General features: G+C 40.7%; 1 protein-coding gene, 2 long non-coding RNA genes and 1 pseudogene across 4 annotated transcripts in view; 2 read left to right on the forward strand and 2 right to left on the reverse strand.

The window, feature by feature from the left end:
* Positions 1–978, reverse strand: part of LOC117770296 — a 1,236-nt gene extending 258 nt beyond the window's left edge. Inside the window, exons 1-3 of the long non-coding RNA XR_004615368.1 lie at positions 668–978; positions 438–611; positions 1–253 (exon numbers count right to left, since the gene is read on the reverse strand). The exon at positions 1–253 is cut by the window's left edge and continues 258 nt beyond it. This is a non-coding gene — a long non-coding RNA (uncharacterized LOC117770296). The remainder of the gene's footprint in view (positions 254–437; positions 612–667) is intronic.
* Positions 979–17,346: 16,368 nt separating this feature from the next.
* gtf2h4 (general transcription factor IIH, polypeptide 4) lies at positions 17,347–45,945 on the forward strand. The gene is made up of 14 exons (XM_034599589.1): positions 17,347–17,634; positions 17,987–18,105; positions 18,193–18,297; positions 18,754–18,885; positions 19,547–19,732; positions 23,981–24,089; positions 26,145–26,213; positions 26,379–26,462; positions 32,208–32,367; positions 32,896–33,026; positions 39,900–39,947; positions 40,035–40,113; positions 41,049–41,110; positions 45,628–45,945. Exons 2-14 carry the CDS (start codon positions 17,990–17,992, stop codon positions 45,736–45,738), a joined length of 1,392 nt encoding a protein of 463 aa, XP_034455480.1. The 5' UTR covers positions 17,347–17,634; positions 17,987–17,989; the 3' UTR covers positions 45,739–45,945.
* LOC117771184 lies at positions 45,737–45,824 on the reverse strand (annotated as a pseudogene).
* Positions 45,946–69,095: 23,150 nt separating the features above from the next.
* The window catches only part of LOC117770294, a 7,010-nt gene continuing 4,016 nt past the window's right edge, over positions 69,096–72,089 (forward strand). For both annotated transcript variants that reach the window (XR_004615365.1, XR_004615366.1), the window contains exons 1-2: positions 69,096–69,176; positions 70,003–70,135. This is a non-coding gene — a long non-coding RNA (uncharacterized LOC117770294). The remainder of the gene's footprint in view (positions 69,177–70,002; positions 70,136–72,089) is intronic.

Here is a 72,089-nt window from a genome sequence, read left to right on the forward strand (position 1 = left end):
TCTTTACCATAATGTCAATATAGCATAAAAGGTAAACAAATACCTAGGGAGACAAGATTTGCAGATTTCCATTTTCTCTTTTTATCTGATGTTGCTCTGCTCTGCAAATCCTGTAAGTCAGCTTTAGGATTACAAATGTTAGTGAACACAGCTAGTTCAAATCCTGTCTTGCTTCTGCTTCAGCAGCGATGTCTGGTCTGGAGAAATGGAGTCACATGGGTTAACATGTAGTTGGCATACTGACAGCAAATGTCTTCGGTGGTAGAAGAGCATCCAGGAATGCAGATACAAGTGTGCAATGAGCAATCGGTTTGTTTGAAACAGATTTTCCAAAGAGCGCCATTATCATGGGCAACTCTAAAGGCATACCTAGAGTCTGTATGGGTTGTAGCAGACTTATCCTTAACATATTTATATGCTCTTATCAATTCAGCAACCTGTACAGATAAATGTGTTAAGGTTTCTGCTACTAATGTGGCATCTATAGTTACCACAGAATATCCAACTTGTTTTTTTCCGGTCTTTTGGTTGCATGATGCTGATCCATCGAACAAAAGCTCCAAATTGGCATTTAGCAGTGGTTTCTTATAAATCAATTCTGGGAGAGCAAACTTCAGTTAACATGGCAACACAATTATTAGGTTCTCTATCATCTGGAAGTGGGAACATTTTCAGGATTAATGACATTTAATATCAGGCATATCAAATAGCAAAATCATAGAAACTACATATGGGACTAACAAGGTAAAATCTAGATAGCCTAGTCCCCAACAAGGCTAGATGAGGCAGTTGCTGCATGTCTCAAGTGATCTAGCTCAGATGAGAAACAGACCACACGTCTGTTATGGCCACCATGCTTTTGTAACAACACAGACGTCTTGCATCTATGTCTCTTATCAAAGGTCTGTATGAACAGTCTGAGTCAGAAATGCCAATGTTAGTTGTAGGGACAGGTTTAATTTATGAGAGCAGTCAGAAGCTTCCTTTGTCCAAGTCAGTTTGTCATGACCTGTCAGTCCCTCACTTTCTCTTAACCAGGTGGATGGGAGTTCTGATGGGAGAATTCTCACAAGGACATCCCTTTTGCTCTTCAAGCTATAAAATATACCGTCAATGGATTTGTTTCTCCATGGATATTGATGTTTTGAAGGCTTACATTAAAATTTCGAAGCAAAAATTAAAGACGGAGCTCCTTTTATTCGGCCTCCATCATATTTGCCTTGGTAAATCAGCCAATTCTTCAGAGTCCTCTGTCTGAGTTTGAACATAAAACAAATTTTCAGATCTGGTGGTTAAATGCACTGTAAGTTTGACGTGAACCATTAGGCAGTACTGCATTGTGTACCCATTTTGTAATCATTATTATGGAGTACTCCAGGTTGTATTGTAGATTTTTGACCATGAATGATGTTACAGATATGCACCCTTCTTCCCAGATCTCTCCATTCCCAGGATTTTAGGTTGGTCAGTGAAACATGATGAGCATATATATCTTGAAAACCTTGACTGTGACTAATTAAGGCCAGCGCAGCAACTGCTGCAAGGACCCTATTGAAATTCAAGGAGGTGGCTAGGGAGCGGGGGGAGATTGCTTACCTGCCTTATGACAAACTCATTGTACACCCACAATCCCAGAAACCTGCACAAAGGCCAAGGCGAAATAATTCTATGTTAGTGACTTCTGCTACATAGAAACAATACTCACATACACCTATATTTACACATACAGCATTGTATCTGTTGATTCCAATATTTAGGCCCATCACAGCATATTGGTCTACCCATGATGGACTATACCACCATTTGTTATCATTATCATAACATACTTTCAAACTCAACCTTTTACTGTACCTGCTGTAGAATGTTCCCATTTGATATGCACACCATGATATGAACTTGAATTGCCTCATCATGACATTGATGATGATGGTTTAGTTGCTGATATTAATGGTAAGGACAGGAAGACAACTGCTTCAAGAAATCTCTTAAAGTGATACTAAATTTATGCAGCCTTTTGATACTGATTCTACATTTTGGTAAAATTGTTATCATAGGTTGCATTTACAATCCTCCAGACACAAACATTTGAAACTTTAATTCTACAGTCCCTGACAAAAGTCTTGTCACTTATCCATTTTGTAGAAACAACAGCTTATAACCTGACTTTTAATTTATCCATTGGTTTTAGAAATGGCTCATATGAAAGCTAAAACCCTCCCAAATTATGTTTAATATACTAAAATAAATTTGCTTCACTGAAGAAAGATTGATCATTTAATGAACACAGAAAGGTCAGATTTTGGCAAGACAAACGTTTTGTCGCCTACAGAGAGTAATGTGAAAATTGAACAAATAATTTACTTCAAATACAAAAATATGTTGCATAACATCAGTGAATTAAGTAGTGGTGCTGTGAGATCCATATTTAATATCTTGTATGACTTCCATGAGCTTGAAGGACTGCATCCATGCGGTTTGACAATGATTCATACAATTTATTGATGAAGTCATCAGGAATAGCAAAGAAAGCAGTCTTACATGCCTCCCAGAGTTCATCAAGATTCTTTGGTTTCGTCTTCCATGCTTCCTCTTTCATTCTACCCCAGACATGCTCAATGATGTTCATGTCTGGTGACTGGGCTGGCCAGTCCTGGGGCACCTTGATCTTCTTCGCCTTGAGGAACTTTGATGTAGAGATGGAAGTATGCGATGGAGCACCATCCTGCTGCAAAATTTGACCCCTTGTATGGTTGGGAATGTAAGAGGTAGCTAATACTTCATATTTTAGGCTATTGATATTGCCTTCCACCCTGCAAATCTCTCGCACACCCCCATACTGGATGTAACCCCAGACCATGATTTTTCCGCCACCAAACTTAACTGTTTTCTGGGTGAATCTCGGATCCATGCGGGCTCCAGTAGGTCTCCTGCAATATTTGCGGCGGCTGTGATGTAATTCAACCGAAGATTCATCTGAGAAATCCACCTTCTGCCACTTTTCCAGCGTCCATCCTTTTAGCAGGCTATGGGCCTTGGCAAATGCCACACGTTTTTTTAATTGCCTTTTTGTTTAGTGCTGGTTTCTGGGCACTGATTCGACCATGGAGGCCATTTCGAGACAGAATTCTACAAACTGTCCTGGTTGACACGGGGCCTTGAGGTGACCAGGCCTGGTGGAGCTCTGCTGCAGTGGAAAAGGGGCTGGCCTTGGATTTTCGAGCCAACAAACGGTCCTCCCGAGCAGTTGTCTTGCGGGGTCTGCCGGACCTGGGCTTGTCAAAAACATCTCCAGTCTCTTCAAATCTTTTTCTTATTCTTTGTACTTGACGCTGAGACACATTGAAGGTGTCAGCCACCTCAGCAGTGGATTTGGTCTTCAGCCTCTTGATAATCAACGCTTTGGTCTCAGGGTGAATCTTAGGCATGTTGTCAGAGGTCAAGTTGCAGTTGATGTGAAGGTCTGGTGTGCTGGGGTTCTTTTTATACACACCCACTAATTGATTGATCAATTATTGATCACAGGTGAGGCTGTAATCTAGGATTGGGTGCATCATATGACAAGGCAACAAGACTTTTGTCTTTGCAAAAACTGACTCAGTGGGCTTTACCAAGCTGTGAACGTTAGAATGCTTTTCAGCAGTTTCGTTTGGCACCAAAACATTATTTCAAAAGCTGTTGGGATTGAAATTAGCCACTTCTTGTAAAAAAAAATTGATTACAAATATATTTGAGGGGCACTTAAGGTCAACTTGTACCCAAGCGACAAGACTTTTGTCAGGGACTGTACTCTTGCTCATGTTTTAGACAAAATGAATCGATAAGATAAAGTATGTTTCCATTTAGGTGACTTCCACATTAATTTGATAACATTGATAACCCTAACATTGAGTTTCACTCACCCACTACAGAATTTCTGAATATATTGTATGCAAATTGTCTATACCCCTTAATCAGTAAACCTGCTAGATTCACTTCTTCATCTGCAACCCTTATTGATAATATATTTGCCAACTCTCTCTGTAATGCATGGAGGTCTGGTGTTCTTTACTCTGATATATCAGATCATCTTCAAATATTTAATTTCACCACAACTACCAAAATCGAACAGAAGGAAACAGAAATCCTTCAGGATCAGAGTGTTTAACGAACAAAATCTTGAACAATCTCAGAGGCTGAAGACATGGGATACTGTATACTCATGATGTTGAGCTTGCTTATCAGTCATTTGTAGCTTTGTTTGACTCTGTATTTAACTTAAGTGTTTTCCTTTGGTCAGAATGAATTACAAAAAATGTAATATATTCAGAAAACCCTGGTTTACTCAATCTCAATTTTCTTTGTATTATTAAGGGCCTTGAAGGTGAGGAGGAGAATTTTAAATTATATTCAAAATTTAACCGGAAGCCAGTGTAGTGAAGCTAATACAAGAGAAATGTGTTCTTTTTTCCTGGTTGTTGTCAGGACACGTGTTGCAGCATTTTGGACAAGCTGCAGAGTCTTTAACGACTTACTGCTGGAACCTGATTATAAGGAATTACAATAATCAAGTCTGGATGTAACAAAGGCATGGACTCGTTTTTCTGCACTTTTTTGCGACAGGACATATCCGATTTTTTAGATGTGAGTAAGTAAGTGAATGAAGGCAGTCCTAGAAATTTGTTTTAATTGATAATGTATCTCTAAGGTGTTTAGGGCCAAGTATTAGAACATGTTTTATCTGAGTTTAATAAAAGAAAATTGCGGGGACAAGGTAAGAGCGATATAGGAGAGTGGAAGACAGTAAGGAGCGAAAAAAGGTTTTCCACAGGTGTTGAATTTAACTTTCTCCAGCTTAAGGCAGCCCACAGCCTACAAGCCCTGTAGTTGAACAGGTCTTTTGAGAACAAGACGAGAAGGAAGTCGAACAGCACATGACCTGACTTTTATGTCTCTTCCCACAAATGTTTCGTCAATCCGTCCCATTATCCACATGTTTTGATTGTTTGTCTTTATACAACAATAAATCATCTCCAACATTAAATGGTACAGATTGTGTACCCCCAAAAGTGAGCAGAACGAAGCTCCATTAAATAAACCTTTCTCCAACGATTGGAAAAAATGGTTAATCAACCTCTGACGATATTGCCATCTCTTATTGAACTGAGTGGCACTCGTTTTGTCACCCCTGGAATTGCTGTCAAGATAGGAAGGGAGAGTAGTAATCCTTTGTCCAGTAATGAAGTGAGAAGGTGTGAGAGGCTAGGGTTCACTGCTCTCGGAGTGAAGATAAGTGAGGGGACAGGAATTTATCACAGCCTCCACTTCACAGATGAACGTTTGAAGCTCCTCAAATGTAAGATAAGACCTCCCAAGTACCTTCTGGAGGCGCGTCTTAGAGGATCTCACCAAGCGCTCCCACATGCTGCCCCACCAGGCCGCTCGTTCCACAATATACTCCATCTCCAAACAATCCTCTTCTCTGCAAAAATGTCTGCATCTCTTTTCCCTCCATCAGAGTCCACAGAAATTTCAGATCTTGTTCAGCTCTTTTAAACGTCCTTGCATTATCAGAGTAAAGTGTCCTTGGGCAAGATGCTGAACCCCGAATTGACCATTATAGAGAACAAACTGCTGCTGATAGATGCACTGTATTAATGTGTGTGAATGGGGGAATGGCAAACTGTACTGTAAAGCGCTTTGAGTGGTAATCAAGACTAGAAAAGTGCTATATAAATACAAACCATTTATCATGTGTTTCAATGCGTTCCTTTGGTAAGGGTGCGCTGACCTGTTTTCCTGCTTTAACTCACTCTCTTTTACATATCAAACAATATTGGACACTGTGGCAGTTGACCATGCCACCGGGGTCTCCACGGTAGTGGTGCTTTTCAGCATCAATTTATTAAATCAAAACAAAACTCCAAATCTAAAGTACCAGCACTTTCTGCTGGTGTCTGGCTTTGCAGCTCAGTGTCTCATGTGTCTGAGTCCTCCGAGTGTCTCTCCTCTGGCAGCTCCGCTGCTGCCTTTTAAACCTGAGGATCAATCAGCTAACAGCTCTTACCTGCGCTGATTGATCCTCTGGTACAGGTGGAGGTGCTCTCCCAGCCACCTCCATGCCCACATATCCCCATCCCTGAATTCAGGCCATGGAGCCATCCGGCCTGACCGATTTCACATCTGCTTCATCACAGTTAAGATCAACATCATAACAGCAATTAATTGAAATATCTTTCAGATATGGGATTTCTGAACACCACTGTTGCCATTTTTCTGCCAAAATCTTCAGGGAGGTCTTGATCCCATGCAGTTCCTCTTTCTCACATCTCCTGAAAAAGACATTTTACCCAAATAGTGAATGAAGATAGGAGTCCAATGGGACAGCAACCTGAAGCACTCCTCGTTTTGTGTCTCTTTTGTCTTGCAAATATTCCACCAACTCATTATTTGTCAGTTTGTCCTACAACCTTGAAAGGATTTTGGCCTTTGATTTCCACTTGCTCCATCTCATGGTCCTGATTACACACACTTCGTAAGCCGCGGGTTTGCGCTCCATTTTCATAATTTCATGTTAGCATTTGACATAATTTACTTGGCTTTCCGTGCTAGGTTTGAAGCATGGTCAACATTTTCTGCACCAGTAATAAAGTCATCCACATACAAACACTCCTCCAAAACCTTGACTTCTTCTGGATATTTGTGTTCTTATTTGTCATGTCTGATCTCTCATGAGACAAAGCGTTGAATACAACTCTTAGCTTTGTAGTCGTCCTACTTTCTTTGATCACTGGATGATGCAATAGATAGTACGTTGGATTCTCTGTTTCCACATTAATTACCTCTTCTATGATTCCCTCGGCTTGATGCTCCTGAAACATGCGACTATATTGATCATACAGATTGTCATTATTCTGAAATCTTCTGGTTATGCCCTTCAAGCATTTCAATGCTATGCAGTAATTAGTGTCCAAATTTACATTATCATCCAGCCAAGGTAAGCAAACTTCATATCTACCATGTCGATATTTTACTGACTCTTCAAACTTCATAACTACATCTGTGTCTGGAGTCCGTTTATTTTTCATGTGAATCCCCAGTGATTCAGTCTCCCAGAAACTGTGCAGCTGATCGCTCAGCATTTTCTCCTCTTCAACGCTCAGGGGAAAAAACTTCACATCCATAGGTTCCATAGTGACGCTCATGACAGGGATGGACCCAACACTAATCCATCATCAAGCCTCTCTGTGCATCCTGACACAACGTTCCAGTAGTGGTCTCGGCCGATCAAAATCCCAAGTCCTTCCATTTCCATGCCTCTCAGCGACCTGTAGTCTTTTATCTTCATCTTGTGTTTTCACATGCCATTTCTAACTTTGAAGAGCAAACAGTTGGCATTTACAATAATTCCACAGTGACAGCTTGATTTGTTTTTACTTTTGTCAGGATTGCTTTAACCTTTCTTGCAGTAACTCTTTTATGGGTTACCGAGCCGAATGTGTGCAACTTTATTATTTCTGTCCACATGACTGGTAGGTTTGAAGCTCTAGAAATATGGGGGGTTAGGGGATAATGTGTTTGCACTCCTCGTAGTTTTTTAAAATAGCAGTTTAAAATATTTGTGAAATATGTGCTGCCAGTACACTTGTCCATGTCTGTGATTGGTCATACGAAGTAAACACCGACTCTTTTATGTGCATGCACTCAGATCTTGATGAGGCAAACCTGGGTTGACTTAACAAGTTGATAACAAGCTTTGTGTAACCGATTAGCCAGATTGCGATTGTTGGGTTAAGTTCAGCCAGATCTCAGAAAGATATCCTGGATATTTTGAACTTGCTTCGTAGTTTAGACCCCAGGTCTTCACGCACAAGGGTCGCAGATATTCACTAATTACAGTATACATTCAATATTTGCATTATGTAATGTATGTCTTAACTAAAGTGTTTGTGTTTTACTGTAATTTTAAAGGTGTCCACACTGAAAACTGAGTGACTGGTTTCAACAGAAGGAAGATCTCATGTATGGAGCAGCATATTTGATGCCATTCATCAGGATGTAGAGGAGAGAGACTGGATAACAACATCCTTAATTCTTTAATGAGATGTGATGATGATGTCAATAAACCACCTTCAGTTACCTCTGATGAGATGACCAACAGAACTGTGTATCATTCTCTGTATTCACAGGCTCAGTTTGACTTCATTTGTGCTGTTTATAGGTGGTAGTAACATTGTTAAAACAGAATTGAAAAACTATCAAAGTGAAATTAGGCGATGGATCAACTTCAGCAGTCACAACCTTCACAGGTGACATGAAGAGTCTTTAATAGTAAACAGCTTGATATGTCTAACAAGAGTTAGAAGTTCACCTTGATTAAATGTGACTTAAATGGGAAATGGTTTGTATTTATACAGCGCTTTTCTAGTCTTGATGACCAATCAAAGCGCTTTACAGTACAGTTTGCCATTCACCTTTTCACACAAACATTCATTCAGTGCATCTATCAGCAGCACTTTTCTTTCTATGAGGGGTTCAGCATATTGCCCAAGGACACTTCGGCATGCAGATGGAGAAGACTGAGATCAAACTGCCAACCTTCTGGTTGGAGGAAAATTGCTCTACCCCTCAGCCACAGTCACCCCAAAAATTTATAACAAATGTTTACTGCTGTTACCAATTTAGGAATATGTTTTAAACAAACAAACTCTTAAGTATTACCTTAAGCTATGATCTAAAAATGTTGTAGCCATAGTTTATGTGATTGAACAGTGTGTTTAACACATGTACCTAACATGATTAAACTGTACTGAGTACATTTTCCATTGACGGCACATTTACCCTTTCCTCATAATAAATCAGGACACTTGGGTGAATTGATGTAATGTCATTTCATTTGATATGTCATAAGGAATAAGGAAAGATTTAACTAATATCAACTGATTTGATTAAAACTATGTTCATCTGGTAATGTTCATCAAAGTGTTTTTGTATGATTACAATACTGTGCATGTTATTGTCACTTTATATTATATGTGCTCCATAAAATCATTAGTACAGTTTCATAGATAATTTTATCAAGCAATAAAATACAATAATAAATTTACAATCAAACAAAATATTTAATACAGTTAATTTAGTGAATATAAATTACAGTAGAAATATTAAAATTGAGAAAGCACAATGGAAAAGTAGTACTTCATATAATCCTTACAGTACTTGGTGCTGTCATCTGTGCACTGTAAATGTCCACAGCCTGAGAAGAGGAGCAGAAGAAAATGAGCAACAGCAATTTGTTTTTATATTTAGGGCCGAGCAGCAACCGCTGCAAGAACCCTATTGTTTTTCCAATTTTTTTATCCTCCCAATTTAATCGCACATATTTGGCGGCATAACTTTGGCTGAAACTTTGCATGCATATGTGCGAGCAATTTACGTGTCAAATGGTTTTCCCACACGGACATGCCCAGTTGACTTGATAGCGCTCCCTAAAGTGCCTCGCCTGCATTGTTTTACCAAAATGCATGAAAATCGTTAGGCATATGTATCATGCCCAGACGTACAAAACAGTCTGGGGACCCATATTCCAAACCCAACAGGAAGTCAGCCTTTTTGCAACACACCTCCACCCCAGTTCCCCACTTTTATACTGTTTAATTTGTTCAGTGTAATTTCTGTTGTTACTGATGCCCGCTCTGTTCTGTTCCCTTTAGGAGTATTGCTGTAGCCATCCCTGCCTTAAGCTTTCCATGAAAGCACATGAAAGAGTGAAGAGGTGTGCTCTCTCTGTCTTAGGTTTTCCACATATGCAGGTGAAAGGGCAGGGAGGCCCCAGAACAGAGCCATACCACCAAATGTAAGTTATGCAGTGGCAAATAAAGTTTTCTTTGACTAAAGTGATCCTAACTGAAATTTGGTTTGTGCAATCAAAAGTTATCTAAGATGTTTGTGGCATAATGCGGAATTTTGAAGTTTTACTGTGACATAGGAAGTTGTCATTTGAGTGTACATGTTAATCACCCAAACTTCAAATGCTGAATGTAGTTGTTAAACGTCTAGATTTCACCACATTAATGTTTCATTTGAAGTTTTTCTTCAACAGCATGCCTGTGGCTATAACGGCATGAAACAGTAAGTTCCACTAATTTAACTATCCATTGTCCAATCTGCCCAGAATTGACCTGGTGTGACCATATTTATATGCGAAAATCCAACATTATCATAGCCCCACCTATCCCCGCCATCTTGAGTTCACAGGGGAGAAAACGACTAAAGAATACCAACTTTCGCTGCTATGATCACATCATGTCCTGTCAAGTGCTGAGATGTCTTGTGCATGTGCCTAAGCTATTGCGCATGAATTCGCAGAAGTCCGCCATCTTGTCTGCAGCAAGTTTTTTGAGGCCAGCATGACCTTCTATTCTGGTCCTTGGGTCCAAGTGAATATTTGTGCCAAATGTAATGAAATTCCCTTTGGGTATTCCTGATATATCGCGTTGTGGTGGAAATCTTTTTGGCTGTCTCTTTGGTATGAAATCATGTAACAATATCAGATATAGAGTCACAAAAAATAACAGAGTCCATAATTACATACCAAGGCAGAGTTTAAATGAGCTATATGCAATACAAGCATTTTAAATCTGTACTGCAGTCAAATTTCTAAACATTGGTGAGGGAGAGTGCAGGTCAGAGTGCTACACAAAGCAGATGATCGAAAGGAAGAGTAACACCAAGTGAAGAGAGTGCAGGTCCTGGTGCAAGAGGACAAACGACAGAGAGAGGAGAGAATGCAGGTCCTGAGAGAGGTGGCGGCAGAGGAGCCAGAGAGGGGAGAGGATGCCGAGGCCGAAGAGCGAGGGGGAAAGGTGCCAGGATGACACAGGAGAACTCTTTCTTCTATTTAATTTCAATCCATTTGGTTTGCTTTGCCACATTCCAGTTTTTGTTTATTAAGATTTTAATAGGTTTAATGAAAGCCAAAACATAAGCAAATCCCTTTAAGCTGTGTGCAACCGTAAACAGTTATACAACCATGTCTCATAATCAACAAAAGAAAATCAAGGAAGAAAACACTTGACTAATAGTCGCTTCATACTGAATTAAATAAAAAAGCTTCCAAGCTTTTCTTCCTACCAGTAGCTTCTTTTTTGGTTACACCGTAAGCTGAAAAGTCTTTTTTCTGGAGTGTTGAGGTTCCGAACTGAAGAGTCCTTCTCCTTTTTCTGCTGAAACGCCTCTCTTGTCAGCGGTAGGCCAAAGTAACAGCTCTGCCAGAAAATAAAATTAAAACTGAACGTCCAGTCCACCTTCTCCAGAGTGTGTGCTCCTTTATCAGCATTTGCGCTGCAACTGAATTTGAACACCTCCCACTCAAGCTCCTGGTTCTTGAACCCAAGGATGTCACACCACTCGAATCCATGTATGGGTGTTGTTAGGGCTGAGATGAGTCCTCTTCTTGTGGATCTGGAGTTGTGGACTGTTCTCCTGTTTGTCCATCCTCTTTACAATTTGTAGTTTCTGCGCCATTGTATTCAACTACAGGAAGCAATACAGTTACATGCCTGACATCTCTGTGAAGAATTGTAGCAGAGATTTTAGTTAAAGGTTTCCTCTTTGTCTTACCAGCATTGCTTGTGGGTTTTTTTTCTTTTCTCCAGGCTTCCCATTTGGGAGGGGGTAGTTTGGGAATGTTCGAACATTCACATCCCTCAAGATGCCCTTCTTGTCGGTGTTGACGCTGACCACCCTGGCAAGCTTGTACTGACCTCTCAAGGCATTCTGGCCCGCTAGCCAGACGATGTCTCCAACAACCATGTTCTGCTGCCACTTACTCCTCACAAACAGATTGGGTCCAGCGAACTGTCTCCACTTCTCCCAGAAGTTGTCTATTTTTGCCTGGATGACTCTTAACCTCTTTTAGGAATAGCCATTAAACTCAAAGCTTCCTAGGTCTCCTTTAGATCTAGCTCTCCCAAGCAGTAGAGGGTTTGGGCTGATGTAGTCTATGCAGTCCTCCCGGATCTGAGATCTGGCATCAATCAGCCTCTGATTTGTCAGGTTTTCTGCCACGTAGAGGAATGTCTGAAATTCTCCCCATGTGAAAACTCCATCTCCTCCCAGATTATGCAGAGCTCTTTTCACAATACAAACAACTGCTTCAGTGGCTCAATTACTGTGAGGTGAGTGTGCTGGATGGATCTTCCAGCTCCATTCTGCCCCATGCTTAGCAGCCTTATTCTCTAGTTCTGATTAATCCAGTTACTGGCTGAACAGGTATAGCTCCTTGAGAGCAGGTTTGGCTCTTACAAAGTTTTTTCCAGGATCAGACCACAGCTTTCTTGGATGTCCCCTTAATGCTGTGAACCTCTGGTAGGCCAAAAGGAACCCTTTAGCTGACTGGTCACTAACAACATCTGTGTGTATAGCTCTTGATGCCATGCAGCATTTACCCATACCTTGAGCCTTACTTTCTTTCTTACTTCGTCCTTCACCTGATAAGATCCGAACAGATTTACTGCTGTGAACTCAAATGATGTAGGTAGTTTCTTCTGCAATGGTGAAAGGTTGCAGATGATCTTCTGACACTTTCTTTCTCTGGCCTGTCTGCATATCACACAGCTAGCAACAACTTTTTAAGCCAATTTTCTGCCTTTTACTACCCAGGCTTTCTTTCTCATCTGTAGGAGGATTCCTGCTAATTCCTGGTGGTTTGTTCTGTGGGTCTCTTGTGCATCATCACACTATTCAACAGAAAGCACAGCTTGCCTTGCTTTGAATTTTGCCTCTTCCATTGAAGGGATTGCCTCCCACTTTGCTTTGCAAGTAGCTGAGATCATCTTCCACTTTTTAGCAGCTCTCCACTCCCAGGCAAGACTGAACCTCCTTTCTTGTTGTTTTGCAGTGCTCTGCTCTCCATCTTTGCCTGAGCTCTGGTTAGTGCTGCTGAGAAAGCCTTCCTCTGGAGTTTGTCTATGCCCCCCTTGGCACCTGCTTCAACCTCTCTAGCTGGCTTCTTTGGTCACTCCTTCACTGGCCACTTCAGGAACTCAGTTCCATTTTGCCACTCAGAACCTTCTTGAAGGTCCTCAGGGGTTGATCCTCTTCTTATGATGTCAGCAATGTTCAGCTCCCCTGGAATCCACCACCAGTCCTCAACAGGTCCAGGGTGCAAACAAGGTCCAAACAAGTTCACAAGCTCTTTCTGTACCTTTGGGTGTCTTGACTCTCACTCTGAGTAGATATCTTCTGGTGTTGACCTTCATAGCCATTCTCAGATAAATAATACTGTTAACTGAACAAGCAAACCTCTAACTTGGTGCATTCTTAACAATATTATGGTAGGCCTGTCATAATAAGAAACTTTGTTGGATTATATTTTCCCAGAAATTATTGTGATAGATGATATTATTGTCATCATTGTGAAACCATTTAAAATCCCTGGTATAATGATAATGCAATAGCATAATCATGCAAGAACAGCTTTTCAAAGAGCAATGAACATAATTCAAAAGTATAAAAATAAACCACACACAACCAAACAAAAAATAAAATGGACTCTTTTAACAAAAATGCTCTTGAATAAATATTGAACATTTGGCACAGGATATATGTTACCACCTCAGTAAACGGAATGGGATAGTTTACATGAGCTTTTAGTGTTCAAGCATTTTCTCTTGGATTTTGTGTGTCTGTGTGTGTTTGTGTATGTTTGTCAAATTTTCAATGTGTTTAAATACGTGTCTTGTGAAGTCTCGAACAAGTCAGACAAACAAAGTAAACTTCAGTCCTTTTCAGATAATAATAACTTGTAATTAGAGTTGGTGTTTATAAGTGTAAAGTGAGCATCGGTCAGCAGGAGTGTGGAGGGAGGACACCCAAACAGGAGTACTCTGACACAGTACAAACCATAGACTGTATATACAAAAGCCTTCCCTGAAGTCTAACAGAAAATCAAGTTTCAAAAAGGATACACCCTGAACAAGCACAACAAACTATACCATTTGAAAACATTCCTGGACAAGAACAATATCCCGCCATACTTCCAAAGAAATATCATGTGTCATCCCTGCTAATCAAACATCATCATGGGCGTGTACACCACCAAGGGAGAGGCATGACCATGAACGAGCTATGTGTAAATAGAATATTGATTTTAGGATGTGTAAATGTTGTCTCATCACATATCTACAAATGTGTAAAATGTAGCAGATACAGAAGAACTACAGAGGTTCACCAAATGGCAGATTTGCCAGAGGAGAGGACAAAGACATTCGCTCCCTTTACCTAATGTGTCCTTGACTGCTTCAGCCTATTCATAGTAAAGGAAGGAAGAAATGATTTATAGCGATATAGCTTACTGTAGCCTTAAGAGGACCTGTGCCTCAATTATGGTCAACCAAGGAACACATTTTTTGGGCGCAGAGTGTTTTTCTAAGTTGCTAAAAGGAATGGATCAAGAACATCAGCGAGCAATTGCATCCTGACCACCATGCTTGACAAGTTTATTTATTGAGACATTTCTTTATGAAACAATGGCTATAATTAACAGCAATCAATTAAGTGTTGAACATGGAGTCCTCTAACCAGAAGGTCAACGGTTCGATCCCAGTTTTCCCCATCTGCTTGCCGAAGTGTTCTTGGGCCCGATACTGAACTACAAATTGCCCCTCAATTGCCCATATTCATGCATGAATGTGTGTGTATGGGTGAATGGCAAAAAACTGTAATGTAAAGCACTTTGAGTGGTCATCAAGACTAAAAAAGCACTATATAAATACAGACCATTTACCATTTATAAATACGGACCATCTTCACAATCAGAATCACTTACTCCAACCATGAAATCGTCAGTCATTTTCTCCCTCCAGGACAGTTCTGCTAAAAAGACCTCTATCTGTGCAAAAGGTGGAAACGAGTGCAGTACTTAGCCAATAGACAAATAGGCAAATATGGAAGAGGGAATATTTGCTAAACCTCCATCAATGTCAAAAATGGCAAAGATCATCAAGATATTCATAAGTAAATGACATTGTGATCCTCCAAGATGACAGCTTGCCAAGAAAAGAATGGAAGTTGGCTAGAGTTGTAGAAGCACAACCAAGTGCAGATGGTATGGGGAGAAAGATGAAGCTACTCATGAGTGACACCAAACCTGACAAGGGAAAAACATCAAGATCAATTAATCTTCAAAGGCCTATTCCCAAAGTAGTTACTTTAGTTGAGGCCAAATAAGACACATACATGTAAGTCAAATACATGCAGGTCATATTCATATATATATATATATACATACATCAGCTGGTTCAGATGGTTCATGAGGTTCAATTGCAGCCTACGTTTAGCCACAAGTTTGACAGAATTCGAAGAAGCTGTTAAACTGACTTAAAGGGTTTCCAAAGGACTTTCAAAGACCTCTTCTCACTGTAAGTGGCCAACAAGGCATATTTTATTTGATATCTGCACCAACTCAAAGCGAAAATGAAAGTCCGGTCTGCCTTCTTTAGAGTGTGTGCTCCTTTATCAGCATTTGTGCTGCAACTGGGTTTCAACATAATGCTGCATTGTACACTGTAGGCGAGAAAGACAGGCCCTTAACTAATCTCGTGAAAGTGTAGCTTTTCATTTCAAAGGAGAAAGCAAACCAAAACTGACTGTTCTTGTGTATGGGAACACTGAAAAAGGCATTTGATAAATCAACAACAGTTAACTGTTTATCATCTGATGAAACTTGTGAGAGAATAGTGCAAGGATTTGGAACATTCACAAGGAACAATAACTCCAGCTTTCAATAATGACTCAAAAACAGGTCTTATAGCATTGGTGGCTTCTTGTTTCAGAGGATATTGAGGTTGACAAGGCCTGAAGTCAGATTTTCTCAAAGTTTGGAGCTGCAAGCACAGGAGAGCAACAGAGCAGGTTTTTCACAGCAACAAATGCAGATGGACATTGGGGAGACCGCACAAATACAGCCTTTTTACTAAGAGGGTTTGTCAGTTTGTCATAAAATCTCTACATACTGTTTAGTTATATTAATTAAGAAGTGGTATTGATATTTAATATGATCTTTTTAAATGTTACCAATATTTATGTTAAAACCCAGCAAAGATTATGTTTTCCGTTTACTATTTCAGTGAAGTGGACAATTTTGTAGATCTATTGAGAAGCAGTTGAGGAAAGAAGGCCAAACATTAGTAGGAAGTTCTGGTACTTACTTTAAAATCTAGTGTTCAAATATTGAACAGCTCAGAAAAGTCAAATGTTAGCGTGTTATTTATTTTTGCTTTTTGTATTTTTATTGATTTCTTCCTTCTGTCTCTATTAGATGAAACTTTAGCACCAAGTATGGCGACTGGTGGATCCTGATCGTGGTGATGGTAGCTGATCATGGACTTTGATTACAACAAGACTGCTCAATAAACAATATGCCTCTGTATTATAACATTACTGGCAATAACTCCACCATTTCAATTGTCATGCTGCTCCCTTCATTTCTATCAGACATTTTCTAATGTATAAATACTTTGACACACCTTTCCATCATGTTAAAAATGGTTTCTTCTAACCAATGTTGTAAATATTGCAATTTTGTTGATGTGTTCAGCTTCCCACATGTGGTTCACTCATGTCACACCTTCTTAAGCACTATGAGACAAATTGTGATTTGTGAATATGGGCTATACAAATAACATGTTATTGATTGATCGATTGATTGACTGGTGGCTGGAGATGTGCTAATCTCTTGGACACTGCTTGAAGCGCACTCCATGGCAGTGCCATCTTTCATCAAGTTTATGGGTCCTGTTTGTTCCCATGTGTGTGTGCGCACGTGCGTGTGTGTGAGTGTGTGTATGTGTAAAAAAAAAAGTAATTCTCAGTCCTATCATATAAAAGAAACATGTCTTAGTGACTCCCGTCTCTCCACTCAAATATCTGATTGAGATCTAGTAACTGCAAAGGTTATAGTATTCATCTTTATTCAACCTGATAATTAACTCATAATGCTAATTTCATAAATTTCCCAAAATGAAACTTTTAGCAACCCAGTTCAGAAGCGAAACAGAAAGTAGTATTTGGGTGGAATAAACCTTTAAAAGTATAAAAGACAGACAGTAGTATTTAGGAGGAATAAACTTTTGAAATTATATATAAAAACAGAAAGTAGTTTTTTGGTGGAATAATCCAATCTAAAACCAATTGGGGTCCAAGAAATGCAGTCCTGAAACTTCAGTTTTCGGTCATCCAATTCGTTAGATGGCGCTGTCACAAAAATTAGGGTCCTAGAAATGGGGTCCTAAAACTGCTCTCCTGTAACTGGCATTCCGGCATTACAGCAGGGAGCAGTATTTTATTTTATTATATGTTGATGGACACGTTTTAATTATTTCTTTTTTTCCAACTTTTGATTGAAAACTTGAAACGTACTAACATCAAGGCATTGAAGTCATGACAAAAAAAACAAAATAACAAGGCCAGCAGGGAGCAGTAGTGTGCCCTTCAAACTGGCGTTCGCCTGAGCTCACATGACCCGGAAACCGGAAGCTAAACATGGCCGCTTGATGAGAGACGCCAAATAATACCAATGTTGTCATCTTGTAATATACCTTAACCTTAACCTTAACCTTATCTGAAAGTGCTCGATATCCTTCGTCAATCCGTACGGTAAATAACGCATTTTACAAACATATCCAAATAATCTTATTTCAAGTCCTATTTGCCAGGCAGATATTGTGTTCGTTCCGGAATAAGCTATATGCCGAATGGAAGTGTTCTTTTAAATAATTGAAACCACTCCACTCACTTATTAAATGACTGTGGTCGTTAGGGCAATACTAAAGCAACACTAACTTGTTCGATTTAAAAAGGAATTGATGCGATCCTTTGCTCTCTTAGATATGAACGACGTAATGGGGATTACCTACGATTTAGCTGACGCTTTTATCCAAACGACTTACAATAAGTGCATTCAACATGTATATGATTAGGTCATTGTGACATTCTTGTTTTTTTGTAGATAATGAATCTGCGTGTCCAACTTAAGTGTAAGAATTTGCATGAGTACTTGAGAGAGCTGAGTCCGGACATCTTGGACAGACTGTACAACCATCCTTCAACTTGTCTGGCGGTCTACAGGTATGATGGCTGTGCTTATACTAATGTGGCCATATTAGTCACATGGTCTGTGGTATATGTTTTTATATTGTGGTTGTTCTTCTACAGGGAACTCCCCTCTATGGCCAAAAATTATGTGATACGTATGTTGTTCCTGGATCAGCCACTTCCACAGGCAGCAGTGGCATTGTGGGTGAATAAAGACAATCAGAAGTGAGTCTCTTACCTTGTGATTTCTTCATTACAGTGACTGTGGTCCTGTGCCGCTATATAACTTTTCACCCACTTGAAATGTCAACCAGAGTCGTGTCTCAAAGTTTGCTGTAGTGTTGTGAGTTTTATTGGTATTTGGGAATATGTTGAGCCTGCTGCACAGAATGGATCTGAGACAGTAGAATGACCCAGATTGAAGGACAGGGGGACACTTTAACAGTGGGAAGATGGGGGTGATCAGACTGTATGCAAATGTGGCCGCTGTCAAAGAGTACAGACATTCTTTATGGTTGAAAACCCTTAGGGAACGTAATAAATTTGAAAGTGAAACTGTTGTTTCAGCAGAGAATGAAAGTGTTAGCAGCTCTTCCATGTATTCAGTGGAAGAAAAATGCACATTTCAGAGTGATAACCAGCTAACTAAATCTTTTTTTTGTCTTTGTCTTCTACCTGCAGGGATCATGATGAATGTGTCTCAGTGTTGGTGGGACTGTGCCTTTGGCACAGTCAGCAGCTCCAGGGTGGTCTGCAGGGATACATTTTAAATCCAGTATTCAAAGACAACCTGACAATTGCGCTGCTTGGCGGGTAGGTCTGCTTTCTGTGAACACACCAGGTATTGCCACGTATTGTACCCATAAATCTGTATCAGGGGAAATTTTAAGTTAGCCAGTTTGTGTGGTACTTGTTAAAAACTGAACTGCTGATGGTTGGTTTTAACTCAATTATTATCATTGACCAACAAGGACATGTTTGGTCAGAATTACAGACAAGGATCCCAAATTATAATAAGATGAACCAAGTCCTATGAATTTCAAATTTTATTTGTAATTGCAAATTTTCTAAGATAATAATACAAAATAAGGTAACACAAACAAGACTGAGCCTATTACTGAGTATTATTAACCGGTGTCTGTGGAAACATTCCCAAACAAATGACAATGTCACTGTGACCTGCTATTCACACTCCTGTTGCACATAATAAAATCTGATCACAGATCTAAAAGGCTAATTACTTCTGACTCCTTCCTAAATTAAAATGACTTGCAGAATTGTAGGACCTGTAGTATTTCATCTCTTTGCTTGTACCACCAGTAACTACAGGTGTTACGAAATAAACCAGGACTGAAATCTTCAAGATTGTAACTTTATGCCAATTAGACTGATTTGAGATGGAAATGCAGCACTTAAGCTGCTATTATCACCTGTTGTTTTAAGTAAAAGATTACACTGCTGTATCAACACACAGGGGCAGAGCGTGGGCGGATGAGGGCAGCACTTTGGGTCCTGACCGCCATGCACGGGACATTGAGAGTCTTGACCGTTATGCTATGGAGCGTTGGGAGGTCATTCTGCATTTCATGGTGGGCTCTCCCAGTGCTGCCGTCAGTCAGGACTTGGCACAGCTGCTAGTTCAAGCAGGTCTCATGAAAAGGTACTCTCACAAATGTTTATTTTTTCACTGTAAAATGTCATGCTCTGTAGTCTGTACATATCTTGGTCACACACACTGGATAAGGAACCTTTTTTAAATGGTTTCTATTTTATGTCTAAAAATGCATAAAAAACTAATTCATTTTTCGTATATCGATGCTGTAGAACTATCTAACCCTTTGCTGAGTACATCATTTTAGTTACTGTTGCTACACCCCGTACCAACAAGATTTACATCTCAGCACTGCACATATGCAGTTTGCAGTGATAATGGTGGCAGATTAACCATTGGAAAATCTTAGTTTTTAGAAAAGGGAGGAGGAGCCAGCAAAATGGCTAAAGAAATCTGTTAAAAACCAAACCGAGCGCACCCAGTCATCTTTTCCAGCTCTCCATACATTGTCTAAGTTTACAAATTCTGTTGTTTTCACTCAGTCTGAGTTTACACATGTGTCAGGTGTGTGTGTGCGTGCGCATATGCGAGTGCGCAATGTTGCCTTTCCCTCAAGTTCTGAGACTTTAATACAGACACTACGCAATTCGTTTATAGTAATCAACCGCTTATAGTGATCGTATCCGGCTGGGACAAAGTTCAAACATGATCACCATAATCGGTCTCCACTCTCTATATATTTATATATAATTTCTATTCTATTTCTATCTTTTATATTTCCTTGTTTTTATATTGCATGTTTATTACATTTACTGTTATCTATTTTTGACTTGAATTGAATTTCCTCTTTGCTGCTGCAATAGAGTAAATTTCCCAATTTTTCTTATCAATAAGTAACAATAATGATAACTTTATCTGTATAGCACTTATCTAAACAAGGTAACAGAGTGCTTCACAAAATCCATGACAGTATAAAAGGAATTTAAACAAACGTAGCACCAGAGTTACAAATAACATGTTAAAAAGGCTTTTTCTATAAAAATATCTTTTGAGGTGTGATTTAAAGACAGGTAGTGAGTTGGCAAGCCTAATCTCGTCACGCAGCCTCTGGGCCCTGACAGAGAAAGCCTGGTCACCCTGAGTAGCCAGCCTTGACCTAGGGACAGCTAACAAGGACAGGCTGGCCGATCTCAGGTTGCGACTGGGATTGTAGGGAGTCAAGAGCTTTGAAAGTAATTAAAAGAAACGTAAAATCAATCCTGAGTTAAACTGCCAACCAGTGAAGGTATGCAAGGATTAGCGTGATATGAGAACTTCAGTTTGTTTTAATTAAAATACGAGCAGCAGCATTTTAAATGAGCTGAGGTCAACTAATTTAATTTTGGATACAGTATATTTCATAGTTGGAAGTAGCAGGATTTAATCTAGAAGGATAAGGACAGAGGAAAGAGAGGCTGCTCTAGCAGTGTGAAGTTGCTCAGAGACAGCAAGGAGGGCCGTCTCAGTTGAGTGGCCTGCCTTGAAACCAGACTGGTGAGGGTCAAGAAGGTTATTATGGTGGAGATAGGAGGAGAGTTGATTAAAGATAGCTCGCTCGAGAGTTTTGGAAAGAAAGGGAAGAAGAGAGATGGGTCTGTAGTTGTTTACTTCAGACGGGTTGAAGGTGGGTTTCTTCAGGAGAGGGTTTACTCTTGCCTCCTTCAGAGAGTTAGGGAAACAGCCAGTTGACAGGGAAGTGTTGATAAGATGGGTGAGAAAAGTAAGAAGGTCAGGAGCAATAGATTGGAGAATGTGAGATGGGATGGGGTCAAGGGGGCAGGTGGTTGGGCGGGCGGAGGCTACCAAGGTAAGAACTTGGGAGTGTAATGGCTGTTTTTATTCTTGTGTAATGATTAATAGACGAAACATGTATGTAGAAAGATGAATGAACAGATGTGGTTCTCGTGGGTTAACTAACTTTATGAGTTTGTTAAAGGTAATAGATGTTTATGGCCTTCCTCCTTTTGTGTGACACTTGACAAATGATCACTGCAGGGGTCACTCAAGGGGTTTGATCAGAGGGGTGCAGGGATTTCTTGCGTGTATACAGGAAGGGGGTCTTTTGTGTCGTAAACGAAGATAAGGGACCTCTGAGACAGATGGTACATGAAAGGAGTCACTCCAGAGGGCTGAGACAGAGATGGAGACAGGATGTCTACACACCTTGATCATAGATCAAAGAAGTTTATTGATAACCTTTTGCTCCTCTTGGGGAGGGGCTTGTAGTGTATAAAGATGTTCATTCTCCTCTAAATCTGTACTCGTAGTATAATGTCCTTCTGGTGATTTGTACTCTGAGTCCACCTGCAGGTGCGAATTAAACTTACCAAAAAGACAACTGTATGATTTGTGCTTGACTTTACAGAAATTCCCATGACAGGAGACAGGGAGATGAAAGAGGAAAGCGAAGGGGATGAAGATGAAGTTGATGGAAGTGTAGTTATAGAAGGAGGATTAGAAAATGAGGAGCGTATGTCATCTATCTTTTTTGTAAAATAGTTGACAAAGTGGCTTGGTGGAAGGATGAGGGGGACTGGGGGGGTCAAGGAGGTTGGAAAAGATGGAGAAGAGTATTTTGGGGTTAGAAAATGAGGATTGAATTCTAGTTAGGTAAATAGAGCTTTTGGCTGCAGAAATAGAGACAGTGAAAGAGGAGAGAAGAGATTGATAAGTGAGCAGGTCATCAGGGTGTTTAGATTTTCGCCATTTCCTTTCTGATGCTCGCATAGTGGCTCTGTCGGCACGCACCGAGTCAGACAACCACGGAGCTGGGGAGGACTTGCGGACCTGTCGTGACGTAAGAGGACAGAGAGAATCAAGAGAGGAAGACAGAGTAGAAAGGAGAATGTCTGTGGCAGAGTTAGGATGGATGAGTGAGAAAGAGTCAGTTGAAGGGAGGGCTGATAAAACAGAGGAGGCCAGAGAGGAGGGAGAGAGGGAGCGAATGTTGCGACGGACAGATACAGAGTCTGTTGATGTGGTAGGGCTGGCAGTTTGAGAGAGGTGGAGAGAGTAAGAGATAAAGAAGTGGTCAGAGACTTGAAGTGGGGTTACAGTGAGGTTAGATGTTGAGCAGTTTCTGGTGAAATTAACTGATTAGATTTTGGTGGTCAAAGGTCAAGTTCACGACTGGCCCTTTTTTACCGAGGCAGTTCCGTAATTAGGAGCTAGTACCCAATCAGGAACCATTAATCAAAAAATTTGAGAAATGGTTTTCTGCACTGGGGTTAGAGTGGTCGTCCCCCAACAAGAAGGTCGGCAGTTCGATCCTCAGTCTTCTCCTATCTGCATGCCAAAGTTTCCTTGGGCAAGTGGACAATGACTGTGGACTATAGTGGCATCCGATCTTGATGGTGGATCATGATCTTGCTGGCTGCTGACCATAGACTATGATTGCAGCAGGACTGCTCGATACATAGTATTTCTCCTCAGACACTTGACCATTAATGACATTAATCCACCAATTCACTGACCTTCAGTTATACTTCAAAATGTTTACCCTTATCAATGCTGCTAAAACCTTTATCTTGATGTTCTCCTTTACACTTGACATCCATTGCACTTCTGTCCGTCCTGGGAGAGGGATCCCTCACATGTGGCTCTCTCTGAGGTTTCTACGTTCTTTTTACCCTGTTAAAAGGGTTTTTTAGTAGTTTTTCCTTACTCTAGTTGAGGGTGAAGGGCAGAGGATGTCACACCATGTTAAAGCCCTATGAGACAAATTGTGATTTGTGAATATGGGCTATACAAATAAAATTTGATTGAAGATACTGAACCCCTAAATGGCCCATCAAAGATGTTGAATGCACTAATTGTACGTTTTTTGGGATAAAAACGTCCGCTAAATGACATGTAATGTAATGTAATGCTTAAAAACGCTGTGGAACCTGTGACCTTTGCAAAAATTGTAAACCATAAGCACAGTAAGTATAATTCATTGCTGGACTTTATCTAAGAAAAAGTAGGCCGCTAGGGGGGTCCATGGGTATGTCCTCCCCCACAGAGAAAATTTGGCTATAAAAGCAGACATTTGGTGCCTCTGCAAGATTCTAATGCCACCGTTCTTTCATTCACACTGATCTTTCTAGCGCCATATTTAATGATTTTTTTTCAACTTGATTGTTAACATGTAGTGAATTATTTAACAATAAAATTTGGAATTAGAAAATTAAGAGTGAGCATTCCAGTGTTTCAGCTAGGATTTTGCATTAGCATAATCAGTCACAGGAAGGACCATCAAAGAAGAATGACAATGAAAGAAGATCTCGGCATTTGAATTGTAGCTCATGTTGTCCTTTCATCTTCTCTGTTTGTCAGTGAGTCAGGAGAGGCGCCCTATATTACCTCAGCTGGTTTCCAGTTCCTCCTCCTGGACACTGCCTCTCAGCTGTGGTACTTCACCCTGCAGTACCTCAAAACTGCTCAGGTACCTGTATGTCCTCTTCTAGTTAGAACTTAGGCCCATACCTGGGGTGTAAGGGGGGGGGCCTAGAACAGAGAGGGGGCCCTCAGAGAACACTTTTATTATTATTGTTATTATTAGTCAGTTAATGTAATTAAAATGATAATTGTATCTATTAAAAATTATATAAATGTGTGTTTTTTCCCTCCATTTATGACAAAATTATCAGGATAGCCTTTTTATTTCATCCATCTCTCTTTTTCATTGCATGGTTCAGTGTTGCGTAGAGACCTAGAATCGCATTGCTTGCTTTCCAGTAGGTGCACTACAAGCAGAATATATGGTGAGCTATAAGTGGATTTGACATGTCGTTGTCTTGATATCAAAAACAAAAAGCCAGGCAACAGAAAGCTGAGAGGGAGAAAAAAGGGTAGACAGTCACTCAGTTTTTTCCAAAGAAAGGTACCGGCCTTCCTTTGGTGCCCATTAATACATAATAATAAATCCCCCCGGCCTCACTGGCTGCAGTTCAGCCACGGATCAGCTGCGGAAGCCATGTTTCTCTTCTAGAGATTAAGGTCACAGCAAAATTGAGGTGTAACCCATTTGGCTGGACAGTCATTGGTAGTGTCCAAATTCACTCAGTACTCATGTACTGTACCATTTTGTAGTAGTACTTTTAAAATTACAAGTGAGATTCGTTCTACCCAATATATTTGCGTCATAGTATACAATAATACATTTAGAAAAGTAGTGTAAAACCATTGGTCATTAACCCAGCAAAATATATCATGGTTTGTGCTTGCTGTAAGTAAAATTCCTAACCCTAACCCTACTTTTGATTTAAAATGTAAATTGTAAAAAGGATAAAGGCAAAGTGCAACAGAAACGCACATAAGAAGAGTAGCAAGATGAAAAAGTCTGTTTTACTTGGGAAAAGTAGCCCCTCTAAGACAAGACCATTTATCTTCATGGAAACTCTACACTAATAAACTAATAAGGCCCTGTTTAGACGTGGTATTAATGTCTGTCCTGAGAGATCCAATCACAAATGAAAGCTCTAACTTTGTCTGGCACTAAAATGCACCCTAAATGTGACTCCTGTAACCACTTGTGATCATATCTCAATTACCCGCTCTATATGCAACTATAGATATAAGTAGTTTCTGTTTGCTATGACCAAATTATGCTGTTTTTACCCAGTCTGAGTATACAGATGTGTCTGTTGTCACATGGACACTGAGAAGCATAAAATACCTTTGATTCATTATGAAACTGGAGAAGGTCAGAGGATGTCATCTGACTAGGCCTTCATATGTGGAACCGGACGCATTTGCGTTCATACAGCAAAGGGAATGTGGAACCATGCATCCCAGAACTCTCAACTGCTGACATATTGGTCAGAGATTTAGATGTGAATTTTTTTTTTAACAAATCTAACAAACAATTATTTTAGTGTCTGTGACAAGTATATATGGTCTCAGAAGTTTCATTTAAAGGTGACATTAGTACAATACCTTTTTAAAAAAAGAGGGTACGAAGAATCATAATCATGTGAAGGAGTCTATTATTATTGTCATTTTTAAAGAAAATGTGTCAAGGAAGATAATGTACATTTTTATGTCAATCTACTGTTCGTGAACAGTGCTCATATATTTCAGATTTAAAATTCCAGTGGTTTAAACGTATTCATCCCTTGGTTTATTTGTAAGCTTCTGTCAAATATTTGAAGGGAGTTTGAAGCTCAAGTGACAGTAGCTCAACTATATTTAAAAGATAATGTGGTAAAAACTATTTAATGAAGTGAATGAAAATATTATCTATGTTCCAAAAGAGGCTGTTCACCGAGTGGTTAGTACGACATGACTGATCTGATGGAATTAGTGCTGTAAAGTCAATGTAGCATGTAAGCAATTGGAGAAAATGTAATTCCTCTCCCTCAATGTTTTTTAGACTGGAATTGTTGTAGACTGACATCCATTCATCAGAGTGGCTAATTGAATAGCAGCAGAAATTACTCTTTGAAAATGTACTTTTCATGAATGTAGTAGCCTATATTTCATCCTTTTTCTTTTGCAGTCTAGAGGGATGGTCCTGGTGGAGATCTTGTCATTCTTATTCCAGCTCAGTTTCTCTACTCTGGGCAGAGTGAGTGTACAGCATTTTGCATCTGTTTGATCCTCAGTGTGCAATATCTACATGTGCGCCGAAATACAACATAACAATATGATAATGCAGCGGTCTGAGGTTTTAAAGAATCGAGTTTAGTTTGTTTATTTGTTGTTATTAAACATCTGTTACTCTCTGTCTCAGGATTACTCAGTGGAGGGCATGAGTGAGTCATTACTCACTTTCCTGCAGCACCTGCGGGAGTTTGGACTGGTCTTCCAGAGGAAGGTGAGTATGAGAATGAGAGGAACACTGTCGGCACCAATGAACTTTAAAGATGCTGAGTGGCTCCAGCAGCAACACAAAAGGGAGCAAATTTTTATGTAATTAAATGCAATGGACAGAAGGGATTTAAGTTCTTGATCTATTAATATCCCTACCATCTTAAGTCCTTATTGACAACTGTGTAAATATTCATAACTTTTGAGTACAGGGGTATTGTTAGTTCTATGTTTTGTTATTATGTTACAAGGCTAGTAGGTGTTTTTAAATCTGTCTATAACAAGTCTTTCAGAGTTAATCAGCTTTTAAAGTTTTTGGTTTCTCCAGTTTTTTGACCAAAAAGGCTGCTCTAACCTGTTCAGTTGCGACAGGGGAAATAAACTCATAATCAGTGAAAACGTGTTCTTAGCGTTTCCTGACATCTTCACCACAGAAATAAACCAGGGAGAAAATCTGTTCAACAGCCAAAAACCACATCTGTTAAGTGTGAAAAATTGTAACTCTCAGAAAAAATAATGATGATGAAGAGGAAGGCGAGTGAGAGGAATCAACTTGCGATAATAACCTAGTCACCTGATGAAAGGTGGAGGAGGTTTTTGCCACTGACTTAAGGGAATTTCTATTTAACTTTGATCAGTGGTCTCTTCGCCCTGCAATGCATTGCACTCATATTGTTATTCCACGAGTATATTCTTATTCTTAGTTCTTCTTCCTAAAATTTCGGCACGCTACTCCTCCCGCAGATTTTGTCGCACATACACGAGACCTATATCAAACCATGCGGAATTACGTTGAATGGTGTGCTATGACTTTTCTAAGACTTCCGTCCAACGGTTCGCTCAAAAATCGCGATAAAATGGCTGAAAACGTACAATGGGAGTAAAGCTCGCTCTATCAAAAGAGCGAGAGTGCGAGAAAGACTGTTTTTAGGCCATTTTTTTAGACTTGGACTCAAAGATGAAGTGATTAGATTTCATTGATCAAAGGTAAAGGTCACAGTGACCTCATATGAATCTGGGGAAAGAAATATGTACAGGGAAACTGAACTGGTTGGCGGAGGCATACAACCGCAGTGCGGTAATTCGAGTTTTTTCGAGGTTTTGCGTGTGGATCAAGTTATTTACATCTAATTTATCTGAATTCAAAAAGGGACAATCTGTTGCTTAAGGCTAAACATACCAGATGTTGTTTGGTTAGAAGATCCGTTTCTATTCTTTGTGTTTAGACAATAGACAGTGCTCATGTCTTCCACTGTTTCACACTGGTGGGATCTTATACACTGCTCAAAAAAATTAGGAAACACTTAATCGTCACAGTATAACAGTAAGTCAGTTCAATTTCAGGGATGTCAATCTGTCTATTTAGGAAGCACAAGTGATAATGAATCAGTTTCACCTGCTTTGGTGCAAATTAAAGTGACAATAGGTGCAATGGAGAAGCAAAATCAAGACAACCCCCACAAAGTGTTAGGGTTAAGGTGTGGTTTTGCATGTGATGGCCACAGACTGCTCTCTCTTTATCCTTTCTGACTAATTCTTCTTTAATTTTGTGTTCTGCTAGTGTCCTTGTCACTACTGGTAGCATTAGGCGGCACCTGCAGCCCAGTTAGGTTGCACAGGTAGTCCAGCTCCTCCAGGATGGCACATCCATACGTGCGGTCAAAAAAAGGTTTGCTGTGTCTCCCAGCAGAGTCTCAAGAGCATGGAGGAGATACTAGGAGACCAGCAGTTACACAAGGAGAGCTGTACAGGGCCGTAAAAGGGCATCAACCCAGCAGCAGGACAGGTATCTGCTCCTTTGTGTGAGGAGGAACAGGAGGAGCACTGCCAGAGCCCTACAAAATGACCTCCAGCAGGCTACAGGTGTGCATGTTTCTGACCAAACTGTCAGAATCAGACTCCACGAAGGTGGCATGAGGGCCCAACGACCTCTAGTGGGACCTGTGCTCACACCCCAGCACCATGCAGCTCGATTGGCATTTGCCAGAGAACACCAGAATTGGCAGGTCCGCCATTGCTGCCCCGTTCTCTTCACAGATAAGAGCTGGTTCACACTGAGCACATGACAGGCATGAAAGAGTCTGGAGAAGCTGTGGTGACCGTTATGCTGCTTGTAACATCATCAGCATGACCGGTTTGGCGGTGGGTCAGTGATGGTCTGGGGAGGCATAACGTTGGAGGATCACACAGACCTCCATGTCATAGCCTTGACTGCTGTTAGGTAACGGGATGAAATCCTCAGAGAGATTGTCAGACCTTACGCTGGTGCAGTGGGCCCCGGGTTCATCCTGGTGCAGGACAATGCCAAGCCTCATGTGGCCAGAGTGTGTTGGCAGTTCCTTGATGACGTAGGCATTGATGCCATTGACTGGCCCTCTCGTTCCCCTGACCTAAATCCAATTGAGCACCTATGGGACATTATGTATAGGTGCATCTGATGCCGCCAAGTATCAGTATCAGTTTGATAGTCTCTTTCTAGATTCCTCCTGCCTTTCAGGCTAAATATTACAAACTCCAGTTTGTAGTATAGGTTAATGTCATGGGATAACTATTATGTCTGTGTTATTCAACTTCAATAATAAGTAGGTCAAATAGGAAAATCACTGGGGGTTTGTGGGCCACACAGAATATTTGTCCAATAATGGCTACAAATAACTCAAATGTTAGCAGATTACTACAGGGAAGTGACATGCATCCCTTTTTTCACTTGAATCTTGTATGATAATAATCGATTCTGGCAGCCAGTCCATTCAAAAATAAGGAAAGCTATACAGAAACTCACTTCTATTGATATAGAAGTGAAAAAGGTTACATTCCCCCCCAAAAAAATAACATGGGGGGCCGGCATATAGCTTACCTTGTAGAACTGCTGCCCCATTGAGGCTCACCCCTAGCGGCCCAGGTTCGAGTCCGACCCGTGGCCCTGTGCTACATTTCTTCCCCCATTCTCTATCTGCACCCCTTCACAGCTTATGCCGGGTTTACACCGGACGCAGAAGCGCCGCACCGCGCAGCGCCAAGAAAAGCCAGGTGCCTCCTTTCCGCCCCCCTGTTACACAATTGTGCTGTTCACATTGGCTGCGATGCGCGGCGCAGCGCCGAGGGCGCCTTGCGCCCTGCACCGACGGTTTCGGCATCAAGTCTATTTTTTTCGCTCGCCGCGAGCGTATCGCGCCAGGAAACACACTGAAAAATGATTTTAAATGGTCTAAATGACATATTTTATATGATTATAAATGATCAAATATGCATCCTATACTTCCGATTTCCCTTCTGTTGTCCTGGAGTTTCAATTTCCCAGATTTTTCCCCTCTCATTATTAAATTTCCCCATCTGCCCATCCACTACAAGCACACAAGCAGACAGACAGAGAGAGAAAGAGAGAGTTTGGGGGGGGGGGCTATGAAGACCATCATCATTTACCCCCGAACCCCTACATTGAACGGGTTACATACAACAACAAGCGGAGAAAGTAGAATCGCGGGCTGACCGGCACGGAGAAATGCTCGTCCGGTGTGAACAGCCAGGCGGCTGGGCGCTTGAGAGTGGCGCTGCGTGGCGTGGCGTGGCGCTTCCGCGTCCGGTGTAAACCCGGCATTACTCTCTCTGTCCTGCACTCTACACGCCCAAATTTAACCATGAATGGTCAATGCAAAGAGCCTCATCAATATTAAATTATCCTTCTATGGTGAATCATAGCATCAAGCGATGAGAAGAACATTTTCTGACACTGACATGGAGGAGCTTGTGAGTGAGTTGGAGATGAAGAAAGACAGACTGTTAGCCGGCCACAAAAGGGATATCATTCATAAAAGAAAATACACTTAGGGGTAACGTGTTGCTGCTGTTAATGCCGTGAGAGAGAGTGAGTATGACAGAGAGGACAGTTTCTGAAATAAAAAAGTGGTCAGATTCAAAAGTGTAGGCCAAAAAAAGTCCCCTCAGAATGTGAGGGGACTATCCACCTATAGTGCGGCAGAACGTACATTACGTATTCTCCATCTTGTCCTATGTTCAAACATGGGAAAGTTCAAGTTTAGTTTAAAAAGGCATAGAGGTAATGATGTCTGATCTACTGAGCGGGCCACATGGCTTTCATAGTACTGCCATACAAGCCAGTCAGATTTACCTTTACCCTCAGTGTACCCTCAAGTTCGACCTGTATCATTGATTACAAGCCCAAAACACTTGATGGCGCTAAGGTGCGCAGTTATGTCCCTAACATCCGCTGGTGGCCAGTAACACCTGCTAACATCTACTGGTAGTTGGTAACCTAAATTGTGCAGAAGACCTTCAAACGTACAAGGGATATCCAACATCTTGTCCTATATTCTCAATCAAAGCAAGATCAAGGATGATGACATCTAGATCTCTCCTCTCACTCTTGGCTGCCAGATCAATTCTAGTGTGTTCTCAACATCCAGAGAACCCTGGAATTCCAGCTTTTTGGACTGATGCGTCCACCAGCTTGTTTTAACCGCATAGCTTGTCAGCCTTCAGGGCTATGACGCTAAAGAAGATCTTGCGTACTACATTGAGGAGACTGATGGGCCGAAATTGTCTGATGTTTGAGGATTCCTTCTCTTTTGGTATCAGTACCCCTCCAGCTCTGCGCCAAACTTTGGGTATAATTTGCTTCACCCATGCTACTAGGGATGAGTGAGTACACCATTATATGTATCTGTATCTGTTCAACCAACTAAATTATCCGTACTCTTTACTTAAACTGGAAGTGGGTGGGACTTAAACTGGAAGTTGGTATTTTAAGCCTGACGTGGATATGGGTTGATCAGAAGTTGCTATATTTATTGTTTATTAGAAAACTAACAGAACAGACTTAGAATTGAGCTTCAGATCAATGTTTTTGATCACAAGACTAAGAGAACTATTCAGAACAAGTTTTTTATATACTTCAGTCAATAAACTTCAGTGAATCAATGAACACAACACATGCAGTATTAAGAAGTATTAAGTAAAATGCAGATTTTCATACTCAACATACTCAACGAGTTTTCATACTCAATATATATATTTTTTTATTACTTTTTCAAAATTATATTGTGTGTTAGTGTGTGAGAGAGAGGAGCGATCACTCTGTGTGCGCCTAGCCGGGCATGGCGCACTCTGACTCGGCCAGTGGAGCTCGTGTGAGCCTCCTGGCTCTCACTCACTCAATCGGCTTGTGGAGAGGAAAAGCTCTGTGTGTGGCTGGCCTATCAAGGAATGATGTGGACACAGCTATCCAATGATGATTTTCATTCATCACAAGTACAGATACACAGATATTGACACAATTTACTTGATTGGTAGTCGTGCTCGTAAAAGTACTTTATCAGTACCGGATACTCGTTTCAATCCGAATATACCCTACATAGTCTCTGTAATTATGTTATTAATGATAGCATCGGCAGTTATAATAATAATAATAATAATAGCTTAATAGTTTCAGTTATGGTTTCAGTGAGAGAGAGATCAGCATGAAATTGTAATGGTAAGTTATTTAAAGATTACATAGGTGTTACTTCCATCATGTGACTGATGAATGACAGCCAAATGTGATGAGATAATTTTATGCCCCTGCCTTTGTCCCTTTTGACTTAAAAAACTAAATTCACTGAGTTGAGAAAAGATTTAGTTTTGAGAATGTGCATGAAACAATAATGAGAAAATTTGTGAAATTTGTATAGATATACTATATGTTATGTCACTTATATGTTATTTTTTCTTTACTGCTTCTGTCTTTTTTCACCAGAGAAAGTCAAGGCGGTATTACCCCACCAGACTGGCCATCACTCTGGCTGCAGGGGTCACTACTAGCGCCTCCTCCTGCTCCAACTTCACTTCCACTCCTGGTACTGGAGATGAAGGCTTCATTGTGGTGGAAACAAATTATCGTATCTATGCTTACACAAGTATGTCAGAACACTGGGAACTTTTGATTTTGGATGCAAACACTAAGAAATAAGCATTTTTTTCTCTATGACAGTGAAATTCATCTTTGTTTCAAAATACTGTTTCATTCCTTTCTGTCATCAACCAGCATGCACCTTTTTAATGTCATGGTGAAAAATAGTGCATGGTTCTTCCTGAACAGTATTTCTGCAGAAAAACAAAGCTTTGGTCTCCCCCTCTTATTCAAACCCTGATATATTCTGCCTTAAATAGACACTTTGCAGTTATGCTTGGCAGTATATTTGTTCATTGTAACTACACTCTAAACAGTCTGATATTTATTACATTTCACACCATCAGAGTTAAATATATTTATATTGTGCCTTTCTAGTCTTGATGGCCACTCAAAGCACTCTACAGTTTTATCATTTACGGTTTCAGAATCATCATTCAAATGGTTCACATTGTACCTTTTGAAAAGATGCCTAACTGGGCATGATTTTACAGAATTCAAATTGATAATCTGTGTTTTCTTTTGTCCTTTCCAGACTCCGAACTTCAGATCGCTCTGGTGGCTCTCTTTAGTGAAATGCTTTATCACTTCCCTAATGTAGTGGTGGCTCAAGTTACAAGGGAGTCAGTACAACAGGCTATCGCCAATGGTATCACTGCACAGCAGGTACACTGTTTTAATACAAGGGAGCTTTGGGGTGTGGATGGTTAGCTCAAGGCAAATCTAAAACAATAGGTTGTAGATTGAGCTAATCAAAGGGTCTATGTGAGAACCAAAGGGGATTTAAATTTAGGTAGGCCTGGGGCCATAACCGTTGCATACGCATCTTACGGACCCCATTTAGTAAGTACCTGTTATTTGTGCTAAAATAACCGTTACAGAACCAAGGGAATAACAGTTTTTAATAATATCTTCTATAACACTGCGCCTTCAGTTTTCATATTGCTGCTGTGAACATGACTGTGCTAAATGATTCTTGAGACATGGGACAATTCACGTCCAGCAGTTGAAACTGCGATTAGGTTTAAAAATGAAAATATTTTCAAATGTAATGAGGAATTAGTAATAGAATGTATTCAACACAATTATTATATCAAATATATATATATATATCTCATATATAATGAGAATAAAATTGGGCCGAGCACAGAGCCCTGTGGAACACAGTGGTTAACTTTGGTGTGCACAGATGACTCATTCATTTGCACAAATTGGAATCGATCTGAAACATAGGATTTAAACCAGTTTAGGGCGGTTCCTTTAATGCTAATTAACTGTTCTAGTCTCTGTAATAAAATTTGATGGTCAATAGTGTCGAATGCTGCACTAAGATCTAACAGAATGAGGACAGACACAAATCCCTCATCTGAAGCTATTTGAAGGTCATTAGTGACTTTTGCCAAGGCTGTCTCTGTGCTGTGATTGGCTCTAAACCCCGACTGAAAGTCTTCATATCATTACTTTCCTGGAGAAACTCGCACAGCTGATTGGCTCCAACCTTTTCAAGGATTTTAGACAGGAAGGGGAGGTTGGATATCGGTCTGTAGTTTGCTAAAACCTCTGTGTCCAGGGTGGATTTTTTTTAGAAGGGGTTTGATTACAGCTAGTTTAAAGGACTGTGGTACATATCCTGATAATAATGAGAGATGGATTGTGTTCAGTAATGTACTATCAATTAGGGGCAGAATTTCTTTAAGTAATTTTGTGGGAATGGGATCTAAGATACAAGTTGTGGGTTTAGAAGATGATATTATTTTGGTCAGCTGATCAAGGGTGATCAGAGAGAAGCTGTCTAAATAATTGGTAGGATTCTCAGCTGTTTCTGAGATTTCTATTCTTGATGGGGTATTAGTGCCAATTGAGGGCAGGAGATGGTTGATTTTATTTCTAATAGTTAGAATTTTATCATTAAAGAAGGTCATAAAGATATTGCTATTCAGGGATCGAGGAATACTGGGTTCGGTGGAGGTGTGACTCTCTGTCAGCCTGGCTACAGTGCTGAAGAGAAACTTGTTTTTTTTTAAATTTTCTTCTATTAGTGTGGAGTAGTAGGCAGCTCTTGCTTTGTGGAGGGCCTTCTTATATGCTTTAACACTATTTTTACACGGTTATTGGAGCGCCACTTCCTTTCTAGTTTTCTTGATGCTTGTTTTAATTCATGTGTGTTGGAATTATACCAGGGAGTTAATTTACTATGTTTTACATGTTTCTTTTTTAGAGGCGCTATTGAGTTTAATGTTAATCGTAATGACTTTACAGAGCTATCAACAAGATGGTCAATCTCAGTGGAGCTAGGGTTTTTAAAGAATTTGTTGGTTATATCGACGGATAATACAGGGTTAAATGTAATTGGAATTATTTCCTTAAATTTGGCTACAGCACTATCAGGTAGACATCTAGAAAATGTTTTCTTATTAGTGGCATATTCTGATAATGAGAAATTGAAGGTTATTAAATTATGGTCTGATAGAATTGGATTACGTGGAAGTACTATTAGATGTTCAATTTTGACACCGTATGATAATACAAGGTCAAGTGTGTGGTTACAACAATAGGTTGGTGTACACACTGACTGAAACCAATTGAGTCTTTTACTGAAATAAATGCTATGCTAAGGCTATCATTATTATTGTCAACATGAATATTAAATTCACCGACAATATAACTTTACCTGTTTTTAGGACTAGGTTTGATAAAAACTCAGAGAATTCCATTAAATATTCCGAATAAGCCCCAGGAGCACGGTAAACTACAGCAAATATGATTGGCTGTTGGTATTTCTAGGATGGGTGTGGAAGACTAATAACAATATGGAGCTTTTTTCCTATCTTTATTCAAGAGGGTGGTCTTTCAGTTTGAGCGCATGACTTGTTGAATTTATGTTCAGATCGTGTATGACTTTCCATCAAAACCCTGCCCTTGCACTCAAATTGCCCCTGTTTGCACTTAAATTTGCTCTGCTTCTGCTCAAACTGTGTGCTTGCACTCAGATATATTGTTGCTCACACGGATTTCCTGTGCTCAATGCTTCAGCCCTTCTCCGCACTCGGGCTGCTTTCTGCATGCTCGTGAATCGTCTGCTCTCAGATTTCTCCTCTGCTAGAATGCCAGGTGAGGCGTTGACCACTGGTCAACCAATGAAATTAATGATATGATCGCTGGCTCGTTGCGGGTGCATTCGCTTTATTTCAGAGCGTCCCGTGCGGGCGGTTACTCTTTCATCCACTCCCGCCCTCCATGGCTTTCTTATATGGACTTCCCCTTGCTTTCTCTATGACTTTTGTAATAAAAAGACAGTTATTGTATATACCGCAATATACAGCAAGGGGAAGTCCAGATAATATAGCCGTGGAGGGCTATATTCGGTGTGTGCTTTAAAAAGCACACACCGACTCAACATTAACTTTAGACATACAAAGCCGGGGGTCGTTGCTGCCAACATGAATTACGATCTTACTGTATTTACGTTTAGCTTTAGCCAGCAGCTTCAGTTTGGATTCGATGTCGCCTGCTCTGGCACCTGGCATGCAATTGACTATGGTTGCTGGTGTCGCTAACCTCACGTTTCTCAGGACAGAGTCGCTAATGACCAGAGTTTGCTTCTCAACAGGTGCGTCATTGAGTGTAGAGAGTCTGTTTGAAAAGGGAACTGGTGGGTCTTTAATTGTGGGCTTTTAGATAGCGCTATGCCCCCTCCGGAAAGTCACCCAGCCGCTCTGGGCTCCCGGCTGTTCGTACAAGTCGAGGGACTGCTAGTGGAGCTAAGCTAGGTGGCTCCGCGGCGGCTAGCGGGGGGTGGCTAACTACAGCCAACGACGGTTCTAAGCTGCGGAGCCGAGCTTCTAAGTCACTAAACCTCGCCTCCATGGCTACCAATACACTACATTTGTTACATGTACCACTACTGTTAAAGGAGGCAGAGGAGTAAGTGAACATCAGAAACTCGGAGCAGGAGAGAGCAGTGGAGCAAGAGGGAGGGAGAGAAGCCATCCCTAATATACAGTATTAGGCTGTTAACCTACGAGGGTGAGCTCAAACTGAAAAATCTGGTGACACGCAGATGGAGAGACACAGAGTCGCTAAAGCACCAGAGAGTAGAGGTTGATATGTGTGGATGTTTAACTATAGACCGGCGATTTAGCTGTGGTAATATAGAGAAATATCGCTGTTAGCAGAGGAGCTAGTTCAGAGAGAGTGGCCACCACCAGCAGCAGGAAAACAGGAAATGATGCAATTCGCTTACTGTAGTACGTCAGCGCCATACAACTGAAGGTTTAACTGAAGATAAACTCTTCACTTCCTGCTTCCTTCACGCAGTCCTGGACCAAGCCCAATAATCATGCATTACAGTCCACGCCATCAAGTGTAGACCACACGCTGACAAAGAAATAAATTACATATCTTGGAAACGATGATTCAGAAACTAATAACCTTCCACATTTCATACAGGTGGAAAAAATAAATCACGAATTTGAATTTATTTTTCTTTTTTGGTGAAAATATTTGGTGAAGAATCTCATCTAAATGCTACCACCTCGTAACATTAAAAAAAGCATGACAGTTCTTATAATGACCAAAGTGGACATCTTTCAATAAAGTGGCATTTCAATCCTAAAATAATTTTTTGGTCGTTAAAAATCTGAGAAATAAGATAAATTCAAATGCTTTGAGATAGGCCATTTTCATAATAGTGACTTCCTGAATTTAAATTCTTTAGGATAAAACAATTTCACTAAGAGAGGAACTTCATACATTAAGGACATTCATTCTTTTAAATTGAGTGCAACTGTCAGAGATATTAATTCTCTTATGTGAGAAATTTTGGTGCTGATTGGACAGCTCCTCTCAGTGGGCACAACGCTTTTGTCAACAAAAAATCAACTCTTTCACATTTTACTCTACCTAAACAGAAACTTAAGTTGTCTCTCAACATTAAATGACACACATCAGTAAGTTTAATTGAGTTTTCAACACATTATCAACCTTGAAATACAGGAGAGAAATAATTCTCTACAGCTCTGAGGAGGAAGCTTTGTCCCTTGAGCAAACCATGGTCTCACACAGCCCTCTAGTGACCAAAGATGCAGCAACAGCTCAATCATCTTGATTTTACATCATGAAGCATCAACCTTTGTCGCACCACTGTGGCTAAACCGTTTGAGGAAAAGTCACAATTCTGACCATGAAGTATGATGAAGCTCTTATGAATATACTGAGCACATTTGAGCTGTATATTGTAAACCAGCTATGAGCAGGGTGTCAAAGTACAAAACATGTCTCTTCCAGTCGCCAGCAGGCGGCGCTGTGCCGATGAATAAATATTGACATATGGATCTGTTCAGGCCAGGACTCTGATCATGTGTGAACAGTTCGAGTCTGATTTGACACTGTAAAGATGAGTTAGAACAAATCCCTCTTTTTTGGCGAATCATCAAATTTTGACGCCATGCCACAGTCACACCGTGTGACGTACACTACAACTTTTAATAAATTTTAATCTCCATGGAGTTGAGATGACACTCACTGAATTTAAAGTTGATCTGATGAAAACTCTAGGAGGAGTTCGTTCAAATACAACATTTGTAAATCGCCAAAAATGGCCACCTAATTCAAAATAGCTAACTTCCTCGCCCCAAGAGGCTTTTTTGTTTGAAATTATATGACACGTGTTCCTACCAATTTTTTTACATGTTGATCCATCATGGTGCCGGGGCTGCACTGTAGAGGATGCTATTCAGCTATTTTGCCACACCCTTTTCTTATAACCATATGAGTGTCTTCAGGGTGGGGGGTGTTGTTTCACAAATGTTTTTTGAGGGAGATTGAACAAAGTACACTGAAGTTAAAGCAATTTTGTGTCTCATGGCGACTTGTTGAAAATTGACGACACGCCACTAACATGGCGTTTGACGAAAACTCAAAGTTTTCATATGATTATATCATCAATGTTTTGAGACAAAGTGTAAGGCGTTCACCAGGGGGCGCTTTGATTTTAAGTCATGATTTCTGTGGAGGTGTCATCAGGCCGGGACTCTTGTCATACATGTCCAGTTCGTAGTAGATTGGACCGTGTACAGTATGTCCAAGATAAAACAACCTTGTGTTTGGATGGCCAGTCATAAAAATTTGACGCCATGCCACCTTCAGACCGTGTGACGAAAACTCAAACTTTTAATACCTTTATCCTCCATCTTGTTAATATGACACTCACTGATTTTGAAGTTGATCTGATGAAAGCTCTAGGAGGAGTATGATTTCGTAGCAGGTGTCAAAATGCCAAAAATCAAGCCTAATTTGCATATTCAAGGTGGATGAAATGAAAAATGTAGGCCTAACATGTCAAAGTATAAAACATGATACTTTCTGTCACAGCTAGGGGGAGTATATTTGCATATAGAACTTTTCGGGGCGGGTTCATTATAACGCAAATACAGTTTGACAGTAATTTGTGCAAAAACATGGAAGTTACTGCAACTTGAAGGTTCTTGGCGATACGTCAAGATTCGCCGCCAAGCCAGGACATGCTACCTGATGAAAACGTTTGATTCTATGGCATCACCAACTCCTTTAGGCTCTTCTGACCAAATTTCACATGAATCGGGTGAACAGGCTAACTGCAGGACGCTTAAATGTAAAACATGACTTTTCCTGTTATAGCTAGGGGGCACTATGACTATTATTGAATATTATCATATGGAGCTGTTCAGGGCAGGACCTTTGTTGTATATATGTGGTTTGATCGCTTAGGGCCTGATCTACTAAAGGCTTGCGCGTGTAAAACGTGTGCAAACTTGATTTCACCCGCAAAAAAACATCCAAGCCGATCTACGAATGGTGTGCACTGAGGATTGCATGCAGAATAACACACCCCTCAAGAATCAGTGTGCTGTCAGGCGCATAGAGTGCACTGGAGACCACTTACAAAACGTAAATAAACTGTGGTCACCTTCAAACTTCCAATTCCAAATGACGTCCCAGAGTGGAGGTTAGGATCCAACTGATGTGTGAAGTAATCGGTCAAATTGCTGTAGAATTTTAATATTGCGGTGACACTAATGCGTAATGCTGCGTGATGGATGCAGAAGCAGTGATAGAGGAGTACGCGGATAGAAGGATTACTAGGATATGAGTAAATTTCAAATTTTAAAGATTTCCTGGCCCTTGATGATAACTGACTGACTGACTGACTGGTCAGCTGATGTAGATTCTATAGAGCTGTGATCTTGGATCTTTGTGCTAAATTGGGTCCAATATTACACAGACCGACCTGACAGAACCCTAACATCCCAGTACAAACACAAGTACTCACCACTCTGGGTTAATTAGCCAAGAAGACGATTGTTACGAATAACACTGCATAATAGTTACCATTCTTCTTCTAATGCACCTTTTGGGCAATCAAATATTTCAGTTAAATTTTAAAGATTGGGAAAATCACAGCTGTCTCTGACGATGAGAGACAACACTACAACAATATGTGTAGTTCAGATTTTCCTTGAAATCAAAAGCTAATTCCTAGTAATAATGTACCCTCTACAGATTATCCACTTTCTAAGGACCAGAGCTCACCCTGTCATGCTTAAACAGGTACAATAAACCCATCTGTTCTGTGTGTCTGTTATTTCTTCTAATGGGTCTGCACAGCATCTTCATCCTTTCCTTTCTGTGCTCCAGACTCCAGTGTTGCCTCCAACCATAACAGATCAAATCCGACTGTGGGAGCTGGAGAGAGATCGACTACAGTTCACAGAGGGTGAGCATGCTTATTTGTTAATGTGTCTGCTCTATGGATTAATGGCCATTCATCCATTATCTATATCACTTATCTTTTGAGTCTCGTGGGGGGCATGAGCCAATCCGAGCTGAAATTGGGCAGGAGGCAGGCTTCAAACTGGACAGGCCGCCAGTGTATTGCAGGGCTGAGAAATAGAGACAAACAACCATTCACACCTTCGGGCAGTTAAGAGACTCCAATTAACCTAAGCTGCATGTCTTTTTATTGTATATACCTATATAATGACATTATAGTGATATCCTTATGTTCTGTAAAAAACACTTTATTTACCATTATTTAAGAACTATTATATAACACCATAACATTGGAACAGAAGAGGAACTTGTGACCATGTATCATGTTACTTGATACTGCTTGGTTGAGTTTGACATGACCCTTTTGGTGTACTGATGGAATTGGTGTTGTGGATATCTGCATTACACTGCATGTAAAATGTGAAGCATTACAAGTCATTCCACTTCCCTCAACATTTTTCTCAGACTGAGTTAGTGAATTGATTTTAAATATGTTGGCCATAGTCAAACTTTACCATTATTGGAGCACTGGCTTTTGTTTGAGAATTTATTTAATGTTTATTTTCAGCTTCAGTAACACTACAGTAACATTTTTTGTATTATAATGAATGTATATCCTTTAGGAACTTTGTTAAGGAAATTAGAATCAGTTGAGTGAAAGGAAATTTAGTAGAAGAGAGTCTTAAGTGTTGTGGAGTTTTAGCTCAGGCTTTAGCTTTTTTTGTCCTCCCTGGATATTTTGACTCACATCTATTGGCCTCATGCCACTGTGATGTGACTGTGGTGTTGTATGGTGTAACAGAGAGGATGACAATTGATGTGCTGGCCATTAATGTAATTGCTTACCCGTCCTTGTGTTGTTGTCCATGTCTCCTTCAGGAGTTCTGTATAACCAGTTCCTCTCCCAGGCTGACTTTGAGGTGCTGCGAGACAGAGCTCAGGTTGGTTATTATTTCCTACTAGAAAAATACACACAATGAGCCAAAACATTATGACCGCATAGAAATGACTTGAATAGCTATGTTGTTATCTTGCAACAACAGTGCATGTCAATGTCTAGGATATATTAGACAGTAAGTGAACACTTCTTGTTGTCAAAATACCTGATACAGGGTGTTGAATGCACCCAGACAGCAACGGTAAGTAATCACTGAAATACCCTGTTTATACCTGGAATTGTCATCCGTCTTGTAATATATGATCACAAGAGGACAGCTCTAAGTCCGCCTGTCTACACCTGTCATTTAAATGCATCCTGATTGTGTCTCCTGTCTGACTTCCCTGCTCAATATGGAAGTAATTACGTATGTGATTTGTTTTTGCTAAGACCAATTAATGATTATTATAATAATAACTTGAATTTATATAGCGCCTTTCAAGAGACCTAAGGAAACTTTACATATGTCAGTGGGGACAAAAAGAGAGAAGAAAAGAAAGTAATTTGCTCAAAACAGGAGAGAAATAAACAGCGCTAATGGCAGGATGGAGCATTAGCTGAGACCAAAGGCCTTGGTGAACAGGTGGTGTTTGAGGAGTTTTTTTAAGCTGTCTAGCGATGCAGATTTCGGCGTGGAGAGAGTTCTAGAGAGTCGGGGTTGCTACACAGAAGAGGAAGGAGAAGCTGGGAAGAGAAGCTCGGTGTGTCATGTGTACCCCGACATTCTAGACCTATATCAGGAAAGTCCTGAACCATCCCCTAGTTATGCTGCTATAGGTCTAGACTGCTGGGAGAATTCCCATCATGCACTTTTCTCTTCTCCCTCTCTTTCTCTGTGCCCCCCATTTATCGTTCATATTTTTATATTTATCAACATCTATAAATGTCACTCTTATTTTCATTAAAACCAGTCTGCCAGAGCTCTAAATACGATGGTTACCCAACTGTTCCTGTCCCCCTCTTTTCCATCCACCTTTCTTCTCTTCCCCATTTTTCTCTTCTCACTCCAACTGGTCGAGGCAGATGGCCGCCCACATTGTGTCTGCTTCTGTTCGAGCTTTCTTCCAGTTAACGCTCCACAGTCGTCAAAGTGCTTGCTTGTTGTGGTGACTGTTGGGTTTCTATGTCATTTTTAAGATCTTGACCTTACAAGATAAGATAAGATAAAGCTTTATTGAGCCACACCCCCTGGGAAATTCAGTTGTTACAGCAGCAGGCAAGTCAAAATAAGGTAGACAAAAGAATAAACAATATTCTGTTTTTTATTTAATAAAAGCATCAGCTTCACTAACATCCTCCTCTCACCCGCTTCCTCAGTGGAATCCAGAGGGCAGTCCAAGACTAAGCTGGCTCTCCTAACCAGTTTATTTAGTCTTGTACTGTCCCTCTCAGTGCATCCGCACCCCCAGCAGACAATGGCGTAGAACACTGCAGAAGCCACCACAGTGTCGTAGAAAGTCCTTAATAGTGTCCTGCATACTCCGAAAGACCTCAGTCTCCTCAGTAGATGGAGACGAATCTGGCCCCTCTTGTACAGGACGTCTGTGTTGGTGGATCAGTCCAGTTTGTTGTTAAGGTGAACACCCAGTAATCTGTATGTGGAGGTAGCTGGGAGAGCACCTTCACCTGTACCAGAGGATCAATAAGCGCAGGTGAGAGCTGTTAGCTGACAGAAGAAGCGACGCCCCATTTATCCAGAAACATAAATTGAATAGTTTTTTAATACATTTGTTCAATTCATTAGTATATTCAATTATTGCTGTCTGAATACTATTTTTATTTTAATAAATGAAGTTTTAATATACTATGCATTTTGTCAAAAGGGTGTGTGTTTACATTTTCTAGGACAGCCGGGCCTTCATCATTTGTGCGTATGCATAGTCTGATGAAGTTCTAAATTTGTTCGCAGAGTACGAACAAATTTATGTACGAACATATTGATGAATCACAGATTTTTGCGTCAAACGTTTGCACGGTTTAAGCACAGATTTGTGCGTACGCACTGTTAGTAAATGAGGCCCAATGTTCACAGTAGTGGACAAAGTCAGTGATGACCCCCCTATACTCCAATTCGTAACCCTCTGATACACGACCATTAGAGGAGCTGATGATGTCCCTGCTGCCCTGGGAGAGGAGGAGGGAGGGCTCTGCACCATCTGGTTGTGCACAGTGTTCTCAGCGCAGAAGTTAATGTAGTCAGGTATGCAGTGGGTTAGACTGTCAATGTCCTCCCTGTGTGGCCCACACAGCACCTCACAGTCCGTGGTCTCAAAATAGTCCCTCAGTGCCATGCTGGTCTCCTCAGACCATTTCATCACATACCTCTTGGTTGGGGGTTGTTTATTCACCATAGGTATGTAGGCAGGGAGCAGACGAACCAGATCAGATTGTGATCAGAGCAGCCCGGGGAGGGGAGAGGAGTTTTATGCATCCTTGGCGTTTGCATAGAGTAAGTCCAGTGTTTTATCGTACCTGGAGTGGTTTAACATACTGGGTGAAGGTGGGGAGAGTGGAAGACAGGGAAGCATGGTTGAAATCGCCATAGGAATTGGGGTGCAATGTCTGCACAGAAATTATATTAATCAAAGTTTTGTTTATTTTGCTAGTAATTTCTATATTTGTTTTTTTTTTACCATTGTCACTCAATGATGGTATAGATTGTATATGAAGATGCAGGAGATGACATGGTGGTTCCTACATGGTGGTGGTGGGATACAATATACCCTGTCTCCTCTATGTTAGCAGATAGAACATGGGCCAAACTAAAAAGTCAAAAAAATGAAAGATGCTTTCTGTGAATTTTTGGTAGATCTTATCATGCTGATCCATGTTCAGTTGTTTATGTTTCTGATGAGTTTGGTTAGTTATTTGATGCTATAAAACGTGCTAAGATTTAACAATTGACAGCTGAAATTGACACTCAGTTGTATCAGTGTGACCTCGATACGGTGATACAAATCCACGTTCACCACTGTGCAGACTCCTGCTCCTAAGGACTTCACCAGGACGACAGCCTTCATTTTCGAGATATTTTGGCCTCAATTTTGTTAGAGGTTGAGGAATTGGAGATTCGTCATTAATGCTACTCCCAATAGTTTCAAGTTGGTGAGGCTTAGTTTGAAATATATTATGTCCCGTGCTTCACTGCACTTCAGTCAGAAGTGACCAATTCTTTTTGTGCATATAATGTTGTCATATAATCAATTAATCCATCAAAAAATTTATTTGTGTAGCCTATATTCACAAATGTCAATTTGCCTCATAGGTTTTAACAAGGTGCAACATCCTCTGGCCTTAATCCCCGACCAGAGTGAGGAAAAAATACCAAAAATACCTTTCAACAAGGGAGAAAACAAATATCCTCAGACAGTTGCATGTGAGGGATCACTCTCCCACGTGCAATAAATGTTGTGTGTAGAAGAACAAATCAACAAAAAAACTATATTTAAACCATTAATGAGAAAAGACAGTGTCTAACATGAATGGAGAGGTGCATACATTTTTTAATTATTTATACATAAGAAACGGACAGAGATAAGTGGAACAGCAATAAAAAATGTAATGATAGCAGTACAGCCAGTGATAGTACTATATGTGGGCAGGCACATTATATATTATATCTAAACCATCTACTCATAATCATAATCCACGATCAGCTTCGATCACAATCCATGATGGCCACCGCCGTGATTCGGGATCTGCAACGATAATGTACAAGGACTATTGGGAAGAAGTCAAGTCAGTGCCATGTATTGATGAGACCTCAAAAACTAATAGAACTGATGATCAGAACTGCAAAAAGAGATATCTGACTAATAATAGTTATAATGAACTATTAGTTGTTGTAGTGACCCCTTTGCCAGTCAAACAAAGACACCATGGTTGCTGAGTAATTGTTCTGACGCGTATAAGTGTCCAGTTTCCAAATAAAATAGAGCAGGACCACCTTTTCTCGTGAAAAAATTATCAAAAACATATACAAACAAATCAAACTTTTCCTTTGCATGCATTCCCACACGGTCAAAAACTGTTGGATGCTTACTTTCAGCCAACACCTGTGTCAAATCACCCCACTGATTATATACACCTCTTGCCTGGCTGACAGCGGCACTACTACCCCAAGTGGTGGGAGGAAAAACAAACCAAAACAATAATAAAATGACTCTTACAGTTGTAATAAACTATAGTTTTCTGTAGACAATGTGGTGGATGTTGTAGCAATGGAACATAAAAACTGGTGACCTACCAGTAAATGTGGATGAATTGCTATTACGTTTTGTTGTTATGATGATCAGGTTATTACTGCAGGGATTATTGAATTCATCTAATTTAAACCAATGATCCTCCACTTCCTTCACCTCCTTTGTCACTGTTTCATGACATAATCATCAATTCCTTGCAGTTACAGCATTTCCTGTTAGATGATCTTTGGACTTCTTGTACCGGTTGTATCAGTTAAATGCCAATATGGTCCATTACTCCAGTAGCCGGCTGCTGTTTAATTACATTTTTGTTGTGCAGGGTCTGGGCTGTCTGGTGTGGCAGGACGTGGCTCACAGGGTGATGGTGGTGACACCGCAAGGACACAGTGAGGTCAAGAGGTTCTGGAAACGACAGAAGTCCCACTCATAATTGGTGACAAGATGCACACATAGACCTCATTTTTCTTTCCCTTTTTGATACTACACTTGATCTTAGCCAAAAGGCCGAGAAGCGATGTTCTTTCCCTTTTTGAGTAGATGATTTGTGTAATTTGTAGATATGCTGATGGACTACTTTCTTATACAATGCAGGATAAGAAGCTTGTAAACATGGAATTAAATATAAGCATTGCAAATGTTTTCTGTGTAAAGGAATATATTAATTAGGTTGGTTTGAACACTTGTGAAAAAAACTGAATGTAAATGGAACTGTTTTTTGTTTTTACAAGAAAACACCACAGGGACCTTTAAGCCTTGTATGCTTATGGATTGCAGGGGGCCATTGCATATCTAGAATAATTAAGCTTTTGTAAAGGAATAGTCTGATGCTTCATTCATTTTCTGATTAAACCAGCTGTTTACACTTTACAGGAACACAGTTAAAGTACAAACAGTTCTTTTTCACATATAATTGTTTTCAGCCCAGACTTTACCAAGTCTGGTTTCAACCTGACGGAGGAACATCAAACTAAAACCAAAACATCAGCATCAGAGTAAAACTGACAGTCCTGAAGTGTTCACACTTTCAGACTGAATGGGAGGCTGTGGCTGAGGGATTGAGTGGTCGTCACTGTATGCATCTATGTGAATGGGTAAATGGCAAAAATCTGTAATGTAAAGCGCTTTGAGTGGTCATCAACACTAGAAAAGCACTATTTAAATACAGACAGACCATTCCCAGCAGGTCAAAAACTTCCAAGACTTCCAAAATTTCCACAAGGATCCTCAAAGGGACTCTTGTGAACTTTGAAAGTGAGCTTAGTGCACATACTTTACCAAACATCTAACCTTTTGTTTTCCAGTATTGATGTGTTATTACATAGTTTAGGTTTGATATTTTGAATACTTACAGAATATGCACATGCAAAGGGAAGGTTTTTTCATGACATTTTTATCAACCACTATTTAACTCTGCCAATCACCAAACTTTTAAAAAACACTTGTGTGTGTTAGGAGGCAGAGGTCTTCATGAATATAATGTGGGGTTTTTTCTCTGAAAGTTGGGAAAGTAGCCCTTTTGCATAGCTTTTATTTTTGTTGAAAATGCTCTATTTCAATGACTTTTTATCTCTTTTTTTCTTCCCTGTCACTGTTGTTTTGGCTCATTGCCTTTTGTGGTACAAATTCAATAAATGTGGTTGAGACCAAGTTGTCATTTTTGAGTTTCAATCATTCATTAGGTGTCTAAGCTGAAAACAAAAAAGGATGAGCAGTAGCATAAGTATTCATAAAAAGCAGACCACGCCCCATGACTTCATCCAAACACGCAAGAGGATTACTGAGTTGGAGCACAAGATTTCCACTCTCTACAAAATCTAGGGGGCTGGGAGGTAATTGGACACTATCCTCTTTGGCCCTGCACAAATCAATGCCGCTAGCCCGGTAATGTCGGACATCTCTACTTCTTCAGGCCGCTGCTGCTCCGGCCACGGCTTCAAGTTTATCTGCAGCTGCAGCTGCTGCTGTTGCTATTCAGTTTACTGCTCAGAGTTCATCTGCTACGGCTGCTGTCAATGCTCGGGCTACGGCTGCAGCTGCAGCTCCAGGGGCCACTGTTCTACTTCCTGCTACAGTTACCAATTTAGAAGAGCCCTGGCTCAGGGCCAAACCCAAAGCTGTAGTCAGCTCCACACCATCTCATCCAGGGCCTTGGATTGAGTTCGGTGATCACAAAAGGAGGAGCAGACTTTCCTTCCATACTTCCATACCCTAGGAAATCCACCTGGAGAATTAATACGGCTTCCTTGACCCCCAGGAATTTCCTCCACTGGCTGGAAACCAACGGCCTCTCTCACCCGCAAGTAGATTGCAGAGTCCAGCAGATCCCCAGCATCTCCGTCACCACAACAGCTTGCTACGACGATCTTCTCGCCCCACACCTCGGGTCTTAGTGCCGAACTTTACCTCACCTCCTCTGGGCTCAACCGCTGCCTTTGCCAGCCCTCTCACATCTACCGCTACTGCATCGCCACCAGTACCTTCACCGGCTGCTTCTCCCACTACCATTGTTGTCGGTGATTCAGTAGTGAGGCAGGTCAGGAGGAGTTCAGCAGTGCAATATTGTTTCATGGGCGCTAGGGTAGCTGATCAATGTTTGAATTAAACATAAGAAACGCACAGAGATAAGTGTAGCAGCAATACAACATTTTATGATAGCAGTACAGCCAGTGATAGTACTATATGTGGGCAGGCACATTATATATCTCAGGGGTCACCAACTGGCGGTCTCCAGATGTTCTGGACAAAATCCCCAACCTCCTGACAAAACACTCATATGTTAAAAAAATGTCATCATCCATGCTGGCTGTAATTATGTTTCTGAGTGGACCTGTGAAATCCGGAAAAAGGATTTTAGTAGGCTCCTTTGCTCACTGAACAAATCCAACAAGCGCATTTTTATCTCGGGTCACACCCCCTCTCCCTTGGCTGATTCATCTGCCGTTTTAGCCACATTTTAAGATATTCTGGAATCGCTTATCATTTTATATGAGTGATGGCACCCACTCTAAATGGCTGAGCGCACGCATTTTAACGCCCCTACAGTCTGACTATCACCAGCACCTGTCAAAACAAACAAGACGGTACGACATAGGTCTATTCTCGTCTCCAGTTCCAAGGTGACATTTCTGCACAGATGCCACTATCCCATTCAGGCATATACTTAACGTCTTCTTTGGAATAGTTGGAGCAGCAGCATTTCAACTGCTGACAAGGAGGATGGACAGACTGATTAGGAGGGCCAGCTCGGTCCTGGGATACCCGCTTGACACAGTGGAGGTGGTGGGACAGAGGAGGATGATGGCAAAGCTGTCTTCTCTGATGGACAACCAGTCCCACCCCCTGCAAGACACCATCACAGCACTGGGCAGCTCCTTCAGCAACAGACTGATTCACCCTAAGTGTCTGAAGGAGAGGTATCGCAGGTCTTTCCTTCCTGCAGCAGTAAGACTGTACAACCAGCTCTGCTCCCAGTAAAACTACATGCACCACCATTATGGACTGCACTTTAACTTTTCTCAACTGTGCAATATTCACTGTGGCATCTTCATCTGTTTGTGCAATATAAACAGTTCATGTGCAATCCATTCATTGTACATATTATGTCACATTTATGTGTATTTCTTTACACTGTATATATTAGTTTAATTCCATTAATATTTTTCTATATTTCTATATTTTATTTTATATTTCTACTTATTACTGCTGATGTCTTTTTGCTGCTGTAATATTGCAAATGTTCCCATTGTGGGACTATTAAACCACTTCTTATTCTTATTCTCTGTCCTTAACCCTCAACAAGAGTAAGGAAAAACTACCAAAAAACCCTTTTAACGGGGGGAAAAAACTAAAGAAAGACCAAAGAATAAATGATCAACCCCCACAGCAACCATCAAAAGTTCCATCTGTATTCCACGTCAGCCACAAATTTTAAATTAAAAAAATATTATATCCCTGCTATTAACAATAGGCCAAACAAATGTCATATAAATACATCTCACAGGTCCAATAACCTTATTCCTGTCGACTTACAGTAAGTCCCTCTGCTGGAGAGCGTACCTGTGAGACTGACTCTCTTTAGTATAAGGTCTCTTTTTAATAATATGTGTTTTATTTTTAATGATCTTATTATCTCATTGAATTTAGATTTTTATTCTTAACGGAGACCTGGTTGTCTCCTGGTGACCACACCCAGTTGCTTGAGCTTTGTCCACCAAACTATGAATATCTAAGCCCTCCCAGGGATAATGGACAGGGAAGTGGCCTAGCTGTTTTTTTAAAATGCTTTACTTGTTGCCCCATTACCACAGATACATTTTCTAGTTTTGAGGCTGCTATGTTCAAAATTGCAGCACCGCTGCCTAGTGATTTATTGCACTCCCAAAACAAACGTTAATTTTGCCCATGAATTCTTTGAAATGTTTTCTTTTGTTTTAAATTTTGACAAAGCCATCATTATTGGTGATCCAATATCCACGTTGATGATCCAACCAATGGTTTATACAAAATGTTTTTATTTTAATTAGTAGAGGATAGGGTGTGTAAGCGGTGAAGGGGGGCAGACAGAGAGTGGGGGAAGACATGCACCACAGGGCTGCGGGTCAAACTCGAACCCGGGCCGCTACGGATGTGGCCTAGCCTGAGTATCTTTATGAAAGATATAGATTCTTATTGGAGGGAATGATGTTGGAGATGAAAGGTCTAACACTGGGCCAGATAGAAGAAGTCTAGACTTCTTATCCAACACGTGTCCTTTGCTATTACTTGAGTCTCAATAGTTAGTGAAAAGAATTCACTCGAGCTGGTCAAAGCTCAATGCAGTCGAGTTTATTCCTCCACAAGATGTAAACCCGAGCTGGTTCTGGAACCTGACTGAAAACTGAGCTTCAAACCCTTTGCTTTTATTGCCTATAGTGCCCACCCTCATCTCTGCTGTTGCCCATTTAACCAATTAAGAGGTGGGTTTCTCGACCTCCTTTCTGGTTCAAAACTTCTGATTCGTCCCGAACATAATGGTGTCATACTTGTTCAAGTTGACTTATCTCCCCCTACAGTTACGTCATACGTCATGGGTCGATTCTAATGGTGTATAAAGTCATGATTTCCTATTCCATTAGATTCGGGCGATGTCTAACTGCATTTTTTTTTAAATGATTACATTTCTTTATGCTGGATATGTATGCAACAATTGATAATGTCTTGTGAAGGCGTATATTTGCAACCAGAAATCTGTTCTACATGGGCTTGCCCTGTATGGTTGGTGTTTGTCCTCCCTTAGTGTAGCACATAACCAACTGTAACATGCTTAGCTGGATGACAATTTCCTTTCGAGGGAGAGTGTCCGTTGTTAATTAGACATTTGTCAAAGTATCAGGTTCAAACGTGCATATTTGTCAACATGGACCCTGTAGTAATCAAGTTCCCTGTTTATGCAACAAGTAACATTAAAAAGTAATAATAATAAAGTTACAACATGGCTTTTAACACACAAGCAGTGGGCTATTACGTTCACAGTTTAGCAAGCCTTTAGTATTCCAATATGCACACAATCACGGAACCAATACATGTCACAAAGTAAAGTTTTCATTTAACATAAATGATAAATGAACAGGGTTCAATCAGTAATTGAACTTGAGTATATAGTGTTTAAGTAACACGTGAAAATAAATGCTAGTTACATGTGTCATAATCAATCAATCAATCAATCAAATTTTATTTGTATAGCCCATATTCACAAATCACAATTTGTCTCATAGGGCTTTAACAAGGTGTGACATCTTCTGTCCTTAACCCTCAACAAGAGTAAGGAAAAACTACTTAAAAACCCTTTTAACAGGGTAAAAAGAAGGTAGAAACCTCAGAAAGAGCCACATGTGAGGGATCCCTCTCCCAGGACGGACAGAAGTGCAATAGATGCTACGTGTAAAGGAGAACATCAAGATAAAGGTTTTAGCAGCATTGATAAGGGTAAACATTTTGAAGTATAACTGAAGGTCAGTGAATTGGTGGATTAATGTCATTAATGGTCAAGTGTCTGAGGAGAAATACTATGTATCGAGCAGTCCTGCTGCAATCATAGTCTATGGTCAGCAGCCAGCAAGATCATGATCCACCATCAAGATCGGATGCCACTATAGTCCACAGTCATTGTCCACTGCCGCCATCAGGATCCATCATCAGCTGCCACCTCGGTCGTGGTCCACCACCAGTATCTGATGCCAACATGATAAAGGATCTGCCTTTATTATCACGATCAGCCAGCACGATGCAGAATCCGCCATACTGGATCCACCATTACGACCTCTGATACGTGATCCACAGATCCTAATCCACGATGTGGCCACAGCCGCGGCCCTGGATCTGCGGACGATAAGGCAAAGGGACTCCGGGGAAGAAGTCAAGTCAGTAACATGTATTGATGGGATATGAATTACTTTGATGTGATAACGATTGAGAAGAGGAAGGAGAAGCTGGAAAGAGAAGCTCCGTGTGTCATGTGTCCCCCGACCTTCTAGACCTATAGCAGCCTAACTAAGAGCGGGTCTAAGACAAGCCTGGACCAGCTCTAACTATAAGCTTTATCAAAAAGGAAGGTTTTAAGCCTACTCTTAAACGTACAGAAGGTGTCTGCCTCCCGAACTGAAAGTGGGAGATGATTCCACAGGAGAGGAGCTTGATAGCTGAAAGCTCTGGCTCCTACTCTACTTTTAGAGACTTTAGGGACGACAAGTAAGCCTGAATTCTGGGAGCGCAGTGCTCTAGTGGGTTGATATGGTACTATCAGCTCTTTAAGATATAATGGTGCCATATTGTTAAGGGCCTTGAAGGCGTGGACTAGTTTTTCTGCATCCTTTTGAGAAAGGACATGTCTGATTTTGGAGATATTACGCAAGTGAAAAAAGGTGTTGTCAGAGTGATCGTGATCATAATGGCGGATCCTGTATCGTGATGGCATCTGATAGTGGTGGTGAACCACGACCGAGGTGGCAGCTGATGGTGGATCCTGATGGCGGCAGTGGAAATCTGGAAATACAAGAGGCTGGAACACCAAATTTGTCTTTGTGTATTTTAATAGGGGCTTTCTGCAGAAAGGATCAACACAGAGAGTCACAGGGATCTCAGAGTGAAGATGGAGAACAGTCAAATGCAAGGATCTTATATAGGAGGACTAAGGCTGTCTCTCAGAACCAGTTCAGACTGGTTCTGTAGGCGCAGTTTGAGACAGGAATTAATGCACAGGAAACTGATTTGCATACATTTCCATTGGGTTCTTTAGACAGTCAATAAGTAATGGAAAGGTCAAACAGGTATATAGAAAGGTCATACAGGTTTCAGGTCATAAACATTTCAGGTCATGGAGTCTTAGACAGGTATGCAAAAAGTTACTCTTCAACTATAAAATAGGTTTCAACCACACTTAGTTAATTTTCCAATACATTTCCCTCCTTTTTGTCATTTATGACAACATAAGAGAATGCACTACTACAGTAAAACATCCAATATATTAATTCACAAGGATTCTAAATGCATCATCAACAATACTCTTGAAGAAAGCAAACTGCTGTTGCTGTGGACACAGGCATCCTGACATGTAGATTTACAATCCTGTGTCACCCTCGCGTTGAAAGGGGTCATAAAAGGTTGTAGAAGGAAGCAAGGAGTCATAAAGACCTGACTGAGGAGCTGGCCCAATATTCAGATGATTGGGAAAACAACTAATACAGTTCTTGATGGGAGGAAAAGTACAGTTCCTCTAAGGCCACTGTTGTGCCATAATGCATCAAACGTGATACCATAAAATGGTGTGCCTTTCGGCATTCAATAAATTTGGTTATCAAAATAAAATATTAGATATTAATATTTTATTATTAATATTAAATAATAGCTTTAATTGATTAAAGTTACCTCGGGGCACCACCCTTCAAAGGAAGGGAAAAGATAGCCAATTTATTGATTAAGTCTCATAGATTAAGGTTCTAACTACAAATTTTGGAACTCTGATTAACAATTAAATTAATAACTATAACCAAAATTACCATATAGATAGTTAGCTAAGTTGAAAGATATGGGGTTCTTGACAGTGTAGAGGTTGGCGAAATTCACTTATGCAACATTAATAAAAAACATTTGTGAAAGAAAAACATTTATTATGAATATAATAAAGTATAAAAACACAAATTACTAACGGTCTAATTGCTAAACAAAGATAGGTATGTGTGTATACATGTGTGTGTGTCTGTGTGAGTCAGCGTGCTTTCAAGATGGTGGCTGGCCAAAGAGATAACACCCTTCCCCCACCTATTGGAATGTTTACGACCTGTAGAGCTAATGAGGTGAAGAGTTATGCGTGTGTCTGTGTGTGTGCCAAATTAGAGGAAGTTACTAGATTGGATGCAACGAAAGACTGTGAAGAGCATAACAGACTAACATTACTTTCTCAATAACTTGTACCCAAAATATCACAATACCACAAATCAAACTTATACACCTCACACAGAATCGAATAAACAGTCTTGCTTAGCCTAGTATAATTATTAAGCCCAGATGTGTTACCAGTCCGTGGAAAGGGGAAAAAGGAAGTTGCTGTGCAGTTCGCAGTTTTGTGTCGTCTTGCTGGTTTCGGTTGAGTTCAGTTGCTGTTTGAAGTTCTTACAGCAGGACATCGAGTCGCTGCTTGAAGGGTTGGCAGAGCTTGGAGTGCGAAGAGGTTTCCTTGGTAAGATGAGCTGGAAGCTGCACCTTTGTGCTCCTCTCGAAGAGTTGGATGGGAAGAGAAGATGTGAGCTGGAGAAGAGGCTCGACAGCCTTCCCTCCTGTGGAAGGATCGTAGGAAGAGGATGAAGAGGCTCGACCGCCTTCTCTCCTTGGAGGGAGTGTAGAAAAAAGAGAGATCGAGAGCGAGAAGCTGGAGAACTTAGCTTATATTGGCCCGGTGACCTCACAGGTCATGGGGTCCAGAGTGACCAATGGGAGTTGAAACCTGTGTCCCTGGGGGGGGTTTCCACCCCTCTGTGTGAAGTTGATGCCCTCTGGGACATTGAGTTCCTTGCTCTGGTTTTTAATGGCCCCTGGGAGACGGAGTCCTGGAGGGACATGCTGCTTCCGGCTTTGATGGCACATGTAGGCCGAAGTGTGGTTTCACACAAAACCATGGCCCAACATCCCCCCTTCGTTCTCAGGATCGCACCTGACGTGGGTTCCTGAGGGCGAACTTGAACATGTTTAGTCCAAAGCTGGAAAAGTCAATTGTCAGTTCATTTGGATTGTAACATCTGGGCATTTGTGTATACTATCTAGTTTGGCTAAGCAAGATTCAAATTAGACAAATAATTCAGATTACAATGACAGTACAATATGAATAACCTGTGCTCTTCACTAGGTTAGGGAGAAAAAGGAAAAAAAAAAATAAGACATTGTGAATTGTAAGATAAGATGCAGAGAGAGTGGCACGTACAATGATAAGGTCATTTTTGGAATGTCCAAGAGTTTTGTTCACTCCTTGGATCCTACACAATGTAGTACTCAGTCTGATCTGTTAGACTTAACAATTTTAATCTTCAGCAGGTTTTCCTGCGGAAGGTTGTCATAATTTTTCAAAATCTCAAAATCCAAATGACTGTATCATTGTTCCTGTAAGAATATGCTAATGTCCTAACATGTGTGGTATGGACTTCATTATTATGGAATGGAACGTAGTCGATCCAAACATATTTACAAAGTTGGCAGTGGTATATAAGTTTAATCAGAATTTAGGTTTTGAAGTTTGCTGCTGTTGCTAACAAAACAGTTTTCCTATTAACTGCAAGAAACTTAATACTGACTGTCAGTACAGGGGTTAACTGTGTTGGTTATGGCCGTGAGGAGCGAGCTCTGGATCGCCTGTGTCGTGGCTCAGGGCCGTAACGCTCTGGGGAGCCAGAGTCCAGGAGGACTTCAGAGGCGCTGTCACTGTGTGCTCGGTCATAACCATATCTTAAACTGTACTCAGAGACGCTGTCGTCATCTTCTGAGCAGTGGTAAGTTGTCTGGGCCAGAATTTCAGAGTATGGTTTCCTACAGCTTCTACTGTGGGAATGCCTATCTCTGGGAAGTTGGTGGACATGGCGGGTACGCTCTGTGTCCCTACGCTGCCTTCTGTCACCCCCCTTCGTTTTGCTGTGAGGGTGAAGTTTTGAGGCAGCGGATGAATTTGACACCGTGCTGTTTGTTTTGACGGGCTCGGTTGCACCTACTGTAGCCTTGAAAGTGATAACAGTTTCCCAAGCCACCTGTGTCATCTTCCTGATCTGCTGCATTGAAGGTTTTCCTTGCTGTGTCATCAGTACAACATGTGTGCGTATACATGGATGTAAGTTACGTAAGAACATGGACTTGAAGGTGGGATTTTCTTCTAGGCCTGGTGCGTTCTTTCCCTGAAAATAAACATGCCTCAAACGTCGAAAATAATCTTTGGGATTTTCGCGATGTGAATGTTTAATTTGGGATGCTGTAACAATGGATGTGATCTCGTCAGCAGTAGAAGAGAATTCCTCGACTAGTGCTTGACGGAGCTCTGTGTAGTTACTTGTGACACTGGAAGGAAGTGACTGAATAAACTTGTGAACAGCTGTAGAGCTGGTTTTTAACACGAGTCTAACCTTCTCTCTTTCTGTTGCATTTGGCACATCACTTAAGCTGAGATCTAGTTCTCTAAAGTAATTATCAATGTTGTTATCACAGTTGTCTGGATCAAATTGTTCAATATCTTTAGCTAGAAACTCAAGCAAATCAAAGCGCGGACACTGTGAGGTCCGGGCACGTGCATCACCTGCTGCAGGTCTCTCTGGTTGAGGGGGAGGTGCTAAAACATCTTGAAAGGTTGAAGTCCCCCCTTTGGAGAGTTGTGCACGGAAAAATGTGTCATGCATCCGTGGATGAGAAGCATATGAGGCACAATGTGTTCTTGAAGATAAACTACATGTGTCGTCAATGTCAGTGTCAGAGTCAGGGAGATGGGAAGTTAGGAAGCTGTTACCTCTTCCTGTCACTGGAGGATCAGGAGGTGACTTACTTCCCGAAGACTTAGGGTCGGATGGGATTCTGTCCCATCTTGGGAGTGAAGAGGGAGTTAACCGTACACTATCGGAGGAGTGTGAATCGGAATAACCAGAATCGCATTGGTTCAAAAACTGATGTGAGGCCGGGCCTTCTAATCTAAGTTTTAACAGTTCCTCCTTGTGTGAAATGAGATCTGACTCTGCTGAGTGCAGGTCCTCTAAGTAGTGCAGGGCTTTCTTACTAGCAGTTTGAACCTCCTGGAAAAGAAAAGCATTTTGCGCTCTTAGGGCATTTACCTCCTGTTCCATGGCTGCTTTGCTCTGACAGGCAAGGTTGATTTGCCTGTGGAAATTTAGAATCATGCATCTCAACCATGGACCCTTTGATGCTGTTTGTGCATCACACTTGTCGTTAAGTAGAGAATCTATTTCTTTATTACACTCACTGAAGTTCAACTTGCTGACGAATTCGGGATAGCCAGGGGTCAGGCTCTGTGCTATGGAAGAAACAAATTGTTCTACACAGGAGTTCTCCATTGTTGGTTCAGTAATTTAAAATTAGATTTACAAGTTTATAAATCAAAAGCAGTGTGGTTGGCTTTGGTGTTGCACTGGCAGACACCTGGTAGTGTGGATTTGATCGTACACTAGCCTAACCAAAACTATGGTGGGTTAAACAGTTCACCAAACTTTTAATCACTAACTGATATGCAGGGCAGTAACAGTTAGGGGTTCTATTGGTTCACAGGGCTGGAAGCACGCTGTGGCTCTTTCTCAGGTTCTCTTATCCAACTTGGGCTGATATGCTTGGCAGTAACAGCCAGGTACAAGCTCTGTTACATAGGGCCGGTGGCGCGCTATGTCTTAATTCAAAAGCACTTAACAGTTACAGGAAATTTCACAGCTTGACCAGTTAACATTGAATATGTGATATTCAAATGTTAAAAGAAATTCTTAAAATTCCAACAACGAATATTCAACTGGAGTTATTAGCAACGATAGCAATCTTTTAGCGTAACACTATGAGGACCTAAACTGGTAGTTATGAATAATTAATTATTAATAAACATTTAATTTATGAATAAATTAAATTTCACCACCATGCACTTGTTTGTAAATACGGTTGAATGTCTACTCCGGTGGCAGACTAGTGGAATTGAATTCAAACCTTTGGCTTGACTGAAAATTCAAAATTCCACTTATTTCTGGCGTTTGCCGAAAATGAAAACAAATTAATATTGCATAATTATGATTTTTTCAACTGTACTCTCCCTCACGCGGGGGCACCATTTATGTTAGCCAAAAATGGAAGAGGAAAAAACAATTAATGTTACATAATTATGAATTTTTGCCAACTGTACTCTGTCCACCCAGGGACGCCATTAATGTTGGAAAAAATTATTAAAAATAAAAATTACTAATTAATGTTACATAATTATGAATTTTTGCCAACTATACTCTGTCCACCCAGGGACGCCATTAATGTTGGAAAAAATTATTAAAAATAAAAATTACTAATTAATGTTACATAATTATGAATTTTTGCCAACTATACTCTGCCCACCCAGGGACGCCATTAATGTTGTGCCATAATGCATCAAACGTGATACCATAAAATGGTGTGCCTTTCGGCATTCAATAAATTTGGTTATCAAAATAAAATATTAGATATTAATATTTTATTATTAATATTAAATAATAGCTTTAATTGATTAAAGTTACCTCGGGGCACCACCCTTCAAAGGAAGGGAAAAGATAGCCAATTTATTGATTAAGTCTCATAGATTAAGGTTCTAACTACAAATTTTGGAACTCTGATTAACAATTAAATTAATAACTATAACCAAAATTACCATATAGATAGTTAGCTAAGTTGAAAGATATGGGGTTCTTGACAGTGTAGAGGTTGGCGAAATTCACTTATGCAACATTAATAAAAAACATTTGTGAAAGAAAAACATTTATTATGAATATAATAAAGTATAAAAACACAAATTACTAACGGTCTAATTGCTAAACAAAGATAGGTATGTGTGTATACATGTGTGTGTGTCTGTGTGAGTCAGCGTGCTTTCAAGATGGTGGCTGGCCAAAGAGATAACAGCCTTCCCCCACCTATTGGAATGTTTACGACCTGTAGAGCTAATGAGGTGAAGAGTTATGCGTGTGTCTGTGTGTGTGCCAAATTAGAGGAAGTTACTAGATTGGATGCAACGAAAGACTGTGAAGAGCATAACAGACTAACATTACTTTCTCAATAACTTGTACCCAAAATATCACAATACCACAAATCAAACTTATACACCTCACACAGAATCGAATAAACAGTCTTGCTTAGCCTAGTATAATTATTAAGCCCAGATGTGTTACCAGTCCGTGGAAAGGGGAAAAAGGAAGTTGCTGTGCAGTTCGCAGTTTTGTGTCGTCTTGCTGGTTTTGGTTGAGTTCAGTTGCTGTTTGAAGTTCTTACAGCAGGACATCGAGTCGCTGCTTGAAGGGTTGGCAGAGCTTGGAGTGCGAAGAGGTTTCCTTGGTAAGATGAGCTGGAAGCTGCACCTTTGTGCTCCTCTCGAAGAGTTGGATGGGAAGAGAAGATGTGAGCTGGAGAAGAGGCTCGACAGCCTTCCCTCCTGTGGAAGGATCGTAGGAAGAGGATGAAGAGGCTCGACCGCCTTCTCTCCTTGGAGGGAGTGTAGAAAAAAGAGAGATCGAGAGCGAGAAGCTGGAGAACTTAGCTTATATTGGCCCGGTGACCTCACAGGTCATGGGGTCCAGAGTGACCAATGGGAGTTGAAACCTGTGTCCCTGGGGGGGGTTTCCACCCCTCTGTGTGAAGTTGATGCCCTCTGGGACATTGAGTTCCTTGCTCTGGTTTTTAATGGCCCCTGGGAGACGGAGTCCTGGAGGGACATGCTGCTTCCGGCTTTGATGGCACATGTAGGCCGAAGTGTGGTTTCACACAAAACCATGGCCCAACACCACACAGGCCTGGCTGTATTCAGTGTGTGTACAGTGGGTGGATGGTCTGGTCCTGGAACTCTCTTGCAGTGCCTGGAATCCACGTTGTCATTTCAGCGACCTCTACTGCTGTGTGTGTTGTTAGCAGGTTCTGGTACGGTCCTGTAAGTTGGAGTTCCTGTAAGTGGGGGTGGTTGAGTCGACCTGTAAGAGAATGTGTGAAGCAGGTAGTGGCTGGCGAGCAGTTGCTCTTGCTGCTGCATCCGCTCTGGCATTACCTTGTGATACTGGGTCATTATTAAAAGTGTGAGCATCACATTTACATACTGCAACCTGTTTGGGGAGGAGGACAGCATCAAGCATCTGAGACACTAGAGCATGATGTGCAATTGGTTTGTCTCTGTATCCAAATCGTGCAAAATGATGTACTACACCACATGCATATCTACTGTCTATGTAGATATTGACCCTTTTCCCTTCAGTCAATTTGCATGCTTCAATGAGAGCAGTGAGCTCTGCTGCTTGTGCATACAGAGAAGCAGGGAGAGGTCGTGCAATCAATGTATCATGTGCTGTTACCACAGAGAAACCAACTTGATTTTCTCCCGTGTTTGAATTGCGAGATGCTGATCCATCCACAAACAGTTCAAAGTCTGGATTCTGCAAAGGTGTTTCCTGTAAATCTGGTCTGGGGGAAACAAACTTAGGTTATTGTTACTACACAGTTGTGTTGTTCACCATCTCCTTCTGTTGGAAGAAGAGTAGCTAGGATTAGAACATTACATCTTTTCACAGTGATGTTAAGCATTCCCAACAGAATAGCATGTTATAGATAGCATCATAGACACAGCATGTGGGACCAGCAGGGTGAGTGGGGAGTATCCTACTAAATCCTTGGATGCCATGACCGTCTTATCTGAAGCTGCTACAGCTCTAAGACAAGTAAGGAGGCCTGTATCAACAGGATCAAGTTTTGCTGAGAACAATGCCACAGGTCTCTGTTTGCCCCCATGGTCTGGGAGTAGCACTGATGTCATGTAGCTCCCCTTCTCGTCAACTGCCTGTGTGAAAGGTGGGACAGGGTTCAGTAGTCCTAAGGTCGGGGTCGTTTGTAAGGTCAGTTTCAAGTCAGTGAAAGCTTTCTCTGCGTCATCAGTCCATGTCACCTTACTATATGCTTGTAGGCCTTGCCCGTGTGCGATTGCGCTGAGGGGCTCCTCGAGGACAGCATAGTTAGGAATAAATGATCTGCAATAAGAGCACATTCCCAGGAATGACATCACTTGTTTCTTTGTGACATGTTTTGGAATATTTTAAATTACTGTTACTCTCTTAGGGGAGAGGGATTTGCCCTCTGCTGTGATCACATGCCCTAAAAATGAAACCTGTTCTTTTACAAACTGCAATTTTGTCAGGCTTGCTTTGTGGCCTTCTGCATTTAGATGTTTTAGTAGAGCTACAGAATCATTTTCACATTGTTCTTTAGTTAGAGCACAAATCATTAAATCGTCAACATTTTGTAAAAGTGCACTTCCTGGTGTTATCTCTAATGATCTTAAGCTTTCCTTTAGTGCCTGGTTGTAAATGGTCGGTGATTCACAATAGCCTTGACAAAGGCATGTGAATGTATAACTTTCTCTGTTAGACTCAAATGCAAACCAGTATTGGCTGTCTTTATCAATTTGAACACTGAAAAATGCATTTGCCAGATCAACAACAGAGAACAATTTACTATCCTGCAGAACTTGCTAAAGGATCGTTTAAGAATTTGGAACAGACGGAGCTCATTGTTGTACTGCGGCGTTGACAACTTACAAATCTTGGATGAATCGCAAATCATCAGGTTGTGTTTTATAAAAAATATTCGTGACCGAAAAAATCAGAATGTGCACGAGTGAATCCTTGCAAAGAACAATTACACCTGCCTTCAATAGAGAGTTGAAAACTGGTGTAATACCATTGATGGCTTTCTGTTTCAGTGGATATTGTCAGATCATGGTCTGACAACCACAGGTTCCATGTTTTAAATTAAACCCACATCATGATTACCTCTGACCCCTTAAAATGTTGTTCGTATAATGTAAATATACATATGCATATTGGGCATCTGTATGTGTGTCTGGTACCAGTTAAACAGTCCTGAATGTGTGAACAACAGATGTAAATCATTTTCTAAACACTTTCAAAAATGGATTATACTGAACCACAGGATCTGATATCTTTTCCCAAACGTCAGCATTGACACAATTTTTATCCACGGTCCCAAGTCTTGCCATTCATAATTTTTGTGTTTTGACAGCAAGTCATGTGAGTGTGAACCAGGAACGTCAAAAAAGGAAAGCATCCTCTGAACATCTGTGAAGGAACTGAGAGGGTGACTTATTTTCTGGTTTTGGTAAAATTACAGAAACAGCACATCTATGTTCATTCCAGAACATGCAACTTAGCGTTAATTTCTCTTTCACACAACTTTCTTCACAACTTTCTCTAAACCATCCTTTTTCAAAACATGCATCTTTCCCTTCGTGTATGTGTGCAGTACAGTGTAAATCTTCTGGATGCATATACGTGGTGTTTGTTCTTAGTGTGACTGAATGTGCCTTATCCACTAGATCAGTGTTGATTGATGTGACAACAGATAAACAAAGCTTCCATTCATACGCATATAACAGTGAAGCAGCATTACACTTAATGCACGTGTAAATCTGTGGTGGATCCAGATCAGCCGTTCGGATCACTATGACTCCTGATGGGGTGGAAACGATAAAAATATCCAAAAGACACATTACATCTCTTCCCATCAAATTAATTGGACAACATGAGGATAGCAAAGATGAACACTTGAATTTTTCAGTGATGCCTCATATTATATTATATTATAATATCACCTCATATTAAGGGAGTCATGTATTTTTCAACCACGGTGCTTCCTGAATCTAACACAGATCTAAAAAATCATTCGCTCATTTTAGGATGTCTGTCAAACATATCACTCTTGATGACAGAATGTGTTGCTCCTAAATCTTAAAGGAATGTAATCTCTTTCCCTAGCACTGTGAGTGAGTGTGTTGGCATATTAGCATATACATCTCATTGATATTTAACATGTGTTCCTATCAGTAGTTTGTCTTTCTTTTCAAAAAAATCTTTTACTTCTATGATAAGTGTTTGTGTTGGTGTGGTGCATTCACCCTCTTGATGTTTGAGGTGTTCCTCACGGTCTCGTTCTCTGTTCAAAGTTGCTGGTTCCTCCCTCTCCTCCATCCCCGCCTCGGTTCAATCAGCTTTGTAAAGTTGCGGTGTCTTCGGCAATTTTTTGCCCAATGTCCCTTCTCTCCACAGTGAAAACAAATGTCCCAATCATCATTCCATTTGCCGTCTCCCCTTCTTCCTTGAAATCCTCTTCTTTTGTGTCCGCGATGTACCTCTGAACATTGTCACTGAGGCTTTATGCAGATCAGTCTCTCTTTTCTTCTTCTTTTCTTCATGTTTAATTAACTTCGCATCAACGGCATGTGTTTTTATTAAGTTCTTCCCGAGTCCCACTTGATGCCTGTACGTTTTAGCAGGCTGGCAACATCAGGTCACTTCAACCATCGCGATTTGGGCTGGATCCTGACCCAGTCCATATTGCCCGCTTGTCTGGTGCGAGGTGAAGAGAGGAGTTGCGGGTCTGGAACTTTATCAGGTGGAAAAGGTTGTTGTGGAGCCTGGGCTCCTGCCTGCGGAACATTCGCTTCTGGTGGAGCTTGGTGTTGTTCTGGTTGTCGTCTTCTCGGCGGGGAAGAGTTGAGGTCGGAAACCTGCATTTTGAGACACTGAGACATTTGTGAGGTGTTATCTGTCCCTGCCAGTGTGTGTATTCTGTCCCGTTGATGCAATTCTTCTAACCACATTCCACATACCTTCCTATCTGCCTGAAATGTAAGATTTACTTTTCTGGCCTGACTTACTTTTTCTTTCTCCTCTAGCTTCAGTCTCAGCTGTTTTAGCTGCCTTATACTAAAACTCCCCCCAGTTGGAAACCCACATTCTTTCATCCACACTTGAAATCCACAGACTTAGTGCTGTGTCACCATAGTTCCTCCACATGAAGTTCATATTAGGACTACTCAGATCAGTTCCATTATTCCAAATCTTTAAATTGTTCATTTACCCATGTAAAGAATTTTTTTATTTTTTATTTTAAGTATTAGTTATCTTAAGTCTTCAATCAATCTCCAAAACGCTATCGTAAGGAGCAAATAGGAAACTCAGTAATATAAACATCCTCAACATAATGTAATACCCCCTACATAATATTACCAATAGTAATTTCCTTTTACTTACTTGGTCTCTGGTAATTTCTCAATTTATCTTTTTTTTTTTTTTTTTACTTTTTTTTTTTGTATCCATTTAAAGGGGACATAGCATGCAAATTCCACTTTGTTAGTGCTTCTACAGGTTAATGTGGGTATCTGGCATGTCTACCAACCCCAAAACTCTGGAAAAAAAACACTTGCGCGTTTTGTTATGGTTCCTCTAAGTCAGAAACGTCATGCTTGAGTGACTCGAATGAGTTTCCTGTGTTTTGTGTCGTAACAATACACTGGAAGTCTCCCTACATGGCCTTGACATTTAATTATGTGATTGGGAAAATTAAAACTCCAGGACAACAGAAGGGGAATACAAAGGATGGGATGCATATTTGATAATTTATATCATATAAAATATGTAATTTATATCGTTTAAAATCATGGGGGGAGAGGGGGGAGGGGGAGCTGGCTCATTAGCATTTAAAGGAACAGGCACTCAAAACAGGTCACTCTGTGGAGGGCTGTTTTATACAGGGTAAAAGGGGTGCTGTTTGAAATGATCCTTGTGGTATTTTGACCAAAGTATGTTACAGACATTTCATTAAGACCCCAAGGAACCATATCAACTTGTGGTAAAATGGGCATGCTATGTCCCCTTTAATACACATTCAAATATCCTGTCTTTATCTGAACATGAATCATAGTGCCTTAAAGAAGTTCTCTACAGTTCTCTGCGCTTTTGGAGTCTTGTTTCAACAATGCAAATACAACTCAGTATTATGTCCTATCCTGTGGTTGTGCTCTTAACAAACTCTTTAAGGTACCTCGTCAGTCTACCTTCCAGGTTTCTTCTAAACCTTGGTTTAAAAATTTACGGCTTTCAACCGTCTGGAGGATCTAATCCCCTTAGACCAACTTCTTCGTAACTGTTGGGACCTGGTTTTTTGTGAGACAACACTTCGGTATCACATGTTCAGTCAAAAGCCTGAAGCCGCATGTTCCCCCAGGACTCAGTCTCCCAGGGGCCATCAAAAACCAGAGCAAGGAACTCAGTCTCCCAGAGGGCATCAACATCACACAGAGGTGTAAAAAAAAAAACCAGGGACACAGGTTTCAACTCCCATTGGTCACTCTGGACCCCATGACCTGTGAGGTCACCGGGCCAATATAAGGCCTGGTCTCCCCCTCTTCTCTCTCTTCTGCCTCTTCCTACAATCCTTCTACAGGAGGGAAGGCTGTCAAGCCTCTTCTCCAGCTCACATCTTCTCTTCCCATCCAACTCTTCGAGAGGAGCACAAAGGTGCAGCTTCCAGCTCATCTCACCAAGGAAACCTCTTCGCACTCCAAGCTCTGCCAACCCTTCAAGCAGCGATTCGATGTCCTGCTTGCAAACTTCAGCCAGCAACTGAGCTACACAGCTCAACAGAATCACTAAGGCGGGAGCCACAACCAGCCAGAAGACTTCACAAAACTTCGAACTGCACAGCAACTTCCTTTTTCCCCTTTCCACGGACGGGTAACACAACTGGGCTTAATAAGTATACTAGGCTAAGCAAGACTGTTTATTCGAATCTGTGTGAGGTTTATAAGTTTGATTTGTGGTGTTGTGATATTTTGGGTACAAGTTATTGAGAAAGTAATGCTAGTTATGCTCTTCAGTCCTTCCTTGCATACATCTAGCAACCTTCTCTAATTTGGCACACACACAGACACACGCATAACTCTTCACCGCATTAGCTCTACAGGTCGTAAACATTCCAATAGGGGGGAGGGTGTTATGTTCAATTGGCCAGCCTCCATTTTGAGAGCACGCTGACTCACACAGACACACACACATGCATACTCACATACCTGTCTTTGTTTAGTAAGTACAACGTTAGTAATTTGTGTTTTTATACTTTATTATAGTCATAATAAATGTTTTTCTTTCACAAATGTTTTTTCATTAATGTTGCATAAGTGAATTTTGCCAACCTCTACACTGTCAAGAACTCCATATCCTTCAACTTAGCTAACTATCTATATGGTAATTTTGGTTATAGTTATTAATTTAATTGTTAATCAGAGTTCCAAATTTGTAGTTAGAACCTTTATGAGACTTAATCAATAAATTGGCTATCTTTTCCCTTCCTTTGAAGGGTGGTGCCCCGAGGTAACTTTAATCAATTAAAGTTATTATTTAATATTAATAATAAAATATTAATATTTAATATTTTATTTTGATAACCAAATTTATTGAATGCCGAAAGGCACACCATTTTATGGTATCACGTTTAATGCATTATGGCACAACATAACACTATGTTTGCTGGTAAAAAATAATAAATAAAAATACAAATCTCAGAATCTCACCAGATAGATCGCAGCGCTGAGACGATCCGGGCTCGGGTCTCGGTCCCTGCATCTCACCCGTCCTAATGGGGAGGTTAAGGTTGGAAACTTTTTTCCCAAGAAGATCACTCAACCGTAGACACCGAGTCCAGATGCGTCCAGTCGTGCGATCTCACTTCTGACACCAAATTGTGATGGAAATCTGGAAATACAAGAGGCTGGAAACACCAAAGTTATCCACGTGTATTTTTAATAGGGGCTTTCTGCAGAAAGAATCAACACAGAGAGTCACAAGGATCTCAGAGTGAAGATGCAGGACACTCAAATGCAAGCATCTTATATAGGAGGACTAAGGCTGTCTCTCAGAACCAGTTCAGACTGGTTCTGTAGGCGCAGGAGAGAGAGGAATCTAAACACAAACAACTGATTTACATGTGTTTCCTAAGGAGATAAGCAGACATACATTCCGTTCTTTGGAGGGTAAATAAGTGGCAAAAGGGTCTGGCAGTTTTCAGGTCATAAACAGTTCAGACCATAAAACAGCTCAGGTCATAAAAGTCTTTAGACAGGGATGCAAAAGTTACTCTTCAACTATAAAATAGGTTTCAACCACACTTAGTTAATTTTTCCAGTACAGTTGTTTTTTATGTGAACGAAGAATCTGAAGAGTCAAATGATGGCGAGCCCAGGCCAGCGGACCTAGCGACAGCAGTGGATACAGTGTGGCCAGCTGTGAACCTGTTTCTAGAAGATGACTGACTTGCTCAATCTCAGTTGATTACACATAAGCAGATACACACACAAAGTCTACCCTGGTGGCAGTGAACATAATTATTGATCACACACAAGGACTCAAATACTGCCTTTTGGGGTCACAGATGCCCACATTTGAAGGACATTTATTCTTTATTTTTCTATTTTATTTGGCACAAATCCAGTACTGTGAATATATTTTGATTGTTAGGCAATACATTTGTCATCTGTTCAACATAGTTAAACTCCTCTTGTGAGTTATTATTAAGGCAAACGCTCACGGACCTAGAGAGATGTTAGCACTTCTAACCGTTTCTACCATTTGGCGCTACACTTCACTGGTTTAACTTCCCTGTTTTAACTTCACAGTTTTAACTTAACTATTTTAATTGTTTTAACTTCACTGTTTTAATTGTTTTAACTTCACTGTTTTAACTTCACTTGTTTAACTTCACTGTTTTAATTTAACTATTTTAACTTTACTGTTGTAATGTTGAGCCCAATGTTGGAAGAAGGAGAAATGAGTCGAAATCTTCACCTGGTGCTTACATTTTATTGTTGTCACCAGACCGGTGCGAGTACAGATATGCAAGCATGCAGTGCTGGAAAAATGAAAAAATACTAAAGAAAAGAAAAGAAAACTCTTTAAACTCTAGTAAGATAACTACTAGTGATGGCGAGATGAAGCTTCATGAAGCATTGAAGCTTTCCATCCAATTGGTTCACTCGTGGGCCGAAGCTTCATTGTGCTTCATTTGCTCTACTGCGCCATCAAGTGGACAATAAATGTAAAACAGGCAGTGATTATAATGACACCATGGCTTTGAATTGAATAAATGAATGAATGATGTTTGTGATGCCAATACATAAATTATGAACTCATTAATATGGTGTCTGTCTTTATGATATAATGGCGGGGTCAAAAGGGAAAGTGGAAACAAATTGGCCAGAGGGTTGTGATGTGACTGTGCTTGTGTTACTATTCATTTTTATTAAAAAATTACAACTTTTCCACAGTGCTGGGTTTCAGGCGGTTTCTTTTCTTTGCAAACAAACGTGCAATAAAGTCCCAAGTCCACAAAATGTGATGGGGGGGGGAGGATCCATTGTGTTTCGCTGCCCCTTATATTTCGATTCATAGGCCAAACCCGCAAACCATTTCCCGACTGAGTCAAGTGGTACAGCCGGCTCATGTGGCTTTGAACGTCACCACATACGTCATCAACACAAGCCTCGATACGCGCTTCACAAAAATCTTCCTGGATTACTCGACACACGCTTCGAAACGGAAGGAGACATCACTAATAACTACTACCAGGCCCCTGACCTTTGGGCTCTAGCACATGCGGCCTCCAGGCCCAAGCTTAACTGATCCTGAGGAGCATCTACCCCCTGGCTTTATACCAGAAGCCCCTCCCACAAGACAAACCATAAAGACAAATATCAATCAACAAATCTCTACAAGATATGAAACTAAAAATATATAAATACCCATCAGCACTTCACCCGACCCATCCTGTCACAGAAACACCACCATGCTATATCATATGGGCACTTAAAAGAGCATTTCTGTGATAGTAGCCCAAAACACCCCTCTGGTCTGGGCTTTGTGTGGCACACTCTAGATTCCCTCCTCTACACATGGAGTTGGAATCTCCCTCCTTGTGTTTGTCAGTGGGACCAGGAACCCTGCATTAAGGTGAGGGAGGATGAATATACAGCCAAGACACCTGTAGACAGAAATATTGAATAACTGCTTGTGAAAACTGTGTCTTAAAGGTTATTACCAACTTTTGATTGTCTGTATCAGTATAGTTTAGAACGATTACCTGGTTTATGTGAGTTAATGTGATTGCTAGCTTAACTTGCTACCATGCTGACTAATGCTACTGATACTGAGGTGTATAACTGTATGACCATCATTTATGTATGTGAAGTGTTTGCCACCTTCTATATTACAGGACATGGGGTAACCATCCTTCTGGACCCACCATCACCCCTTAATGACAAGCCGCGACCCAAATCGAGGAAAATTTTCAACTTCTCAAATGTATTTAATGAAAAGATGGTGCAGTTTGAACCAGAGATAGTACAGAATATCACAGTATGCCAACACAAAAAAACAAGGTTAACGATAAACCAAAACGACCAGCAGGTGGCGATGCTAGAGAGGGAAATATTCCCTTTTACACTCAATTAGCTGCATTTGAATTAAAAACCAAAAAGTTTTCAGTTTATCCGCTGCGGATTGATCCAACACCTCTCTCACCATTTCCATGGCTGCAGGTAAGATAAGGTCCTCTGCAATGGTGTGGGGCTTCTTTAACTTAGCAATACGATGTGCCACGTCGGCTGATTTGCATCACTGCACTCATCTTCATGGCTTCAGTGCCTTTTTTCGAAATATTTTGCATGCTAATTTGGACACATAACATGGCTTGCTGTGCAGTTAATTGTACTAACAGACCGTCTAACAACTCTGTTCTCAAGTTCTTCCGGTGAGTAAAAATGTATTTTTATTTAATTTATATATTAGAACCTTAGCAGTAATTAGCAGGTATGGTTGCTCACGATGCATGGCTTGTTAGCTTATGTTGAGATTAAGTTAATTAGCTTGTGTTCGACGTTGAGAAGCACAGCCCGATGTGGTCCTGATGCTGAATTATGGAGAGTGAATGCTAGTCACACTAAACCGGTGCGCATTCTAGACATAGTCGAGAAGTGTTTCAATGTAGAATTTGGGGATTATAAATTACAGCAGTCAATGTTGTTGTGTCATATAAAACTACTACGCACATATGTAAGCGTGGTCACAGGAATAATAGCTTAAATGTTGCCATATATTAACTCTTTAGCATGAGTTTGTTATTGAGGCTAACTCTATTTGTTAATGTTAATGCTATTTACATCTGGCAAGGGTAGATGATAATAATAATAATAATATATTATATATATATATATATATATATATATATATAATATTTGTTTCACTTGATGTCATGTGTGGTTTCAGTGAATACTAAGTTTGTCTTCCATAATTGTCCACTTTCACACTCAGTAACAACTATTAAACTTATGTCACTTGTGTGTTAGAAACGTGAATATGACATGAAATAGTAACTATATGAATATGAAATAACTTCAAATATAAGTATAACAAATAGGCCCATAATAACACAAAAAGAGGCAATGCAACAGATGGATTATGTGAACTGTGATATCTACAAAGACTAAAGTTATTGACATTTTATTGTTTGCATATTAATAAGTATGAAGAAGGTAACCTGACAGATATATTATTTTACATATTTTTTGTTTGTGTAGTTTTCCTCCAGGTGATCCTGAGAGGCTAGACCTGTGGATGCTCAATATGAAGAGACAGAACTGGACTCCGCAGAATAATTCTCGTCTCCGCAGTCAACATTTTGAGAGACAACACTTGAGCATTGACACAAGGGTACACAGAAATGTTTTAATAACTTCTGAGAAAACAAGCAACTTGATGGTTTAAATTGCTTAATTGTTTAATCTTTGAAAGTATTTACATAGCAACTACAATTTTAGCATGAACTGTGTACATTTTTTTAGGGAAGGGCATGCCTGAAGAACAACGCTGTGCCTACCATTTTCTCACACTCCAAGGGCCAAGAGGACAACCCAGAGGGAGAGGTAAGTATAATGGTAGGTATGAATGAGTAGGTAATTGACATTCCTATTTCTGTTGGAAAAAGCACTAAGGAGTTTGCAGATGTAGACAATGGCAGTAGTGGCAAAAATCTTACTGACGATCAGGGCAATGTTGTTATGATGGCAGACACATTGCATCTTTAGTAACAACAGCCTGTTCAGGACAGGCTGTTGTTACTCAAGATGCAATGGACGACTACAGTTCTCTGACAGTAAATGTATGTGACGATGTTGTAGGTACCAGCATTCAGGCAAAAAAACTGACTGGAAAATGTACAGACTCAGCATTAGATCACTCTCATACAGTTTCAACACAGCTGTCTGGCTGCTTTACGAGTGATCACAGCTACACCATTTTTCAGTCTCCAAGAGCCTTTAAAAGGAAAGCTTCTGCTGCAGAGGAAAAGCTGTGTGCAGCTCGCAAGAAGCTGAGGATGAATTTCCAGATGACAAGGAGACTGAAGGCAAGAGTTTCTTCAAAACAAACTCCTAATTTCAACTGAATGTGCCTCTCTTCTTGATGGCCTTGATGGTGTTCCCAGTGAGAGGAAAAGAGGAAAAAGGCAGTCTTTTCAGAAACCTTGAAGCAATTCGCAGCTACGCTGCACTTCTACTCTCCAAAGGCTTATGAATATGTCCGAGAGAAGTTTCACTTGGCTCTGCCTCATCCTCAGACCATACGAAATTGGTACAGTAGCATCTCTGCAGATCCCAGATTTACTGCTGCTTCATTCATAGCTTTAAAAGATCATGTTGCTGAGCAGAAGAAGGACAGAAAATACACAGTTTGTGCATTAATGATGGATGAAATGTGCATTCATAAGAAAACAGAGTTCGGGGGAGACCAAATTTATGGCTATGTTGACATCGGTGCTGGTGAGATGGAAAATTGTTGTGGCAACACAAGCATTGGTTTTTATTGTTGTTGCAATCAATGAGTCTTGGAAGATCCCCATTGCTTACTTCCTTATCAACAGCATGACAGGAGCGGAGAGAGCAAACGTCATCCGAGAGAGCCTTCTTAGGCTCCATGAAATTGGAGTTAGGGTTGTGTCCTTGACATGTGATGGTCCCTCTCAAAACATCACAATGATCAGAGAGCTTGGTGCCAACCTAGACACCATTGGCATGAGATCTTACTTTATCCATCCTCAGGATGCTCTTGGATCCATGTCACATGCTCAAACGTTTGAAATATTTTTTCAACAGTTGAGGTTCTGGTTAGAAAAGATGGCCAGCAGATAAAGTGGCAGTACATTGCGGAGCTCCACAAACTTCAGGAGAGAAAGGCTTGTGTCTCGGCAACAAATTAGAAATGGCGCACATTCAGTGGTGCAAAAAACGAAAGTCCATCTTGCAGCCCAGCTCTTAAGTCGCAGTGTGGCTGATGCCCTTGACTATTGTGAGCAGGATCTAAAATATTCACAGTTCAGTGGATGTGCTGCCACCGCTCAGTTTCTGTGCACAATTGATGAAGCCTTTGATGTCCTTTACAGCCGTAAACCCACTTGGAAAAGGACAGAAAGCACCCATCAAACCAGATACAAAACACTGTGCCAAAGCCATTTTAGATGAAACTGAGTCACTTCTCCGAGGGCTGACAGTTAAAGACAAATGCAACAGACTTGTACACTTGTATTCCACTCAGAAAAAGACACCCATCTATGGGTTCATTGCTTGTTGCAGAAGTGTCATGGGCATCTACGAAGACTGGGTAGAGCAGT

Source organism: Hippoglossus hippoglossus, chromosome 11 (genome assembly GCF_009819705.1).
Source record: "Hippoglossus hippoglossus isolate fHipHip1 chromosome 11, fHipHip1.pri, whole genome shotgun sequence".
Taxonomy (NCBI): domain Eukaryota; kingdom Metazoa; phylum Chordata; class Actinopteri; order Pleuronectiformes; family Pleuronectidae; genus Hippoglossus; species Hippoglossus hippoglossus.

Excerpts from the sequence above, each read along its gene's own strand:
- gtf2h4 (XM_034599589.1), top strand. The coding sequence starts at position 17,990 with ATGAATCTGCGTGTCCAACTTAAGTGTAAGAATTTGCATGAGTACTTG. Across the intron at positions 18,106-18,192 it reads ACTTGTCTGGCGGTCTACAG|GGAACTCCCCTCTATGGCCA; the intron begins GTATGATGGCTG and ends GTTCTTCTACAG. Across the intron at positions 26,214-26,378 it reads GTTTCTCTACTCTGGGCAGA|GATTACTCAGTGGAGGGCAT; the intron begins GTGAGTGTACAG and ends TCTCTGTCTCAG.